General features: G+C 28.4%; 4 protein-coding genes across 5 annotated transcripts in view; 1 reads left to right on the top strand and 3 right to left on the bottom strand.

Annotated features, from left to right (window-relative positions):
* Positions 1–14,937: 14,937 nt before the first annotated feature.
* On the bottom strand, positions 14,938–16,927 carry LOC105846112 (autophagy-related protein 13 homolog). The gene has a single exon (XM_065792341.1). The coding sequence runs from the start codon at positions 16,775–16,777 to the stop codon at positions 15,476–15,478; it is 1,302 nt and encodes a 433-aa protein (XP_065648413.1). The 5' UTR covers positions 16,778–16,927; the 3' UTR covers positions 14,938–15,475.
* LOC100210743 (ELAV-like protein 3) lies at positions 16,713–26,606 on the top strand. The gene is made up of 2 exons (XM_065792342.1): positions 16,713–17,595; positions 25,391–26,606. Exons 1-2 carry the CDS (start codon positions 17,083–17,085, stop codon positions 25,916–25,918), a joined length of 1,041 nt encoding a protein of 346 aa, XP_065648414.1. The 5' UTR covers positions 16,713–17,082; the 3' UTR covers positions 25,919–26,606.
* A 2,149-nt stretch (positions 26,607–28,755) lies between these two features.
* Positions 28,756–29,862, bottom strand: LOC136078466 (piggyBac transposable element-derived protein 4-like). Its single transcript, XM_065794238.1, has one exon. The coding sequence runs from the start codon at positions 29,860–29,862 to the stop codon at positions 28,756–28,758; it is 1,107 nt and encodes a 368-aa protein (XP_065650310.1).
* A 20,289-nt stretch (positions 29,863–50,151) lies between these two features.
* LOC101240655 (uncharacterized) overlaps positions 50,152–62,500 on the bottom strand; it is a 35,503-nt gene continuing 23,154 nt past the window's right edge. For both annotated transcript variants that reach the window (XM_065792340.1, XM_065792339.1), the window contains exons 3-7: positions 57,991–58,094; positions 55,214–55,257; positions 54,554–54,632; positions 54,327–54,425; positions 50,152–51,336 (exon numbers count right to left, since the gene is read on the bottom strand). In XM_065792340.1, coding sequence (XP_065648412.1) covers positions 50,885–51,336; positions 54,327–54,425; positions 54,554–54,632; positions 55,214–55,257; positions 57,991–58,094 — 778 coding nt within the window. In that variant the 3' untranslated portion in view covers positions 50,152–50,884. The remainder of the gene's footprint in view (positions 51,337–54,326; positions 54,426–54,553; positions 54,633–55,213; positions 55,258–57,990; positions 58,095–62,500) is intronic.

Genomic DNA, 62,500 nt, shown 5'->3' with positions numbered 1-62,500 from the left:
TCACAATCGCTTCACCTGCAGAAATTGTAAGTATTTTGAATGAGAAAACTCAGCAAACTCGCAAATGATGCCAAAAGGGCAAAACAGCTATACTCACCAGTTCACCATACAAAGCGGAACTGGCAAAAAAGATGGTTATAAAAACTAAAAAAAAACAAAAAAAAAACACTCAAACAGTTGATAAGACTGTAGAAACAAAAAATAATACACCTGCAGAAATTGTACCACGAAAAGTATACCCCCAGTGATTTTTGTGATTTTTGTTTAATAACATTTTCAAAAACTGTTGCATTTTTTTCTAAATTGCTAAAATTAAAAGCTTTTTTTTGTTGTTGCTTGTTGTTGAAATACACTGATAAAAAAACACAGGTCGTTTTTATTTTCATATTTCATTAATCTAAACCTTACGGGGACTGTTATGACCCCACTTCCCTATATATATATATATATATATATATATATATATATATATATATATATATATATATATATATATATATATATATTTTTTTTTTTTCTTAATATATATATATTTGCTGTTTATATAATAAGAAAATATAAATACAAAGAAACATTTACATACAAAAAAAGTCGATTTATAAAAAACAGGCAGGGGCTCAAAGAAGATATGGATGACTAAAGTCACCACAATCTTTTCATAGAGCCCCTATGTGGGCTTTACAAGTTTAAAATAGAATAAGATTGTTAAAAATACTATGTACAATTCCAATATAATAAAAAGATAAAAAACTTTCATAAATATTTACATTTAAAGAAATAAAGTAAATAGTATCAATATAATTTTTAACAATAGTCATTTAAAAATACTGACATTGTTTTAAATATAAAAAAAAGAGACAATCAAACAAATAAAAAAAACTAAGAATAATGGAATTCGATGTTCATTTAGAAAAATTACAAAATTATTTGTTTAAAAATTTCAATTATTATTAAAAACTTAAATATACATATATATATATATATATATATATATATATATATATATATATATATATATATATATATATATATATATATATATTAGGGTGCGGTTGTGCCTCTCTATAGGGACATAACCGTTTTTTTCACTAAGTCTAATTTTTGTGTTATAACGTTTTCAAAAACCGTTTTATTTTTTTCTTTATTGCAGCAATTTAAAGCTTAATGATGTGTTTATCGAAATACACTGTTAAAAAAACGCATTCCGTTTTTATTTTCATTCTCCATTAATCTAAACGTTACGGGTCTGTTATGCCCCCACATCCCCCCATATATATATATATATATATATATATATATATATATATATATATATATATATATATATATATATATATATATATATATACATATATATATATATATATATATATATATATATATATATATATATATATATATATATATATATATATATATATATATATGTATATATATATATATGTATATATATATAAATATGTATATATAAATATATATATATGTATATATATATATATGTATATATATATAAATATGTATATATATATAAATTAATTAAATATATATATATATATATATATATATATATATGTGTGTGTATATATATAAATTGCCACTACTAATATATGATATAATAATAGTAGAAATATAATTTACATCCATAACAATAACTAATTAACAGATTTAAAAACAACACATTTGTAAAACATCAAGTTAAAACTTTTTTTGTAATTCGTATTTGTTCCGAGGGAGTTAATATATTATGGGGAGTTAATTTGTTTCGCCGACAGGGGTTAATTTATTTCAAGGGGAGTTAATCTATTTCGAAATAGATTAACTCCCCGGGTAATTTTTTACGCAACGGGAGTTAATTTATTATGGGGGTTAATTTATTTCATGACACCGGCTCTAACCCAATAAGCAACATTAGAAAAGAAGAAGGCGTGAAATTTCTAGTTAAATTTTCCTTTTTGTGTTTAAAAGTTGCTCATTTTGAACAGGGTAGTTGAGGGAGAAATTTCAAGTTGTAATGAAAGTATGATAAACAAGATAAAATATTTTATTAACCGTTCGCCCTCACACTTGTTTTTTTTTTTTTTTTTTTAGGTGCCCCAAGAAGTCCTAACGGTCTTGTCACAGAGCACCGCGGAAGTGCATTTAACCGGAAGTTCACGCCTCCTTCCTTACCGTGACGCGAAAATTTGTCCAGAGCTCGTTTCGAACCTGGATCTCCTGCTTATACAGCAAGCGCTTTAACCACTGCGCCACGGCCGCACTTGGGGAGGGGGATGGAATTTTTTCAGGGTATTTTGTTCTCAGGCTCCAATGACCTCATTTTTTTGGCAAATAATTCTCATTTGTTTCTAGGTGTAGTTTTAAATGAAAATGTAACGTGGAAAGAACACATATGTATAATCCATTATTAAATCTCAAAAAATATAGGCCTCTTATATAAAGCCAAATAGTTGTTAAACCAAACTTGTTTGAAATTTATTTATTTTTCTTTTATTCATTGCTATCTAAATTACGCTAACGTTGCTTGGTGCAGCACTAATGTATCTAAAAATAAAAAACTTTTAATTAAACAAAAACACGCTGTGAGAATTATTGGAAATGCGGATCGCTTCTCGCACACTAAATTTCTTTTTAAGAAATTCAAAATACTCAACGTATTTAAACTTAATTTATATCATATTCTTATATTTATGTTCAAAATGGATAATAAAATGGCACCCATTTTATTTAAATCATTTCTTGAAAAAATAAATCATTTATACCCAACAAGAATTTCAAATAATAATTATATTCAACCAAAAGCATATTAATCTGCTACTAAGTTCTCGATTGCAATCAGAGGACCTAAATTATAGAACACGTTATTGAATGAGTAAAAAAAAATTCTTTCCCTTGATCAATTTAAAAATAAAACAAAAAATAAACTTTTGATAATTGACAACGAACTAGACTTCCTCTAAAACTTTTAAATAGGAGTAATCACTCGTTTTATTTACTTTTTATTTACTTTATTTTTTTTCATATTTATTTTTGATTTAAATCTTAATCTTTACCATTCTTTGATGTTCATGTTTTATCTCCTTTTTATTTATTTTTAAATTCGAAATATTAATAAGTAAAAGTTTAAAAAAAAAATCATATATATATATAATAGCTATTTTTATATTTGCATTTATATATGTATTTTATGCATATAAAAGTGCAAATATAAAATTATGCGGTAATACTTTTTTTTGTTATTTATATTCTTGTTTCGAATAGGCTTGGCGATAAGACTGAATTTGTCTTCTTCTTGCCCCAGCCGTGTATATACATTATGTAAAAGTCTAATTTTGTAAAAAAATTCTTTATGGCGAAATACATACATACATACATAAATAGTTGACAAATGCATCAAAATACTTAAATTTAGAGTTTTTTCTATGCTTGCATGTATCATATCTCATATGCTTGTATCACATGCAAGTATCATATCTCATACGTATTGTATGTTGCAGGTATCATATCTCATATGCTTTTAGGTATCATATCTCATACGCTTGCAAGTATCATATCAAGTATCACATCTCATGCACAAATATCCTGGTTATGTGCCTGAGTGACATAACTTTAAAGTTTGGAATATGAAAACTACTGTTAAGTAAATGATATAAAAAATTTTTTGTTTTAAAAAGTTTATTAGTTTATTGACGTCAAAAATACTCATGCAATGCCTCATAAAACAATGTAAGGTTTCTTAAAGATAAATACTTTAAGCCACAAGCTTAAGTATTTATCTTAAAAATAACTTACAATGTTTTATGAGGTATTATATGAGCATTTTTTAAGTCAAACGTTTAATTATCAAATAGATAATAATCTTAAAACAATAAACACAGTGCACCGTATCTATTGTTTTACTATCATTATCTAAATTTGAGTCATCAAAACTGCGCCAAGTTTTAGGCATAACACACTAAAAACATTTAATATTTCGTCAAAATTAAATCTTCAATAATTTTCAAATTTTTGATTATAAAACCTTTTGTGTTTATATGGATTACGTTAACAGGGCCTACGACACGGGTTTCGAAGTGGGGGCACAATTGTCAAGAAATGATCTTTATATGTAAAAATTTCTAAAGTAAAAAAAAAGGTTCTTTGGAAAATAAGTGTGTGTGGGTGTGGGTGTGTGGGAGATGGGGGGGGGATAGGCCAGTGCCTACCTGGCCCCTCCCCCGGTCTTGTCGGCTCTGATTAAATTTGAAAAAAATAAAAACTCGCTAATATGATTATAAATCAGACTTAATGCCCTATTTAAAATCACTCTTTAAAATTAACTCCAAGTTCTTAAAATGATAATTTAAAGATCTAGGAGTTATTTTAATGATAATGTTTTGAATTTAAAAACTACAAAATTTAAAAATATATAGTTATATTTATTAATATAATATAACTATAAAGTGACAGGTCAGGTGCATGGTCATCATGACCACCCTGCTAATGGTAGCATTTAATGCAGTGCAACTTGTTCCTTTTCCTGCTGCATTGTAGGATTCGTTTTCTAAGCAAAGGCTAGAAGAAGTGTACTTCCTGTCATCCATACTATCTAATACCTGTTATGCCTATATATGTATATAAATATGTATTTATATATATATATATATATATATATATATATATATATATATATATATATATATATATATATTATATATATATATATATATATATAGGGGAGAGTGGGGTATTGGCGAACACCTAAGCGGGAATGCGAATTAAAGACACCAGTTATACAAAATTGATCATATTTATTGCTTATCAATTAGTTTAACTACTCAGTCACAAACCCTCAAAAGGAATTTTTAAAAATCTTATTATAAAATAAAAATTTATGCCAGAAATAAAACCATTGGTGTTCGGAATTACCCTGCCTACGTGGGGTAATTCCGAACACATTGGGGGGCAATCACAAGCACTGTTGTGTAATAGCGAATAAAAAGCTAATTGTAATAACTAAGTCTAAAAACTATATTATGCAACAAAAACAAAAAAAAGGAGTGACTTTATTTCCATAGAAGCTACAACAGAGTGTTACTCAAGAAAAAAGTTGCGTAAAATTATCAGAAAAATTTAAAATCAAATTATAGTGAACAACATCCGCAGCTTCATTACACTACTGCACGTCTGGAACTGAGCATAGGATCCCTTCTCAGCAGGTAAAAAAAAATTGTCGAATTTATTTTTTTACAATGCTGTTTTGACCATGTTCGGAGTTACCCCGCGTTCGCCATTACCCCACTCTCCCCTATATATATATATATATATATATATATATATATATATATATATATATATATATATATATATATATATATATATATATATATATATATATATATATATATATATATATATATGAAAAGTACACGGGAAAAAAAGGCAGAGTAACATTTAAAAACTTTTGAAAAAGTATATATTAATCATTTATAAAAGTCTTTGTATAAATTTAGAAAAATAAATTTTTCAATAAAAGTTACAAATATTTTATTAAAAATGTAAACTTCAGATAAATTAATCAAGAAATAATTTTTTCTAATTTACTTCTAAGCTTTATATAAAAACTTTTATAAATGATTAGTATATACTTTCTTAAAACTTTTTAAATGTGACTGCCGTTTTTTCCCGTGTACTCTTCATCATCATCATCATCATCATCATCATCATCATCATCATCATCATCATCATCATCATCATCATCATCATCATCATCATCATCATCATCATCATCATCATCATCATCATCATCATCATCATCATCATCATCATCATCATCATCATCATCATCATCATCATCATCATCATCATCATCATCATCATCAACATCATCATCATCATCATCATCATATATATATATATATATATATATATATATATATAATTTGTTTTTTAGATAGTTGGAAGTGTCTTACATTTGTTCATGGTTCACTCACCCGTAAGTTACTTTATGTATATTTGTGTTTTGTTTAAAATCTTTGATACAGTATGAGGTTAGTAACCAACTAGTGACTCCAATTATAAAACATACTCTTACCTTAATCTCTAGTATTCTGTTATATTCTGTAATGATTTTCCTAATGAATTTTTGACTTAAAAATCCCCTCTCTTGGGGCTCTTGGTTTGCAAAAACTCCAATAGTCACATATTTGGCTTGGGGGTATGCTTACGCATAAATTCACCTACTTGTTGTAAAATCAAGTTTGAATCCTTTGACCATTCTTTTATTTGCTTTTCTTACCACTTTTTTGCTCTATTACCTTACTCTTTGTTCATTGTCGTTCTCCTTCATCTCAACAATGCACTCTTTTAGATGTAATTTCTAATAAAATTGACCATTCCCTTTCTCTTTACCCTTCTGCCATTATTGTTGGCTAAATGGCTTGGCTCTAACACCATTGACCATGCAATGATCTCTATAAATCTTTAAATCTTTAAAGTATTTTGTAATGATAACACTCAATTTCAATAAAGTAATGCAATAAAGCATAAAAGTATTGAATATGGAAGTCGCACAAACTTTATTTTTAATCAAGTTGAAGAAAAGCCATTGAACAATGTTGTCAAAAGGACTTTTTAGTCCACTTATTTCAGATGATTTTGGACATTGACTAAAGTTTAAAAAACAAATATTATACTAGTCAAAGTTTTATATTCCTTAAGTAAATCTAATTTTAATAAATTAATGTAAAGAAGATGTCTCATCTTTGTTTTTAAAGAACACTTAAAAAATATGTCTACAAATACTTTTCTTAAATTTCTAAATTCTGTTTCAAGTATTTCTGTAACAAAATTTCCTAACATAACAAATTTGAAACAAAAGTTTTTCTTTTAATATATTTCGTGCTTATTTTTTGATTTTTTTCATGCATAATGCTGTATAGCCAAAATCCAAAACATTGAAACTGAAATACATTCCCACACTTTTAACATTAAAAGTTTTCCATTATGTAACAGCAATGTTTTCCATTATGTAACAGCAAGTTTAACAGGATCAATCAAAGTTAAAATGTTAACGTTAAAGATGTTAGAAATTTCAGGGTGATTAAGAAGAGCATTGTAAGTACTATCAGGAAAAAAACTTTTGCTTTCCATTTGAGTCCATTATTTTGCATGTTTTTGACAACGAGGATAAAAGTCAAACAACGAAAGAGTTCTGCAATTAACCAAGGTTTTTCATAAAATGTTAGATTTGTATCACATATAAATGCCTTTAATTTGCTTTTTGACTCTCTTATTAATTCCAGAGTTGAATAAATTTGATTACATAAAAGTTAGGAATTTACTTGTTTACAGGTTTTCAAAACATTTTCAAAAGAAATTTAGGACAATCAAACATACAACTTGTATTACAAGTTTTCATAACATCTAAAAGGCATTTTGAAAGAGAATTCGTATTATCGGTTTTCCAAAAACAGCAACTTTCTGATATAATAACATTTTAATAACCTTGTCTCAGAGAATAATAGTTTTTGGTAGAAATTTTTAAGGTAGAAAAAAAAGCAGTAGAAAGTTCTTTGCAATTTAAAAATCTAACTAAAAATCTATGTAAGGAAAATTGTGCAAAATGTTATTTTAGTTTAACCTTTTTAAAGAATTGATGCCAACCAGATCATACACTAAAGTGTTGCTAGTCGTTTTAAAACTCGCATTATGTAAACATTCTATCCAACGTGTTTTCTCTCTTTTTGTCTTTGGGAAGTCTATAATTTCTTTGAAACGTTTTTAAATCGTTTGCCTCTTCTTTTTTTTTTTTTTTTTTTAGGTTATTTAGGTGCTCCCAGAGGTCCTTACGGTCTTATCACGGAACCGCGGAAGTGCATTTAACTAGAGGTTCACGCCTCCTTACTTACCAATGTCGCTTATTGAGTTGGAGCCGGCATCGAACCTCGGACCTCTGGGTTCTGAGCCAGAACTCTAACCACTGCGCCACGGCTGCTCTTCTTCAATGATAAACTACTTATAGAACAGCAATAAGCGCGTTTCACCATTTTTTTATAAACATAAACAAATTTCCCCATTTTTATAATAGACTAAATAAAAAAAAAGTATAAGCAAACTAACAAACGGTGCTATTTAATTCAGTCTTTATAATTAAATAATTATCGTTATTATGTAATGATTGCTATCCACTTCATTAAAAAAAATTTTATAAACGGAGAGTGGATATTTAATAGAATTTCTGTCTTTGCTACACAAATTCTGTTTTTGCTAGAGGTTCTCACTTGATGACTTTTAGTCATTAGAGAAGACCTCCTTGTTAATATAAAGATTGGAAGTAAATAGCTTAAATATATAACAAATTTACGCGAGGATGTATCGAGTTGTTTTAAAACATGACTAGTTAACTTTTGCTACAGTTGCTACAGTTGATTCGCTATTTTATCTAACTCCCAGTCTAATTTAAGTAGATACGCAGCAAAATGTTTGATTCTTTCAAAAATTTATGGGTTTGTGAGACAAAACCCGTTAAAAACATGGGTTTTTCAGTGAAGCATTTTATTTTTATGAATGAAACTTCCTATTTGAAATTTCGTAACATAGTCAACTTTGCTCTGGCTACAATTTTGAAAAATTTGAAATTTTTTTTATCTTTTGCATGAAAAAAATATGTACGTAACACATAAAAAGAAAAACAAAAACTGAGCTGACTGTAGCAATTGCTTCACTTGCTAGAGCCTGGATCTGCTCCTGGAAATGATGGTGTAGACTATAAGATAATTTTTTTTAAATTATTTAAAAGTTCTATGTTTGTTTTGCATGAATTGATTTTTTTTGTATTTAAAAAAGCGGCAAGATTAAAAAAACCAATAAAAGTTGTTCCACTTTGCGGTGGATCTGAACTCAGGAAATCGCCGAGATGTAGGCACAAAGGCGCATTGAACCACTCGGCTAATGAAGATATATACATCGCATGAAAAAACAAATTCTTTTATAACCTTTTTATACCAATTCTAATAATTCATAACTTTTTAAGCGAGTACTAAGCGAGTACTAGGCGAGTACTAAGCGAGTACTAAGCGAGTACTCTACTAATTGAAACTATAATGCTAACAGCATTAAATAGAAATTTATAAAAGAAATATTTAAAAACCACAATATATTATCAGAAAAAAAAGAAAAGAAAAAAAAACGCATGTATAATAATTACATTTAAATAAATTATAATTAAATAGAATTTTATTATTAATAGAGATGTAATATTTAAATGTAAAAAATCTACTTATATAACGTTATGTAAAAATATCTAAAAGCGTTAACGTCAGTACTACTGACTGTAGGCAAATTGCGTATTTTAAGTATTGTGTATGTATAATATAAGGAAACTTTTTAATCTTTTCGGACAATTTAAAGCTGTTTTGCTTAAACTGTTTTGTTTTGAATTTTTGTATTTATGTATTAAATATGTATTTATTATGTGTTAAAAATGTATATATTATGTATTATTATTTATGTATTAAAAAATATTCGCCAAGATTAAAAACAACAACAAAAAATTATTATCCGAGCGGAAGACTTGAACTTTTGATGAATGTTAGTTACATCTCAGAGAAATTCGCACCTAATCACCGAGCTAATAATACTTTCTATATGAAATTAAAATGAATTATTTTAATAAAAAATTATTAGCGATAATTATTCATTTGCCATGACTCACTTCGCTCCCCCTCCTTTTTCTTGATTGTCTGCTCGTTAAAATTTACGCCATAATTTAAATAATCTGTCAAAACCAGTCTTAAAAACAACTTAATTAAAAAAAAAATTTTAACCTCCTATAACATACGGAAAAAATTAGCCTAATGTCTAAATGTCTTTCTTCTGAAAAACTGATGAATGTTGATTATCTCATAGATCAAGATTACCCAACCCAACCCTAATAGTTTTGACTTCTTTTTATTTCAGAATACTCAACAAGTAATGCATGTTTTATGACTAACAAACTCAACGAACTTTTTTAGTTCATCGATTTCTATTTTAAATTAATACTTTCTTCTTGAGAATTTAAAAACTTCCATTTTATTAAACTTTTTGTTAAACGTTTTCAATAAAGTATTCTCATAAATATCTAATAAATTTATAATTTGAGAAATATTAACTGTTATCATTTTTAATTTAGTTTACAAACAAACAAAAAAAGAAACGTCAGTTCACGCGAATCCTGTTTTACTCCGATCAAAGACGTTTGTATTGATTGACGTTTAACACATTGTTTAAAAGCAAAGCTATCCGTGCTATCAATTGCTATAAATAACTAAAGCAAAACAAAAGGTAAATGCTACATTTTATTTGATTATACGTCAAAATAATGATTATCAATTTGACGATTATGTCAAAATGACGATTAAATGTCCAATTTTAAAAAAATTTATTAAGTAAAATGTTGTAAGTAATATATTTTACAGTTTTGTTTAAAAGTATTTTAAATGTACAAGGAAAAAAAAAGTTTAGATTTCCGTCAAAAATGAAAAATATATTCTAACTTAAATCCTTAACCAATTAACAGTTCCGTGTTGTTTTTAAAATACAGTCGCTACTTGTCCAGCTTTTTTTTTTGAAGTAATCTCTAAATGTTCCGTGTTTTTAAAATCATCGTACAATCAATTAAAATCATCGTACAATCAATTAAAATCATCAATAAAATAAAAAAGTTTTTTACTATTTTTATCATTATTAAACACTACAAAATTTTATTATTCAAGTTTAAGAATATATAAATCATACTGAATAAACACAAAATTTTAAAAATGTGTTCACTAATCATAGGCGTAGAGTTTTAGTTTTCCCGGAAGGGGCATAAACTATTTTTGTAAGAGTTGAAAATCTTAAATAAGAAATAAAAAGTTTTTTCAATGAGCATAAAAATGTAATTTATTTTCTCATGTAAAATGTGTTCATGCGTATGGAGGCACGTATTATAAACTCATCGATCAAATGATCAAGATCAAGAGTGTAGGCAATATCGCGATGGCAATTTAAAACAGTGAGATGATTCAATCGCTCCTGAGATATTGTAGAACACAAATAAGTCTTTAACCTACGAAGACAACAAAAAGAGCGCTCACACGTACATGAGGTGACTGGCAGACAGTAAAATCTTAACCAGCTTCACAAACTCAGGATTCAGTGGAATTATTTGAGAAAGGATACCATCATGGTCTACAAGCTCATTCAAAACTGATTTAAAATCAATTAGTTGAATATTCTTGAATTTTGCATGATCCACAAATATATCGCAATGGAGTTGTAGCCTTCTATAATCTTCAAAGTCATTTTTGTAAAAAGCCTCAACATATCCAACTTACAAGCACTGACCAATGAGAAATTTTTTTACATTTGCTAAATACTCAGTGGTCTCAGTTGTTTCGAAACGAGTCGCAAGTCCCGTTATAATACAATCCAGAGATGCATAGAAAAGCTGGCGGTAGTGGTCCTCTGGAGTCGTAGCAAAGTATGGAACTCCACTTCCAGTAAATTTTGATGTAATTTTCGTTTCCACGGCATCTCTGGTTTGTCAAGTAAACTACACTCTGCTGCTACAACGGCTGCACCCCATAAGACTTTGAAGCGAGGATCACCCCGGGCTTCTTTTAACACCTCCTTGAGCGTGTTAATGGTATTTCTTGCTTTGAAAAAATTAAGCTGCATGCCTAAAATGATTTTCAATAAACGTTTAACATTATAATTTGCTTAAAATAATATATTAAAAAAGTATATTAAAACTATGAAATAAAACAATATTTACCTTGGAGTGCTGTATTAGCATTCTCGATTATCGTAAAGATCATGCGCAAAATTTCCAATTTGAAAAATGTGTCAAAAACTTCCAGATAACCCGCTGCTTCTGACTTATTTTTGGCTGAATTATCAGAATGATTTTCAAAATCTTCTAACCAGTTAATAATGGTGGAATAGTTAATCGTAATAGATATAATGGGCGGTTTTCTAAGGATCCATCGAGTGGGGCAAATGGCCGAAGTGATGTCTCGCTTTCTACATCCTCTACATTTCAAAATTTATTGAAACATGCCAATCGTTTTGGAGATCTACGGGCAAATGAGTCGAATAATTGGACTAAATTCATAATATTCCTGATCTCTGTTTGATTTTCAACAGAATCTTGTGCTACCAAGTTGAGATTATGAGTGCGGCAAGCACGTAAATTATTCGCTCTTCTTTCTCCTTCATTAAAGTCTGCAATCCATAGATACTTCCAGACATGTTAGTCAATCCGTCAAAATATTAGCCCCGACAATTTTGAATCAACAGGCTAAATCGACACAAAACGTCCATCAAACAGTTTAACAAATTTCCGCTCTTGATGTTCTTGGTTTGATAAAATCCCATAAAAAGCTCCTCAATTTTAAATTTTTCATTAACAAGCCGAATGCAGATCAAAACTGGTTCTTTCGCGGACATATCCGTTGTTTTATCGGCCATCAAACTACAGAATTGTGATTCTCTTAAACTTTCGCATAGCTTACGAAGCGTTGCATGAGCAAAGTCTTGTAGGATTTCGTTTTCAATTTCAGGCGAGAGCCACCTTTGCTTTTCAGGACGATTTAACCATTTCTACAGTTCTAGAGAATCGTCTGCTTGTACTTTGAGTAGCATGCGAAAGTTTGAACTATTTTCAACCTTTCCACGAATGGCAAGGCCTTGCGTTCCTTAATACATTAAGAAGAAACATTTAGTTATCCAGTAAATAAATTTAATGATTGATAGTTAATCTAAATTTTTCTTAAACGAAATTGAGGAATTACCAAATAAAGAAGTGTTGTAAATATTTTTGATAAACCCGTACAATTATCCATTATTTCTTTATTTTGGTGATGATTAAGCAGTTTGATAACGGTCGATTTCAGTGTTGCTGAGGCGATCATACTAACAGGCGCCCTATGGAGTACAGAACGCTCGCGAGAACCAAAAATTTATAACGCTTTCTTCCAATTAGAAAATCCGTTTAAAATAAAAGCTTCATACGAATTTTTTTCTTTTGAACTACGAGGTAAAGGCATTTTCATTTGGGTAGCTTTGATGCAGGTAGAACAAAAAGCTTTTTCTTTCTCGCGGTCATGTAAAACCCATTTATATTTTCCATTCCAGCTTAGAAGTTATTAGCATTTTGAGATTCAGAAAATAATGCAACTGTTGCAATTTCTTTGATTTTCTTTTTTTGAAAAGTATTCACTAATTTTCTTCATTCTACAACATCGTACAACTTATTACTTAAAAGTCAATGTACTGTTGAACAATTAAAAAGTTTCTTCAAAAACTTACGCTTTTTTTAATTCAAATGTTTTTAATTCACTTTAGTTTACTTTATGCGCTTAAAAAAATACACCTTGCTTTTGGTTATTCATAATGAATGGTGTACTTCGGATGTAAATGTTTTAGAAATATTTTTTTGCAACCCGTGTTAATTTTGTGTTTCTTTAGTTAGATTAGTTGGTAGTTTTATAAAATTGGAGTCAGAAATCGCATAATAAGTCATCTTGCCCCGGTTACGTGGCCGGATGACATGTTTATAAACTTTTTATTTTAATCTAACATTTTTCTACTAAAAATTCATGCAGGCAATAAATCATTATGATAAAATAAACATACTGACAAAATATTACTGCTTCATGACTAATAGTTTTGTAATAACTTAAGGCTTTCAAAACGTTCGCCATCTTGCCCCGCTTTTCCCTATCACTTATATTAATGCATTTTTACTAAAAGTTTCAGTAAAACATTGACGTCAAAGTTTTTTTACGATTGAGTTTTTATTAAACAAAGCTTACATATCAATTAAAACATTTTCAAACGCACAAGATACTCTTAATTACACAAATGCGTTTTATTTCCTTAATGTTAATGTTTTACGAGTTTACTCGTAAAAGTTAATGTTTTACGAGTTTACTAAATATTACTAAAAGAAAAAATTTAGATGTTTACTAAAAAAAGTTTGCAAAGTAAAAATGTCGAATAAATGTCCATTTATTTTGATTAACTATTTCAACAACGCTAAAATAATATATAACATAATAATAAAAAACGACGCTAAAAATTATAACGCGCATACGATTTTAGCCGGCGACGCATCCGATCTCTAACAATCGGTTGAACGCCCATCTATTCATACGTCCTTCGCAGAATAATCAATTTCAAATGAGATTTTTAAGTGAGATAGTCTGAACTCCTGTTTAATAACATATAAACAAACTGTCGAACTTAAACAAACAAAAAATGCTAGTTTGCTTGTGTTTTTTTTGACGTAACTGCTTTAATAAAATTTAGATAAAAAATATATCATTTAAAATTAAATTTTTTTTTTAGATATTTATTAATGAAAAGTTGCTTTTCAATTGTCATGATCTTATAATGTAAAACTAACAGTGTATTCATCATATTTATTAACCAAAGACTTAGGTTAGGACTTACAATTCATTTTTTATGCAATTATTTTTGATTTCCTTTTTTTGGTCGAAAAAGTTAGTTTCTAAATCAAATTAAATGTGTCCTGAAATAGATTTTACGAATTTCACGTTTAATATGGTTTCTATGACCTTTATTGAAGCTATTATTACATGTAAACTATTTTTTTCATGAGTTGTTTTATGCTGAAAACAAAAAAAATTAAAAAATCAAGAATACTACTAAAAGAAATTAAGTGGTAGACCTTTTCATGGTGATACTTAGAGTTATACATACATACATATATATATATATATATATATATATATATATATATATATATATATATATATATATATATATATATATATATATATATATATATATATATATATATATATATATATATATATATATTATAGAGATTTATTAAAGTGATTTTTTTTTACACTCCATATATTTATAAAACTATATTTTTATCTAACAAATAAAAATTCAATAAAAAGATTGTTTTCTCTAATTTTCTATTTTTAGTAACGAGGTTATAAAACTTAAAACATCCCATAACACAAAATTGATGTTTTTAAAAAGAAATGCCTTTGACTTGCTAAACTAAAAATTAAATATTAGTATATAAAAAGCAATAAAAGATCAGTTATAAACAGTCAAGATCAGTTAAATATATGAAGTAAGTTACTGTAATACAAAACTATATTTGCAAAGATTAAAAAAAAAATTAAAAAAATATGAAATTAGTAAAAAAAAAAAAATTAGAAAATGTGATACAAGAAATTATGATATAAGCCAAAGATAATACAAGAAGATTAGAAAAGATGATTATTTTTTTTTCAAAGATAATATTATTAATGATAATATTAACAGTATAGATATTAGCAAAAATGGGATAACAGTTTAAATAGATAATTTTTAAAAGGTATATTAAGTAAAACTTATATATAAAAAATAATAACACAGTTTAGTATTAGAAATTAATTAGAATTTATAGCAACCATCATAAAAACTTTTTACTGATGACAACTATTGATCATTGTATGTTAAAAAACTCTTTGTATTTAATTAATTCTTTTTTGTATGTTTGAAGTTGAGTTTCTAAATCCAATCCTTCATTATACTGTTCATCCTGCTCTAGTGAAAAAAACATTTCCAATACAGCAGGTGCCTGACATTGTCTATATAAACCTCCAACTGAACCATCTTCTGAACAAAAAGCTGGGCGCAATTCTACTAGTACAAAGTCATCTTCATAACCAACAGCTTCAGCTCTTTGAGCTGAAAAATCTGTAGTTATTTTAACATTTTCATCAAGTTTATTAACATTATTTGTTTTTGAATCATTTAATGAGCAATCATTTGTTTTTAAATTAGACGATTCTTGAAGTAATGAAAGAAAAGGAGGTACATCAGGCAAATCTGGCAAATCTAAATCAGGAAAATCATCAATAGCACCAGAAGAATTCGCAAAAGCTGCAATGGGCTGGAAATTTTCATTTGTTAGTTTTAATAGAGGTTTGCAAGCATCATTTGTATTTGAAGGTGAAAGAGGAGAAAACCAATTAGGCAAACATGATTCAACTTCTGATGCAGCTAATGCAATTTCAGTCTCCATTATTTCTAAAGAACGAAAACCTGAAATAAGTTGATCTTTTTGTCTATCAAGAGGTACAAGTGTATCTGTATTATATATTGCATACAAAGGTACATGAATTCCAGAGCCATTTAACCAAATTTTATTTTTGAAAAGTACAGACAAAGTAATATTCCCACAGGGTGTTTCAACAGTACCAATATTAAGTTTGTTATGCATTTCATAGCTGTGCAAAGGGTATATTTCTGTATGAACTTTAAAAAAAAGGAAAAAATCATGATCTATCTCTCTACTCAAATGATATAATGGTAATATTCTTGATAAAACAATTACTGATTTAATAAGAATAGAAAATCTGTTGTAAACAGAAAATTGATTTTTAAATTTCTTCTCATTTTCAAAACTATTTGTATTTAATATTTGCCAAGATTCAAGAACAGTAAATCGCCCTTCTAAAGTTTTTAATACAATATCTAAACAAATACTTTCATGGGTACCAATTGTTTTTTTCCCAAAAAGTTCGGCAATTTTTTTATTCAGCTGACTACTTGAACTTTTTTCTGGTAGAGCTATATTAAACCAATCTAATCCTTTTGAATATGCATTACAGCTAGTTTTGGTCCTTCTTCCACTTCTAGATTGGATAACAGACTGTAAAGATTTAGTAATAAAAAACTTTATATACTTGGCCACTTCTTTTTGAGCTGAACCATTATCTTTTCCATTACATTCTATATCCATTTATAATTAAAATTGCTACTTAAATATCGAATTATTAGTATTAATAATGTAGTTATCGATTTTTAGTTTTTTAAAAATATTATGCTTAATTCATTTTTAAAATCCATTTTTTTTCTAACACTACCATCTTTGTTGATATATCCCAGACTTCTTATTAAATTAACTCTCACTCGCTGATGTTACTTTTTTTAAATTAGCGTAGCGTGTCACATTTTCATTTCGTTTCAGATAACTTCTCTTTAAGTTACATGAACCATATCTGTTTAGGCAGTTTTTCATTTTCAGTGTTTCACTAGATATTCATAATGGACAACAGAGATGGTATTGGAGCAACTGGATTGAAAACTAAGATTATAGTGAATTACATACCGCAAAGTATGAATGATGATGAATTTAGACAGTTATTTGGTCAATGTGGAGCTCTACAAGAATGTAAAATAATTCGAGATAAACAAACGAACTATAGTTTTGGATACGGTTTTGTTGATTATTTAAAACCAGAGTATGCAAGTTTAGCTATTTCAAAGTTGAATGGATTTCAAATACAAAATAAAAGTATTAAAGTTGCATATTCAAAACCGCCAGGGTGTAGTAAAAATGCCAATCTCTATGTTACTGGATTAGGAAAACATACAAATGAAAAATCTTTAGAAGAGTTATTTGGAGTTTATGGTGAAATTATTCAAACAAAATTACTAAGAGGAGCTGACGGTACTTCTAAAGAAATTGGATTTGTTTTATTTAAAGAAAAGCCACATGCTGATAATGCTATAAAAAATTTGCAAGGGTATTCCGATGGTAATGGAATGAATTTACAGGTATGATTTATTTTTCGTCATTTTGCTTAATATTTATGATAATGGGTATAGCACAAAATAAAGGATATTAAAGGATTCAGATAAAGGATTGTGAGTTGTACATACATATTACAATTTGTATTTAAACCAAACTTTATTGAGTTAACCAATATAAGCACAGTGGAGTGTTCATGCATTGACTGAGGGTTTTGGTTTAGACAGGCACTCGTTTAATTACAAAAGTTTTCTTCATATATATTTACCCTAAACATTTAAGAATTTAAAAAACTTTTTTTTATATATATTAAGTATTTTTTTTATTTCTGTACATACAAATCTAATAATATATTGTGTGGTTGTCAATAAATAAAGACTCACCAAGTTTACTAAAATTATTACGTAACCAAAATTAAGTTTATGTTTTTAAATTAACCTCTCTTTTAGCAATATGATTTTTTTTTGGCACTTTATCAAAAAAAAAAATTTTTTTTCACAAAAAAAAAAAATTGTGTGTTTAAATTACAAATAGCTAATTTGAATCATTTTATAATTTGTTTTTATTCTCATAAAAAACTGTTTAATAATCAGTTGGTCCACTGATAAGTTTTTTTAGTAATACAACCAGTTGATACTTCATACTTTATTCTAAACCAGAAGAACAGTTGCTCAACTTTTGTGATAATAACTTGTACAAGTTCTTAAATTGATAAAAATTTATTTTCACACCAATTTGATTTATATGAATATTATATTCCATTTTTAATAATAGCGGAGTTAGGTAGTGCAGTGGTACCACAGAAGTAGAATTAACTTCTGATGATAATAATTGAATGGACATTTAATATAAAATATAAATGTTACATATAATAAAGAACAATAATTATTTTAAACAAACTACACAAACAGAAAAAATCATACCCAACAAACATACCAGTTGCTTTGCTCATAAGTTGCTTTGTTTATAAGGTATAAAGCTTCCTATCAGCTTTGCTGTGCAATTCAAAGCATTTTAAAACAAGGTGCAGCTTCTAGTCCTTATTTCTTACTGAATGCAACTGTCTTTACGCTGCTATGTAAACTCTCTCCCTCTTCAGTCAGCAAATCATATTTTGCAATTAATCTGATACTAGCACTCATTTGCTGTTTACAGTTATTTTTCTATCGGGTAAATGCACTCTAATTCAAAAAAATTTATTTTAAATTAAAAACTAACCATCGTGGCTGTAGATTTTTAACAGCTGTAAATTGATTACCTAACAAAAACAAAGCTTCTGTTGTTTTAGAATATTCAACGCTTTTAGCGGCCCATAATTCATTCATTTTTACATCCTTGTTATAAAATAAAGTTGAATCAGCTTGACCATTTAAAGTCTTACACTCCTTTAACAATAACTTATACAGATTCAACACCATTCTTAGCAATATGCAAAACAGTTAGCACAGCATTATCTAAATTTATTATGAAAAAAATTACAGGAGTATTAATTGATTTATAAAACTTGCCTAGAGCTCTTAAGTTTCCACTTTGTCTACCTTCACACAAGTTCACCTTGTAAGCACCTTCTAGAGATTGTATTGTCCTATTTAAGATGTTACGATTACCTGTTGTGAGGCATAGAGGCATGGTTTCTTAGAGAATTCAATTTACCTAGGTCTGTAGAAAAGCTAGCAGCTGAACCCTGGTGTCCCAGAACACCATCGATAAAATAGAAATCTCCACCTAAAAACAATTTAATTATTTTGTCTTTTAGCCTAAAATCTGGTGACTGAATTCTTTTAATGTAGTTGGCATACTGCCCAAGAATTAAGGCAATATTCTCATGACAATCTGAACCCTGATACATAAAAAATAAATGAACATCATAAATAGATCCTTATGATTTAGAATTGACAACTTCAAAATGGAATTTCATATACTTCCCACCCTTATCCCAGCAAAAAGACGCAATACCTCTTCGCCAAAACCAACATCAAAGTTGAGGTGGTCATGTATTTGCAACACAATGAAGTATAGAATTTTCACAAGACATATAATCACAAAACAGCATAGACAAATCACTTTCTAAATCTGAACAAGCTAATAATTGAAGGAATATAAAAGCAAGTTTAGGTCATCTAGCCACAGCATGGCTACCTAACTTAGAATAAAGTTTACCACGACCAAACTTAATATAACTATATTTTTTACCAACTATAGCCTTTTAACTGATATAGTCTGTGGATTACTTAAATCCACAGAACAATTCAGAATGGTTATTCTGAATTGTTTTAGAACTTTGTCATAGTCTAAATAAGAATCAACAACAACTAAATCCTTATCACCACTTAAAAATGTTTGCAAATTTGGTAACTATTCTGGTTTATATCACTATTTTTTTAATTATAATTTCAAATTAAATTTTTTTAGAAATCTTTCATTTTCGGCACGAGCAGATGCCAATTTACGTTTTAATTTTTTTATTTTTTAATAAGTTGGAACTGCTCTTAATGTTTTAGCCTAATACTCATAGTCTCTAATTGAGAACTTAATAAGTTACAATGTGTGTTAAAAGCCTTGTTTTTAAAACTTTAATCTGTAATTTCAGCTTCCAACTTAAATAACTGGTTTTTAATATCTCTATTTGCTCCATATTTGTTTTATTTTCGGAAGTTAATTGGTCAACTTGACTCAGTAGCTCCTGATTCTTATTTAAAATAAAAAATCCTCTGTATCTGCTGGGTTTTTTCTTTCTTTTTTTATTACATGAGCGCTTGCGACAGTTGCATATTAAAAAATGCTTCGTTTTCTAAAGAAGCTTCATAATTATTTTTATAATGATTTTTTTGTTGTACTTACTTTCATCACATCACAATAAGTTAAAGTCTATTGGCAAGAAATACTTTTTTTTTATAAACTCAAAAATTCTTGTGACATCAAGTTCACTTTTATATTGAGTGAAACAGAATTAATAATAAAATACCAAAAATTCCTAAAAATATTTATACATATATAATAAAAAAATAATTAAAAAAAAATAGTATTAAATAGGTGCTAATAGATAATTTGCCTCTGTTTTTATGAGATATTATAATTCATAATATCTTTTATGCATAAATTTTATGCCAATTTATTATAATATAAAAATGTAGGCCTGAAAATTTAATAAAAGTACTTTAATTTATTTTTATATTTGGCAAAATTAATCTAATACTCTAATCTTTATTATTGTTATTTTTTTTTCTAAATAGGTTATTTTTATAATTAAACTCCTTTGAAATTTGTGATTACATTGTGTAAAGCGCTAGAACATTAGATGACAATTACTTTTATGATTTTATTATTTCTTAACATTTGTAGATACGTTTTGAGTGGTTTATAATGACAATTTTTGAAGGATATTCATATGTTGTTATCCAATATAATGTTATGTAAAAACCAGAATTTAATATGTTGAAACAAAGCATTTGGTGTTTAACACATTTAACTTACATTACATGCCCAGCAACAGCAACTTGAATTGTTTACTTAATTTTTAGCAATTATGTATAAAAGCTGTCAATCTGAAGAATAAAATAAGCTAAAAAGTTTTGAGTCTGGCAAAAGGATGGCAATCTTAAGACCCAAAATATTGTTTAACTTATTTTATGCAGAAAAACAACTATAAAAATGTTTCATTTCTTTAGATTTCTGTGAATCTGTATTGTGATTCTTATTGAAACATGATGTTGTAAATTTAATACTCATTACAAAAAAAAAAAAGTTCTATTAGAAGACCTACTCAGGAAAATAAATGTTTTATTTTGACACTATTTAACATTACATCACTTACGTTACTGTGCGACTATTACATTAGACATCAAAATCAGCTCATATTTCTGCAAAAAAAAATACTTACAGAAAACTAGTTTATTAGATCATTAGTAAGTTCACTAAAACCATGTGTGGCTGTCATAGCTTATATATCAGCTAAAAAGGTTTGAAATTGTTCCCTTGTCTTCATATTTAATGCCAACTGTTTTTGCTATGTATGGCGTATGAGGTAATTTTAGTCAATTTTCGAGGCCAACTCTAGGAGCCCTGAAAAACTGTTTTTCTTTTTAAAGAGCATTCTTTAAAATGCAATTATTGTTATTGAATTAAAATATAAACATTTAATTTATATTTAAAAAAATGTTTATTATCAATCCTTAGAAGTTTAAAAGCAGTTTTAGTAATGGTAGTGATGATTTTTTTAAGTTCCAAAACAAAAGAATTGCATTCCATTCATTCAATGTTTATAGAGATTTTTTATCAAAATTTAGGAAGGTTATGGAACAGAAGCAGTTTTTTCTCGAAGATTAAAAACTGCTTTTGTTCCATAACCTAGTTTTTTCTCGTGTCACTACTAAAAACATTTTTAAAAAAGCGCCAAAACTTTTAGATTATTTTGAAAAGTTTTAACTTATGTTACATAAATTTTAAAGAAAATGTGCTTTAACTAAGCATCTTTATCTAAAACATTTTATTGTTAAAACATAGGATTTAATATCAACACTCATTAATAAAAGGTTTTTTGACAAGACTTTTAGAAAAACATAGGTTTATATGTATTTTTAACTTACTTTACATAAAAATTGCACAAGTTTTTTCATTAATTTTTTGAAATTTTAATAGCTATAGAAAGTACAATGACTTTTGTAACCATTAAAACAACTTAAATAAAGTAACTTTATGATTAAAAATACATTTTTATTAGACTTTCATGTGGTTACTTCAATACTTATCTGTTAAAAATTGAAAAAAAAAAGATTGAAAGTTGTCTACTTTAACATTTTCAGCTGTGGAACACGCCTCAGTTGCCACATCTCAGTTGCAATTAGTGAGGGAAAACTATATTGTTAGTAGTTAACTTTAAAAATTAAACTTAAAGCTTGAAATAAAAAAGCAAAACTTTTAAACTCTAGCAATGCCAGACCCAGTAGTATTAAAACTCATTAATATTAAACTCATTATGTTTCAGGTAATGTATGTGTATTTATTTATGCTCATTTCTACGTCTTCTGTTATTTCTAGATAATATCCTAAACAAAAGTAAAATCCTAAACAAAACTAGTAATATCCTAAACAAAAGTATTTTTTTCTTAAAAGTTATTCATAAAAAATGTTTATTGAGTTTTGAAAACTGTTAACATAAATATTGATATGATGGCAATAAAATCAGAATTAACGTTTTATTAATTTATTGTGATTAAAATTAACTTTATTTTCAAAAGTTTTCATCTATTTCTAATTATTCTAAATTTTTTCTGCCACTTTAATCAAATTGTCTTTTGTTGGTTCTTTACAATTGAGAGTTATTGAATAGTATTATGCAATTATTTAAAATAAAACAAACAAAAAATTTGCATTAAAGGTTTGAAAATTTCATGGAATAAAGCATCAAATAGCTGGGCTTTGGAATCGAGGCCAAAATATTGGCTTAGGCTTTGACTCCATTAAAATTTTTAGCTCTGGCTCCGAAGTGGCTCCAGGAAAAAAAATTAAAATAATCAAATATTTTATAAAATAGAGATATGACCTATTTTTAAGTTAGAAGTATTTTCTAAAAACAATTTTAAAAACAATTCCAAAAAAAAATCTGCTTTATAAACAATTAAAGTGATTTTACTAGAAAATCTGTATCAAAGTTTACTTTAAATTTAAAGATGGCATTGGGAGTTAGAGAGACGTTAACCTCAAAAATATTAAAGGAAATCATTCAAAACAAAAGTATGAGTTTTAAACTCATTAATTATTCATGTAATGTACATTTTTAAGTAGTGATAACAAATAAGATTTCTAGCGTAGATTTTAAACTCGATGCGTTATAAAGCAAGTTTTCCTAAGACTTATTAATTATTTAAGAGAAATTCTTTTGTATTCCTACCGCTGTCTCGACATAGCGCTCATATGCTTAATCTCTCTAGTATCAGGTTTTAGTGATTATATCAAGATTGCTTGATGTAAACTTAAGTGCAGAAAATAGCCTCTATACTTGCTTGTGAGAAAGCTATAGAAGTGACTAGTCTGCTCACCTCTGTATCCTTTTTTGGGTATTCCTTAATTTCCTCAAAAGCTGATTTCACATTTAAGCTTTCTTTTTCTTCTGGTCTTGACAGTCATCCATGAAATTTGTATTAAAAGTATTTTTATTTAAAAAAATTATTTTGGTCACACTTCTCAATTTTTCCTCTTTATCAAACTTTTTTTCAAACTTTTTTTCAAACTTTTCTAATTCTTCATCAGAATTAGATTTACCTAAAACTGAATGAAGTGCTGTAGATGATACAGCTGTTTTTCTTATTTCCTGTCTTGCTATTATATTTTTGGCATCTCTTTTTAAAAGTTATTTTCTCCTATTGGTATAAAGGCTTGTTTTGCTCATATATCTGATTCTCTTCTAACAATATTTATAAACTAGCAACAACATAAACTGCAGCTAAAAGTATATTATAAATTTCTTAGTTTACCGGACCTTTGCCAAAAGTTAAGTAGTGTAAAGTTTCAAAGTGAGCATCAAATACTTAACACTCAATCTATACATATAATATCAATATCAAAGTATAAAATGCTTTATTTAGAAGTCATAAAACTTTAAATGACATTAAATTATATTAAAATAACTGTAAACATGTAAAAGAGGGATTTAACCTAATAAGTAAGTTTTATTAGCTTTTAAATAAATTGCTATACTTGTTATGAATGAAAACTGAAAGAAAAAAAAAAAGAATTTTTTTAAAATAAAACTTGAATTGAAAAAACAAATAATTACAATAAATTGTCAACTCGAATTAAAGGAATATATATTTTTCATATATATTTATTTTTGTATGCTGATACTTTTAGAGATTCAGGTGTATGCTGTAGTAGATAAAAAGATAAAGATAGATCGATGTAGTAGATAAGAAGTATGCCGGCCTGGATTTCGCAGGCTGTATATGTGTGTGTGTATATGTGTGTGTGTGTGTGTGTGTATATACACACATATACATACACATACATACATACATACATACATACATACATACATACATACATACATACATACATACATACATACATACATACATACATGTATATATATATATATATATATATATATATATATATATATATATATATATATATATATATATATATATATATATATATATATATATATATATATACACATATATATATATATATATACATATATACACACACACACACACACACACCCTGAAATATATATTGCAAGAGCCTCACCGCATTGATTTACTAAGGGTTTGGGAAGATAATATCTAAATATGAAAGACTTAAACAGCTTTTAAAAAAAACTTTTTTTTATTATTCTTTGTTTTTTATTTTAATTCTGAAAAATCTGGATATTTGATAATCTCATAAATCAACAGTATTATGTAGTAAAGTTACTACATGAAATTCAATGTCGTTTTAAGTTTGAAATCCAGCTGGAATTGAATCAAGATATTTATCAATGTTTATTAGGCATAAACTTAGCTCCGGTCCACACGTTTTTTACTATCCAAGTCAATGTCAAAACATGCTAGTTACTAGGTGTCAGATAATTTTTTTGTCTTTACAAATTAGCAGAAAAAGACACATTAATAAATGTTTATTGACTCTAATGAATACATAATTACAGTTATTAAAAAGATTAAATGGTTAATGTTAAAGAATAATAATTTAAACTTATCAAATATTATGTATTATGTATGAAATAGAGTGTTTCTGCCTAATTCATGTTGTTTATGTGATAGCTTTGTAGTTATTTTGTTTTTATGTTTTTCTGTTTAACTAATACTAACTCTTTTGTAGATAAAGTATGCTAAAGATCAAAATGAAAATCAGAAGCAATTGCCAAAGTTCAATGGCTTTTATCAGACCAATATGCAAAGGATGTCTCAAAGTTCATTAATGGCAGAAAGTTACCCATATAATGTTGCTCCATACAGTGCTGGTGTTATGGGACGTGGAATGGATTATGGAGGAGGCTATGATAGTGCCATGGGTATCGGAAAAGCTATTCGTGGTCGAGGTGTTGGTACACGATTTAATCCACTTGCAAGACCTTTAAATAGTGACATTGGTTTAGAGCAATATGACCCTTTTACAGAGTCGATAGTATTGTTTGTTTATAATATTGGTCCTAATGCACAGGACAGTGACTTGTATGGTTTATTTTGTAGGTTTGGTAGGATTAACAAAGTAAATGTTATAGCAGGTAAAGGATACGGTTTTGTACATATGCCTGTACTCAATGAGGCACAAGCAGCAGTTAATGCTTTGAACGGAATGTTTTATAATGGTAAAAATCTTCAAGTTTCTGTTAAGGCCAGCAAGTAATAATTCATCTTAAGGTAATCATTAAATTTCATTTCTGAAACATCAAAAGTTTTAATGATATCCTTAAAAAAATTTTATTTTAATGAAAAGCTTCTGGATGGTTGTTAACTATTTTTTGTCGAGTCTGTTGCAATCATGTGTTTCAGTTAAATGACGAAGTGAAAAACCTCTGGCACTAGTTTTAGTCGTACCATTTTCAGATAAATGCCAATGCATTTGAAAATGTTTTTCATTTGCATTTGTGGTACCGTTAACAATTTGAGTGCTTTTCTGGTAATTTCGGTCCAGTTTTTTTTGTTTTGTTTTGTTTTTTTTTTTAATTTTCAACGAATGGTTTTATTTACTGAGCAAATTTCTTTTTTTTTTCCTTTAGGTTTTTTGAATTAACTTAGTTTTTTTTTTGTTTTGTTTTTTGTTTTTATTTAATTTTTATTTTGCATTTATTGATCAATCAATATTAACAAATAATCACTTTTTTTTTTGTTTTTGTTTTTTCTTTTCTTTTTTTTTTTGGTTTTGTTAAATTAATTTCTCTCAATTTTAGTTTAAGTTAATTTTTTTTTGATATATTTTTTTTTTTGTTGTTTTTGTTTGTTATTTATTTTTTGCTTTGTTTTTTTTTTTGTTTTTTTTTTGTTTTTGTTATGGTTACTTGATTTTGTTTTTATTGATATGGTAAGTTTTGTTTTTTGTTTTGTTTTTTTTGCCCATGGTAAGTTTCAAAAGATTTTGGCTTTACCAATCCTCAATTTTGAAGGAGTTTATTTTTTTGTCCGAAATTATCAGAATGTACAAGTTAATTAAATATTATTGCTCAAAATAATATTAAATAAAATAACTTCATATGTTTAGGTAATGCAAGATACCATCTTGGGTTTCTTTAAACTCTAAAGGAAAAACTGACGTTCATTTCTTTTAATATTTAAAAGCATTTTGAATCAAATATTATAAAGGCCAAAGTTTTCTATTAATTTTTTAGATAAAATATAAATTTTATTTATAATAAAATAGTCTGGCATGTTCATTGTACTAACTGGAATGGCTTAGTTTTAAATTTTTGAGTGTTGCTGGGACTGTTGATATAGATTTATTAATGCTGATAATATGTTTTGTTCTTTATTTTTCATAATACACCTCCGCCAACATAACACGTTATAAAAGATGCAGCAAGCAAATGCCAACATATTTCAGTCGTTATTTGAGTACAGCCGACAATGTGACGGTTGTAAAATAAAAGTTTAAACAGAATAATGTTAATTTGGTGGTAGTGATGCGTGAAGGAGCTTAAGGAACACCTGCCTCTATTGTTGACAAAATTCCGGCCATATAAACTAACAGTTCTGTACAATTGACGGTCTGAAAGAAATTAAAATTTTTTAAAACAAAAACAAAAGATATTTTGTCTGTCCTGCTGTTTACCCTTAAGGTTTTATGATTTCTACGGGCCTAAATGCTACTTAAATAAGACAAGTTTTCCCGCCGTAAATTATTTTCCATTTTTAACTATTTATTACCGTTTTAAACAATTTAAGCCCTTATCTTGAAAACCTTGTTTGCATTAATTTTTTTCTTAAAATAAAAAAAATCAACAGTATTTATAGTTTCTATTTGTAAGAATTTTGACTGGTATTAACACGCAACGTCAACTAAAAATGGTAAGAGCTTATATTTTTCTGTGGCGTTTCTAAAAACTCATTTTTGACCAATCGGAATCAACAATGTTTACGTGATACCTAACTATGTATTAAGCAGTTGCTTCATTTTTGTGAAATGGATCAAATCCGCTTAATTTATTTGTAATTTGTTAAAAATTTTTGATTAGATTCATAATACTATCTTTGTAAACGTACGGGTTGATGTCGTTGAATTTTTGGGAGTAAAGCGAGGCTATTTGATATTTTTTGTTACTCTTTATTTAGAAAGTGCGAAAATGGGTTCACCCGTTGATAGTTTAAATAATTCAAATTTCTTTATCACTTTTTAAATTTAAAAATTGATTTAAATCTTATATAGGCCTGAATCCATAAATTCTGCAACTATCTATATCAGCATGAAAAAATCTACTCTCTTACGTAATAATCCGAATCAATACGAAGTCTTAACCCTTTCGCGACTGAGTTAAAAACTTCTATATGACTGCGCGTAATATAACGAATTTGTATCATGAACAATTGAAAAGCCATAAAAACTACTTGTCAGAATATAACAAACGAGACCTTGTTTTTTTTGTTAAAGAATAGATTCTCATATTTAAAAGAAAAGAAAAAAGAAAGAAAAAGTCACGTGATTGAAAAAACAACATTGAATAAACAAAAGTATATAATTTCTTAATTCAATCTTAAAATATTAACAGATAAATTCATAAACATATAGTTTTTAATATTAAACAAATGATCAAACAAAAAAAAATTAAACAAATTTGATAATTTAATCAAAAGATATTTAACTTTTTGTAAAGACACCAACAAATTGGAAATTTCCTTTAAATAAAATGAAGACCACACGGGAAAAAACGGCATAGTCACATTTAAAAAGTTTTGAGAAAGTATTTATGAATAATTAATAAAAGTTTTTGTATAAAGTTAGGAAAAAATTTTTTTTAATAAAAGTTACAAATATTTTATTAAAAATGTAATCTTCAGATAAATTAATCAAGAAATAATTTTTTCTAATTTACAACTTATTTGTATTTTCTAATTGAAAACCTTTATTAATGATTAATATATACTTTCTCAAAACTTTTTAAATGTGACTCTGCCGTTTTTTCCCGTGTGGTCTTCAAATATATACACATTTGGCTTGAGAAAACATTTTATGTATGAATAATACATATCTTTTTAGGAATAGTCCAAAACAGTATGATAAATTTGAAAACACTCATCAGGATGTAACCCATGTTGTGATGGGCAGAAATTACAAACAAAAACAGTTTTCAAGGGATGTCCTTTGGCGGTCAGTTTGCCCTTCGCATAACAAACACGACATCTTTTGTGGTGCCTATCATTATTGCCTGCCTTGCCTGGTGGCAACATTGAAGGAAAATGCCTGCCAGTAAGTCTTTTAAAATCCTCTCCAACAACAAGACAAGGGTTGTGAGGGATCTCAGGGGTTAGTGAAAATATCAACTTTATGTTACTTAGCAAAAAATCCAAGTATGAAATGTGCCTGCCAGTACTATATGTATAAATCTTTTGTGAATTTAAAGCACATTGAAGAATTAGACGAAAAGCTAATTTCTTGTACCATTTATTGGATTTTCGAAGAACCTGAATTCCATGTAATTGGTGGTCTACCCGGTCAACACCACCCATATGCTCATTGTATGACTTGACCATTGATGGTTTGAGTATAATGTTACCATTTTTATCAGATTTTCCTGTTTCCACCATCACTGGATTGTAATATGTTGACAGCGCGTAAACAACTTTTTGTTTGTTACCTGATTTGTCTTTAGTTGCACGATATTTGCAGGCTAACATTTTATTGTCTTCGTTGCGAGTTTTGTAAAAAACAGCAGTGCCTTTTGCAAGTTGATCATTTAACATCTCTTTGCTGTAGTGTTTTTGATTTGCGCGAATAGTTCCACAAATATAAGTCTTCTTGGACAAGAGGAAGCTGGCAAAAGAAGGGCTTGTATAGTAATTATCAGTAAAAATTATATGACCTTTTTTTAGAAATGGTCCCATCAGCTCTATTGGTATACGTTGGCTTGAAGGAATTGTAGAATTTTTGTCATCATTATACATCCCAGTACAACAACACACTAAGAAATCAAGTGTAATACCATCAGCTGTAGTCAACTCATATACCTTTATTCCAAATTGTGCTCTTTTTGTCTTTATATATTGACGAAAATATAATCTGCCCTTAAAAAGAACAAGGGATTCATCAACACTCAAGTGTTGTCTTGGACTGTAAACTTTTCGACAATGCTCTCTGATCATATTGACAAATGTTCTGACCTTATGCAATCGATCTCTATTATGATCATTAAGATTATGATTTGAGGATAACTTTGAAACGGTCTCGAGACATGGTTTTTGAAAAGATTGGCGTCCAATAAAGATCATCGGTGGACCAATACATGTTCAAATTTGGTTTATGTACAATACCCATTAATATAATTAGACCAAAAAAGATTTTCATTTCAACTACTGTAACAGCTTTCCAATTCTTAAGGTAAGAATTATTGGCCTTTTCAGGGTGTTTGCTCAAAAAATCTTTGCAGTATTGGTTACTTTCAGAAACAATATGTTCTAAAATAGGATTGGTTAAGTAAGCTTCAAAAAAGTCAAGAGTACTGTCTCCTCTTATTCTAATATTTAGACCTTCAGTGGAAAAGAATGGAAAAGTGTCATTAGATTTTTCCTCATTATCAGCAGTAACATGCTCCCATTCTAACTGCAATTCTGTTTGATCTGGAACAACACGATTAATGAACTGTTGATGTGATCGACCACCACGAACACGAGGAAATCTAACCCTAATTTGGCCTCGGTTAGGTTGTAGACTATAACAAGCTCCTCTATCTACAATAGCAACGCGATCAAAAGAATGTAAACCACTTACATTTCTAATTCCACCTCTGGTTCTCACACGCTTCTGGGGCTGTGAAACATTATAAGATAGTTGTTGAGTTTTATAACATTTTTTTTCACCATCAGATTCTAAACTTATATCACTAGATGATTCCTCATAAATTTCTTCTTCAGTTTCAGATTCTATAATCAGGTCATTATTTGCTCTCTCCTCAGATAAAAAAATATCATTGCAGAAATTTTGATTTTTAGGAGTATTTGTGGTGGGTGGTGAAGGTAAAACTAAATTTTGAACTGGTAAATCTTCAGACAAGGGTAGTAGTTCTTCATTTGCATAATCTAAAATACTTTCAGAATCACTAGAGTTATCAATATCAATATCGCTATCTACATCACTATCATCAAACAAAATATCAAGGATCTCATTCATATCAGTATAACTTGTTCGCTTTTTAGCCATTTTTCAAAAATAATTTTTGATCGATCTATAAATGTAAATAACAAACGGTTTGAAGTATCAACTTAAGAAATTATTCCTTTTTCAGATATATATTTAATGTTTTCTCAAACCCCTATAGATATTCAGGAAAAATTAAAATTATTGATGGACCGCCAGGCGGTTCACACGTCATTTAGGAACAGATTTTATGCACCGTGGTGCGGGTCACGCGTCAGGAAAGGGTTAAGAACCAGTACCGTATACTATTAGTCCAGATAAAATTTTAGCCTATTCTTTTTTCGCATAAAACTGAATATGGTATCAGGAGAAAATATCTTACAAGGCTACGAGTTCTTAATTAAAAAGACTGTTATTTAAAGTAAGTACTATCAAAACTTGGAGAGAGAAAAAAAATTGAAAAGTTATATGTAGGAAACTTTTTATATAACTAGGATTTGTAAGTACGGCAAATGTCAGGTTATACTCTTATTTTGTTTAAACTAAAACGATTTTCATGAGGTAGCGATTTTGTTATTTTTGAGAGACTAATTAATAAATAAAGAGCGAATACTGCGAACCGTTTTAGCCGCGTCGCAAAATGTGCTTGTTAGAAAATTAACCCCTATAAGGTGATTAAAGCAACGTTCAAAACTCAATGGAAATTTATATGCTTTAGCCTTGATTTTCAATATTAAAAAAATATTGGTTCGTGTACCTCAACTAAACATGGTAAAGCAATCAGCTTTTTAAACATTTTTTATAATTATCAAGTAAAATAATATTTTTATTCTGATTCACTCCCAGCTAGGCTACAAGCAACCACTATTAGGTTGGAAGTTACTAGAAAATAAAAGAATAGAGTTATAGAGCAAGGAAACGGTAGGCAGAAGACTTAAAAAGTTAAAAAGGTTATATGAGTCAGCAAAAATGAAGATGGGAGAAAGTTCTGAAGGGTCAAAGTGCGGGGATAAAAACTAGGCAAATAAAAGATTTTTGAGCATGCAGGGATACATTATAAGAATGTGACTTTGCTGAATGAGTCAAGCAAGAATGAGTTTTAGTTGATGGAACTACAGATTATAGGCCTGGTTAATAAAAATTAGCAATTGCTTTTACTCAGTAATTGGTCAGCTCTGCGTAAATAAAAACTTAAACAGTTTTGCTCAAATTTTTATTCACGTAAAGTTAATTTACTCAGTAATTGTTCAATTTTACGTAAGTAAAAATTTCTTAAGTTTTTGTTTGCGTAAAGCTGACCAATTACTGAGTAAAAGCAATAGCTCGTTTTTATTCACCCGGCCTTATAGCTCCTTTGTGAAGCGACCATGTATTTGAACAAAAAGAAAAAAAAAGCAACCTTACAACAATATGAAAGAGGCTCAAGCTTAGTAGATAGAGCGGGTCCAACTATAATGCTTTTTTAGATCTTGTCTAGAAGAGTAAAAGCACCATTATAAGAAAAAGAAAAAGCTTTTTTTTAAAACAGGAGCATAAAGTTGAGTCATCAGCAAAAAGAGCTACTTTAGATGTAAAGTTGTCGGGAAGATCTTAATGTAGATAAGAAACAAAACAGGACTAAGGATAGAATATTGAGGTACCGCAGAAGTAACTGGAAATAAAAATGAGTGTTGGTCTTCAAGGATGACTTTAATAAAGTGGTTAGAAAGAAACAATTTGATAATCTTAAAAACTTTCCGAGATACACCATATGAAACAAGCTTATGGAGAAAACCAGCATGCCAAACTTTGTCGAAAGCCTTTGATACGTCAAGAGCAAAAGCCCTAGCCTCTCCGCCTCCTTCTAATGCCCGATAAAGTCCTTCAGTCACAGAGGTTGGCAAGTCAGCCGTAGAGCGAGAGAGTTGAAAACCGTATTTATTGTCTGACAGCTATTTATTTGACTCTAGATGAGATGTGAGAAATTAGTTTATCAAAGACCTTGCTAATAACCGAGAGAAGACTGATCGGACGATAGTTGGAGAGATAAGAATGTTCGTCGGATTTTTTGAAAATTGGAACAGGTGCCATTTTCCAGCAAAACAGGAAAACAAGACTCAGTACTTATCAAATAGAGAATTAAAGAGAGTTCTCGAGAACACTTTTGTAAGACTATGACATGTTGATGTTGTCTGAACCACAAGCCGTAGAAAAGTTTAATCGAGGTATGACTTTAGTCATTAAAGCTTGATTATTTGAATGCCTAACAATGGGTTAATCTGTTTAGTTGGAATGGAAGGAAGAGAATAGCCATAAGATTCAAGAGTCGAGTTAAAAGAAAAGTTCTATGTAAATAGTTCTGCCTTATCCTTGGGAGAGATAATAAGATCAGTCCCATTAACGAGAGATGGAATGTTAGATCTACCTTTGTTAACAACGCTGTTGAAAATTTTCCAAAAGTCTCTAGAGCTTAACTTCTGAGTTAAGATACGAGGTTTAGTGAACTGAGAATAATAGAGCGTAGCATCTGACAGCACCTTTTTAGTTCTTACAATAATAAAAAGCCGTTTGTTCTCCAGAGAGTTGTTCTTTTGAAAAAGATGAAGAAAATGATTGCAATTAGACATTGCAGGTGCACAAGAAGGTGAAAACCATTGAGTGGAATGAAGCTTGATATGGAACCGATGGGAAAAAACAAAAGCTTCCATTCCTGCCTAAATCCATAAGGTTATGTTGGAGGCGCATTTTTCAGCTAAGAGGAAAAAGACATCAGCCCAAGGATCGTCACGAAAAGACTCCCAGTCAACTTTAGGGTAGTAATAAGTAGTGCAATGATAGGGAGAGTTCAAAAAGGAAGTACGAGATAAAAGATTTAAAGAAACTGTTGCATGGTCAGGACCACTTAAAAGAGAAACTGAACACAAGCTAGGATCAGAGACCAGACATAAATTCCTATGACTACAAATAAGTATTTCTTTTTATCAATCTTACACAAATTTTGTTTGTATCATATTTATACACTAACATTATCTTGAAATGTGGTAAATTAACTTATAGTGAAACATCTAAACTCTCCTACAAAAAATCAGCAGATTATTTTTATTTATTGTATTTTTTATTTTAATTGGAGTAATATAGAGATATAGTTCTCGGATTATTTTTACTTACACGTTATTATATTGCTGTAATTGGTATTTATTTTATTCATGTCTCTGAGTTGTAAGCAACTATATTTTTATTTACCTCGTATATTTTAAACTTTATATTTATGATTTAAATTTGTATATCTTTACTGTCAATCAGTGATTGGTAACTTGTAATTACTTTGTAGTTGTAAAATAAAACATGTATAAAAAAAAAAAAAAAATCAAGGAAATAAGGTAAATTATTAGGGTTTTCAGGAAAACGAGTCACAGAGTTAACTATCTGAGTAAGAGATTGAGAAAAACAGAAGCTTTAGTGCCAGCAGGGTCAGTGGCGTTAAAGCCAAGCCATTCAGTGTGATAAGCATTAAAGAGCATAAAAGAATTGTCAAAGGATTCGAACCTAACTTCACAGCAAATAGATGAATTGATGAAATGATGCGTATGTATACCTCCAAGCCAAGCATGTGATTGTTAGAGTCTTTGAGAATCAAAAGATAGCACCTGTCAACACTTACATCAGAAGAAAGAATAGTAAAATTTAAATTAGTTTCTCTAAGAGCAAGTAAGTCTGGTAAATTTTGCAAGATTCAAATGATGGAAGATGGTAAGATTCAACTGATGGAGGGTTGCTTTGCAGACCACGAATATTTGTAAAAGATATATTATACCAGGTGGTGGAGATGGTTTTTTATGTTTAACATTTTAGGTTACTTTTGGCATGATTTAAGTTTTAAGAGAACTTGACTCATAGATAGAGCATGGTCTCATAGATAGATTCATAGATAGAGCATGGTCTCCTAAGCAAGGAGCTTTCTCAGTCCTGTTAATTAACCCTAAGTTGTAACATAGGGCTCCTTATGTGGTCTCGACAATGCACACCAAAAGCATTAGCAGGGACACCATCCATGCGCAACATGGTAATGTCAATACTCTGATATTTTGCAGCTGTTGATGAAATCAACCTCTCTGACAGCTACCACAGAGTTCGGGAAACCTTACTACCAGCCGATTCAGAACCATTAAACTGAGTTTTAGAGCTGTACTTTCATTAGGAGATAACAGGAAGAATTGCATTGCCACTTTCAAGGAGATACAAACAAAAACCGATGAGAAGAATCAATAAGATCCAGCATTCATCATCTTTGGCAGAAAACAATGTAACACAGGTATACACCAGCCTAATGAATGAAGAAGCGGTTCGAGGCTTGGTCAACAGATATATGCTGTTTTCCCCTAAAGTCTTTGCCTAGGCGGCCTCTTACAAGAAGTAGCTGGATGCAGTTAACATTTGCCAATAATGAGTATTTTTATTGAGACACAATTTCTAGCCTTTACTTAACCAAGAGCCAAAGGCAGGAAATTCTCAAGTCGGAGTTTGTTTCTCCTAGCCTTTGTCTAAAAAACTACACTCTATGAGACAGCAGGGTTCGGGGCAGGTAGTACTGGGTTACATAATACGAGTAGCAGGGTGATCGTGATGATCCTAAACCTAAGTTAACCTGGAGCAATTAAAAAAAGGCAGTTCCTGCAAACAGTACCTCAAAACATCGGACATGATTTTTTTGGAAATGCGTTAGGAAAAAGAATATTATTTAATTGATAATTATTAAAAAAAGGTAGGTAATCCACCCCTTTGTTTTGCTTTTCACATACATTTTAACATTCAAAAATAAAATGAATGGGTGGATTATCTACTCTATTGATAAATTTTATGAAAGTTTCACAGTGGCAAATTTTGGGTAAAGTAGCAGATTATGGGGATGCTTTTGTGAAATAGATAAAAAATGAAGACAAATTATTACTTCGGAGAAAACTAATTTTTATCGTAAAGCTGCATACTTTTGCTTATAAATAAGTTGCAAAATTTTTATTTATATTATTAATGAACTTAAGCGTTAAAAAATATAATGCAAAGTTATTCAAAATGGTGTACTTCAAAATAGAACTCCTAATATTGGAAAGTCATAAAGTTACATATATAATAACAAAAATAACTCAAAAATCAATTGAAACAAACAAAAAAGATTAATGGGTATAAAAAAATTATTTGTGAGAATTCACATATAAAATTGTTATCAACGTCAGTACACCTAAAATGAGCCCATCTTTGACATATTAGACAATTAACCATGACTCATCATTTTGATCATCTGAAAATATTCCTTAACAGTACAAACAACCAGTCAATTTACTAGCATTTACTCCTGTTTTTTCATTGCCAGAGCTATCATTTAAAATTTTGGAAACGCTAGAATCTATTAAAAATTCACTCTTGTCTGTGAAAGGTCATTTCTTTGTAGTTTCTGCTCCTTTGTTTTTTTTTATATGAAGAGTTCTTCGGTCAAATTTAAAAAGCTTGTTGCCGCGTGCGCAACAAGTTTTTTTAAATTTAACTGACTTAATATAATATAAATTTCTTTTTTTCCCTGTATATGCTAATTATCATTTTTTATTGTTTTTCAAAAAAAAAACACAAGATAAAAAAAAACTTGACAGATCTAAAAGACAGTGGTCAGCTACGCAACGCGCATAAAAGCTTTTTTTTTAAATTTAAATTTTGAATTACTTTTTCTCTTAAATTATTATTTATATTTTCATAAAAAAATTTTTTTTTTTCATTAACGATTATTTTGTCCAAGTTTTATTTATAAAACTTTTAAATATAATAATAATTACAAGTCAAAAAAAAGTTTTTTAAAAACCATGAAGTCAGCTACGCAACTATCAGCTACGCAACATGCACATTTTAATTATAATTTAGATTAAAACATAAAGCAAATTTCATACTATATTTAAAACTTTTATTTAGAAATGATAAAAATTGTTTCTACAGTTTATAAAGGTCATTTTTAAGATAGCTGGTCACTTCTAAACTGTCTAGACACTTAATGTAAATTTATAAGTTTTTATTCCTTTGTTATCATGCAATTTTCGGCGAAAGCTATTCACCAACAACGCTTTCGTCTAAATCTTGAAAGTAATGGCATTTACACAATTCTTTAATTCTTTTTGTTTTCTTAAGAAAGGCACTCAAGCCAAGAGAGTTAGTTATTTCTAGCTTTTCTTTTTTATTCAGTAATATAACAGTAATTTTTAAATTGTTTGTAGCAACTGCCGAATCGCTAGCGCAAGAAATTTTATATTTTTCCGTTAAAACATTTTTTCTGGCAACACGTTTTACCGTGGCTCCAATTCCATCCACAACTCCTTTTCATGTATTGCTGCAAAAAATGTCAGTGCATTTTAATTGCATGCTTTTCTTCTAAAATTTTCATTGATGCTAAAATATACTTATTTTTGAATTGAGATGTGGCGTTGCCACTAAAAATATGAACGTCTGTAATATCGCCTGATAGAAGCTTGATAATTTTATTTATGTTTGGAATAACCGATAATTTTGTCTTGTCGTTTAAACCAGAAACTAGCGTAAAAGATTTAATTTGACGATGCCAAAATGCACATGTAAAAATAGAAATCTGATTTTGACCATAATGAGCAGCTTGCGTTTCTTTTTGGTAAAAACAAGTATAATTTTCTGCCAAGTCAACTTGAATAACAGCCTTATTTGAGTCTTTTTTTGAATCGCTGATTCTATATTTAATTTAAATACGGATGATTGACTGCTTTTGACATTACTATGAATAATAAACTTACGGATGATTGACTGCTTTTGACATTACTATGAATAATAAACTTTGCACGCATTTCTTTAATATGTGATAATAAAACTGCAGTTGTTCCTTCTTTGTTAACCTTTTAATACAAGATTTTGCTTGAAGTTTCTGCCACTGATTTTACGAAACGTCTAAATCAAATTGTTCAAACTGAAGTAATAATTTATCAAAAAGACTATAAACGGTACATTCCTTGCAAACGGCATTGAAACATTGTTTTGCTGGTTTTTCATAAATAAAATTCTGAATCATTAAGTTTCCCGTTTTAATTGTAGAAAATACATCTGAACCCCGCAAAAGCGATTCAAGAGCATAACACATATTTTCATGTAACATCCAAACACATACGTTATGAGGAATTGATGATAAACATCGAACGTAAATTGGTCTCAACTGACAAAATTTTAATAGACCTAATTTAATAACTGTATGGTTTAGCTTAAACTCTTCAAAAGCTTCTTTTAGCGTATATAACATGTGTCGGATTTGAACGCGCACCTTTTTGTCTCCTATCACTACAGAAGGATAATCTGCCGTTTTGGGGGAAAGTCGACTAATTTCATCGTCACAATAAAAATTTTTGATAACCACAAAGTCTTTCTCTGAGATTGTTTGTTGATTTTTGAATTGAGTAAGTTAATGGTTCAGTTTCATTGAGTAAACAACAGAACAGCTTCTTCTTCTGAACAGAACTTTTGGGAAGAGAGCGATTCACTTTTTTCATATACTTTCCTTTAATTTGCACATTTGCAAATGATGAGTGATTTGATTCTACAGATGAAGATACGTTTTTTTGCCGCAGTCGAGATTTTCTCATTTTTTCTAAACTTCTTTTTCTTTCAACTGCAATTTTTCGAAAATCTTTTTTCCACTTTTGTCTTCAAAGTCTAGCATTTTCTGTTCCTTTGTATTTCTTTTCGTCATGATTTCTATTGATGTAATTCCTTTAATTCAGTGCTTCTCTATTTTTTATCTTGATGCCTGTATTACAAAAAGTAAACTACAAATAAATTTTAAATACAAATGCAAATAAATTTTAAAATAATTTAAAAGTCCTATAATGTTTACACAATGCACACCTTTTTTATTTTCATTAGATGAGCAAGCAACTGGTTCCTGGAATGATTCCATATATTTAAATTGACTATATGACTATGTTTTGAAGTTTTAAATAATTTTTAATTGAATATAAATGTTTTGAAGTTAAAAATATATTTGGCAAAACATTTTATTGAATTGAAACAACAAACAAGTTTGCGACATTTAACTATTATGTTTTGGCAATCAGCTCACGGGGCGAATTAAGTGATCGCGAATTGAAAATTCCGTAAAAGTTTCTGGTGTTAAAATTTTGTTTTTCTTGACAAGCATTTTTGCGCGTTTTTTTCGGACCATTCATAACAGTTTTGCAAATTATTGATTTTAGAAGTTCATGCTTGTAAACGTTTCTGAAGTTTCGTAATTTTTCTAGATTTAATTAAATTTCGAGATTTATTTTGATTATTTTTTTTGTTATGTTTATAAACTAAAATATATAAATTATAAAAATATTGTGTTTAGATAAATTTCTCTCTCTCTCTCTCTCTCTCTCTCTCTCTCTCTCTCTCTCTCTATATATATATATATATATATATATATATATATATATATATATATATATATATATATATATATATATATATATAGATCTATATATATATATATATATATATATATATATATATATATATATATATATATATATATATATATATATATATATATATATATATATATTATAAAATACTTTTGGAATTATAAGTAACAACGTTTTTCTTATCTTTTTCTTATAGATTATTTAACAATTATTTATATTATTATTTATTTATGTAATTTTATTATAAATAAAAAGAATATGAGAATAAAAAAAAGTTGTGGTTTAAAACTCTCCAAGTATAAAATTTAACAATAACTACTTTGCCAAGCCATATAAGCATATATTTTATTTTTAATGTTTTTACGACTTTAAAGTGCATTTCGATGACAGTTTTAAATATCAAACATAATTTAATAATAAACTAATAATAAATCAATACGAATTTTATTTTAAAAAATATAGCAAAATACGTTTATACATCGGAGTTATCACTATTAACTTCTCTTTCTAAATCTGATATTGTTAATAGAGAAAGGTCGATACAATTACCATCAGCAGATTTTTTTTCGTTTTTTTGGATAGCGATGAGGAACAACAGATAGTCTTCTTATTTTATCTTTATACCATGCATCTAAAACAGGGTTTGGATCGAATTTCTTGATGCTGCATCCTTCTTCGCCTATTCGTAAAAGAGATTCAAAACGACCACTTGATAGTTTGTTTCTCCAATCCAATTTTACTCTGTTAATGCAGGAAAACATTCCTTCTACTTTAGAGTTTGCAAATGGACAAAGTAAAAGCAACTCGAATACGTCTAACAGATTTCTGCATTCAGCAATAATTATATCTGATGTAAATATTTTCTTCCACGTTTTCAAATAGTATTCACCTAACAAAATTTTTAGCATTGGAAGTATAACTGATGAAATTTTTATTGAGTGGACTGTTTTAAAACAGTCCACTCAATAAAAATTTCATCAGTTTTACACCTCCCATTTTTTAGGACATCTTTAAAATGTGAAATCACTTCTGCTATTTATTTCTCACCAAATGTAATCATAGGGTTCAATGGCCAAAAAGAAATGTTCAAAAGAAAAATTAAATTACAGAATAAAGGAGATATCTTAACATCTTTGAAATGTAAATCCATACCAATCGCTAAACTATTCATTATACCAGTATAAATGTGTTGCACCGATGCATTAGTTTTATCAAAAGTTTCTAAAGGACTTTTAGTGGTCTTTAATGGTTATATTATACTTACTGGTGTAAGTATACAACATGGCCCCATGCCCATGGCTGTAGAGAGGGGAGGGATCAGGGAGTATATTGTCCCAGGACCCGGCTACGTTTGAGGGCCCGTAAGAAAAAAGAGAAAGAAAAAATTTGAGCAAATTTGGCATTATATGGTGCGTATTTTTAGCCAAGGTCGGGCCCGCAAAAAATGCTCATTCCCCCCCCCCCCCATTTTTTGAGCCAACATGGCATAAAATTACACATGGGCAACGGGGGCGCATGTGTAATTTCATTCGTAGAATAACTATTTATTTTTTGGAGTATTTATTTTTTATTCTCAGTCGATTTTGGAAGCTAAAGTTAAATGTTGCTAACTGAGTCGGATTCTAACAGTGGGAAAAACAAGTGACGCATTAAAAATAATTACCTGAAGACGTTGGAATGTTTTAATTAAAAAAATTTCTTAAAAGCAGAGCCATTACTTGGCCCTAGCAGAACCATTACTAGAGCCCTCACGGCTCCCATAATTCGGTAAGGCGGGAGGGGGAAGGCAGCAAAATTACTTACCTTTTTCAAATTTTAGAGGGCCCTTTACTGAATTTGAGGATCTTTTTTTTTTAGTAATACTAATAATAGTAATCGAAGGTTTTCAAAATTTTGGGGCCTTAATGACAGGTTTGAGGGAGTGCTCTGCCTCCTATGCTACGGCACTGATTAAAAAAAAAGGGATGTTTTGAAGGAAAAATTTCTTCATATTCCTATAATAAAAAAGTTTTAACATAAAATAAATTTTTTTCAAAATATTACTTTATTATAGAAAGGAATATAAAATCAAAGATTGCAATCTAAGTTTTTCTACTCTTATTTGTCAAGTTTCACGTTTCTAAAAAAACGCGCCTAAATTTTAAAATAAACCTATGAAAATGATAATAGAGTTTAAGTTGCCGTACCGCCATTATCAATGTTTTCATATATTTGTTAACACTTTAGAAGTTCGTTGGATGATGTTGGTGGTTTAATCTAGCTTTGATCATCTAAGCTACATACATAAATACTAACTACACCAAAGTTTGATTTAGTTGATATTTAATGTACTTTATTTAACTTATTTATATTTCCTTAAATTTTTGTCATATAACATTAAGTATTTGAATCCTGATGATAGTTAAGCACTTTTTCTTAAATCAAATTATACGCTTTTCCTCTTACTTTAAAATCTATAAATAGCTTGTTCTATTTATTTTTTTTATTCTTTCATTACTTTTTTAAAACATTTAAGAATTTGTTAAGAAAATTAATTGTTAAGAAAAAAAAAAAAAAAAAAATTCCTAATTGTGATTTTTTAAAAAGAGGTATATTTTATTAACCACTTGGAACTCTACATATGTGTTTTTTAGCTTGTTCTTTTTTTCATATTTCTTTTGTTTAAAAAGTTTCTTTTCCTTTTTTACGTGTTTGCTTTGGTCCTATCTTTATGGTTTGAATGACGGGAAAGTAGAATAGTATCGAAGAAAAATTGCATGAAAAACGGATTAATATCGAAATTTTTTTGGTATTAATATCGAAAATTAGTTTAAGGAATTGATTGATGAAGGAAAAAATGTCGCAAATGCCTATATGGAATAATATTAAAATTTGGATTTAGGAATAGCATCGAAAAACTATCAAAGAGGTAGAACAAACGAGGAGTGTTGCTACATCGACTGACAAATAGGTAAAACACGTAAGTGCTGCTACTTTGACTGAGCTGGCAGTCTATCAATTTAAATTCACAACTTCAGTTTATTCTCTATTTCAAAACTAATTCAAAAAGTCTCTTTTCGTTCTTATTATTTTTTAAGTTATTTTGATCTTTTTCTGCTTTTCGTATTTTAGAGATCATTCCTTTATTTGCAATTTCTGTTTTATTCTCTGTTTCTATATAATTCCGGAAATTCTTTTTTTGAGCTTATTCAGTTTGGCTGTTTTCGATACTGTTACTACCACCCTGAATAATACCTTATTATCTTGATTCTGCTGCTACTGGAAGATGCTTTTGGAGATTCGAGTAAATTATCAGATGAAGATGGCTCAACTAGAGGTATAAATTCCAAACTAATACTATCATGAAAAGGAAGGTCTGATGATTGGAAGATATTTCTTCTGCAGGGATATAGATCAGTTTTTTGGAAACCATTTTGTGCATTTTTAGCAGCCGCTGTTCGTAAATAGGCTCTTCCAAAAATCTCAACAATATTAAGTGTAAGTGAGCGCCCTGTGCAAAGATGACTTTCAACTTTTTTGCAACTTGCAGTTTTGAACTTTCCTATAAATAAAACATTTAGAGGCTGCATTTTAGGAATTTTGTGTGGAAAATTTATAATAATTTCTACGTAGTTTTCAAGAGCTAAGTTTATGACGTCCAGGTTTCTAGAATGGGAATAACGGCCATTTGAAACTAGGGTAACTAGGTCATCTTTACTCGATCTTGTACATTGGATAAAGTGTTAGAACCATTTGGATTCAGCCTGTCATATGGCAGGATGCAATAGATCTAGGCAACGTCTGTTTCGTTAAAGTATTTTTCATACTTATTTGAGGAAAAATTATTAACGGTGGAATAAATGACCATCAGGATTCATGCAAATTATTACAGTAAACAACTTTCCCCTCTCCCATTCCTGCAGGTTAGCTACTTGTCTTTTACCTTTAGGTGCAATTATTTTGTTTCTTTTGTGCTACAATGATCCCTGTTTCGTAGCAATTATACAACCTATTAGGATTTTCATTAATTTCAGTCAGTCGGCATATTTAAAAATATTAAAATAAGAATTTACAGCTTTTGGATTAAAACTCGAGCTTTTTTTCTGGATTAGCTCGAGCTTTTGAAAGAACTTTTGGTCTACCTATTGTTAACTGTGGATGTCGAGTCAGAAAATTCTTTAATCATTTTCCCCCGGTGATTTCTTTGGCAATCGAAAAAGTTGTTTTAATATTATTTTTTCTTGCTATTTGATATTTCAATCTCCTAACATCTTTAACTGATAAACCAAAGTATTTTTTTGTAATATGAGGCAGTTTTCTGCTAATCTTGTTCTTTGTCTGGTGGTAATTCTGTTTTCTTCGCCAAGCGTGTACTTACAGCTTCTTCCTCGCTCTTCTTCAGATTTAGCATAGCGTTCCAATGTAGTTCGAGGTACTTTGAAAACTTTACTGGCTTTGAAACTACCCATATTTTTGTCCTTATTGCTGCGATAGCTTTTTTCATATCTTCTTGGTTCCATTTTCTTCTGGAAGTTCTCTGATAAAAAATTAAAAATAGAACTTATTTAAGTCAAATAAAAAAGGGAGCATCCCATTATATGAAAAAGTTATCTCCAATTATGGGGAACCCCACATTGAGTAGCTGACGATTCTCCGAATTAGGCAATATGAATGGTGTGCAAATAATTTGGATTTTTACAGTAATGTTTAGGTTCATAAGCAAAAGCATAAATGAAAGTTAAAAGTTTATCGCGTGGGGAAATAAGTAATTTATAAAATTTGCAAAGATATCTTTTGTCACAAAGGATTATTGAGCAGAACATAACTAAAATTCCTGAAGATACTTATCAAATTCTATTACAGGCAGTTCAATGTTGAAATGCAAAGCAATAGCGAAAAATGTTCAAAAAAAGTTCTTGAAGAAAACTTTCCAAATGATTTTTTTATTTTCTCTTGATATTTTAAACCATTTTTTTTTATAATTTATTTTTACCCCTTGTAAATGTGTTTACAGAGGGTGTTTAATAAAAAACTATAATAATAATTATATATATATATATCAACTTGTTTCTCCGCGCAGCGGCCTTGTTTGTCAAGGTTCGTGTTTCGGAGTTATAGAGTTGAGAGAGGGTCATAACCACTATTAAGTAGTCTCTTCATCTGTAGTGGCCTTCTCGGCCTTGAGGAGGTGAATAACAAAAATATATATATATATATATATATATATATATATATATATATATATATATATATATATATAACTTTAAAATTTGTAAAAACTTATGCAAAAAAAAAAGAGTTTGAAACTTCTTTGAAAACTCGTTAAGAGTTTTCAAAGAAGTTTTACGAAATGATTTTTTTTAAACAAAAGCAGTTCAATTTTTTTACTTTTGAACGGTTTTGCTACTTTATCTTCGATAGAAATATTTTCTTGCGATACCATGCTACATTTTTTGACTATTAATAAACGGGGAGCGAATAATAAGATTGTGTCGGAAAAAAACAAAAAATATCAGCCGTCGCCCCTTCTCCTGTTTGTTAAGTACTTGTGATTGAAGAGACGGATTTAAACCTCGTCAAGTCCCGTAAGGAACTGGGTAAAAAAATAAATAAAAAAATTGGCATTACTACGTCTACCACTCGGTTAATATTAGACTGCCGATCTTTATATTTTTGTTAAAAAATAATTTTCAAAAAAATTTTATAGTGAAAAGTTGACACTTTATAGTTGCTCCTTGCAGAAGTTGAAAAATTTATTTTACAAAACTTGCCAATGTAAATTATCCTTTGCAAAGTATTGGAAAATTTGATAAATTAATTGGTTCCTCCCTATTTAAAGTATTATTTTGTTATGTAAGTAGTATTGTAAGTTATGTTGCATTTATTCGAGGACGAATAATAATGAATTTCTAGATTAGAATTGAATTAATAAATGTCTATATAAGAACTGTATTTTTTCTGCCTTTATAAAAAGGAATTTTTTATCTTCTATATTTAAAATATAGAAATTTGTTTTTTAATCCAGCAAAAATACTACAAAACAAAATAAAATCCTGCAAAGATTTGATAAGTTCCTTGCCGAAAAAACGTTCTTTAAGAACTTAACAAATCTATAGCTGAATGGGAGACCAAAAGACAAGGTTCAAACACAAATAGTAGAGATTGTCAAAAATTTTGATACTTATAACTAGTATTTAGGTATTAAAAAGAAAATTACTTTACGAAGATTGTGTTATTTTTGTGATTACTTTTTGATAGACCAAACAGTTTTTACAAACTTCGATTACAGCTTTCAAAGGTTACATACTACATTTCAAAATTTTTCATCGCAAAGGCTTCATTTTGACTTACCGTAGGAATAGTTATACAACTAAGACTGTATCAAATTTTTTCTCCCTTTTCAAAAACAAACTTTTCAAAAGCGTTCTCCCTCCAGCTTGTCTATTATACTTCCTTGCTTATGTTTACTAGAATAGTAGTTCGGAAATATTCATAAATTACAATAACTGATGCCAATAAAAAAAGTTCTAATATTGAGTTAAACATAAAAACGAATATTTGGCCATATATTAACACTAAAGCTCAGCCAAAATTATCGAGTTTTTATTAAAATAAAAGTTTTATTATACGAGCTCTCCCTGATTCAAAAATGGAATCGTAAAATTTTTAAATTTATTTATTATAATTATTAAAAAAAACAAAAAAAAAACTGCCCAAACCGTATTATTAATAAATAGATTTCATAAAAGTTCATAAAAAATCTCGTATAAAAAGACGTTCACCAATAATATCCGACGAATAGTGGGAGAGGGTCGGAGAGAGTGGGTTTGTAGTTTGATATTAAAAGTTTATTAAACCTCAACCCATTGTGACATTAGTGGATGTAAAAAAGCACTTTAGCGTAACTATAGGGTGGTAGGCATAGCAAATGAGAGTTCCGGAAAACATTTTTATAAGACTATGACATGAATGTTGTCTGAACCACAAACAATGGATGAGTTTAAGAGATAAACAACTTTAGTAACAAAAGCTGAAGTGATTTGGATGTCTAACAATAGATTAATCTGTTAGGAATGAGAGGAACAGTTTGGTGATTAGATTCAAGAGTTGAATTAGAGGAAAAGTTCTTTGCAAATAGCATAATCTGCCTTATACTTGGAAGAGGTTTTAAGATCAGGCTCATGTAAATGGAATGTTTGACTTACTTTTGTTAATTACACTGTTAAAATTTTATCCAGTATTAGGCACCAAATCAATCAACAGAAATCACGTTTCCAGAAGTTTTTATGGTCTTATCACAAAGCACCGCGAAAAAACTAGTTTATGCCTCCTTCCTTACCAATGCCGTTTATTGAGCTAGAGACAGCATTGAACCTCGGACCTGAGTTGGTTCTGAGCCATAACTCTAACCACTGCGCCGCGGCTGCACAATTGGTAGATTTTTCAGATATGTCTTTTTTATATACAAAAGTATATTAAAAAGATATCTGAATCATTTTTTTGGGGAATTCGCTGGTTTCAATTCACCTTCAGAGAAAAAATAAAAATGGCTTTGTGTAATAGAGAAATTGCAGAGTTATTAAAAACAAAGAACCATTTTTCGATAAAATATCTTCAAGTATGTACTGCATATTGTTATTTTTTACAATTCCAATTCGTTTCATTTTCAATATCTTACAATCTTTTTTGAAACTAAAACTAACAAATAAATTATTTAAAAAACTCAATTGGACAAGACTTGCTATTCTGTATTTGTGAATTAAATTATGTGAAAGGTTAGCTTGTAAAATTAAAATATCAAACGGTTGTTATAAGTTTGTTTTGTAAAATTTTTTTTTTGGTTATTTAGGTGCCCCAAGAACTCCTACGGTCTTGTCACAGAGCACCGCAGAAGTGCATTTGACCAGGAATTTCACGCCTCCATCCTTACCGTAACGCGAAAATATGTCCAAAGCTCGTTTTAAACCTGGATCTCCTGCTTATAAAGCAAGCTCCCTTACTACTTTCGCCACGGCCAAACCGAAACAAATGATTCAAATATCACTAAAACCCTCAACAACAACAACAAAAAATAGATCAAAATCTTATATTTTTTTTTAATCCAAGTGATCGACCCTACTCAAACTCAAATGTATTTATAAAAACTTTATCAAAAATACCGTATGTAACAATAGCTTTAAAAAGATCTTCAGAATAATTTTTGTGGCAGTTGGATACCTTGTAGTCGTTTTCCCAGAACTGAATAAAATTATAATGGACAGATTCAGAGGTTCGTTCGCTCCAATAGTCCTTTGTTTGATAATTAATTGATGTTATTTTTAAAAACTCCTCTGTATGTTTTACTAAAGTGTGTACTTTAAGTAATACTCTTAATCCAACTTTGCAGTAAGCTTATTGAAACTCTTTGATTTTTATTTATAGTTTTTTTTTTCAGTCGTTCCTAAGCAACTAACTTTTGCATCTCTCAAGCAACTAAATGCTTGTAATATGAAAAAAAGATATTTATCATTATCTTTCAAAATATCTATGTTATCAAGTATCTTTAAACACTGCCCTTTCTCGAATTCAACTTGAATTTAAAGCCTAGTTTTATATTCCACTCTTCTACTTTCAAAGTTCGTTTTTTATTCCACTCTTCTACTTTCGAAGTTCGTTTTCAAAGCCTAGTTTTATATTCCACTTCTTCTAAAAAGAAATTTATTTGATTTAATACAATTATCAAGGCAATTAAAATCCTGTTTGTTTTTCCACTGAGAAGATGTAGACTTACAGGAACAAGGAATTATATAATCTTCATTTTATCTGAAAGATCATACAGTGATCACACAGTGATCTACCAATGATCACACAGTGATCTAACAGATGAAACAAAGTGATCTAAAAGTGGCTCCTTCACACAGTTATAAGATGCAGTAGAGAATTTTTAATTTTTGATTTTTTTCTGCAACCATTTTTGTAATTACTAGTCGATAATCTATTCCTAGCGTTTTATGTTCACCTTGAAATTCAAATTATCTTTGATAGCTTTACACCAAAAGCAGGGATAAGTTGACGCTGCATTTTCTAATCCAAATTAAATGTTGGCAAGCTTCATATCAAGTTAGTATAGATTTAGTAAATTTAACATCAGAATTTTTTTTTCAGATTTGCTCAAAATTCTTGCAAATTTTCTACAAGTGCAATAATAATAAGTTTATTGAACCCATCTTTGTATTTTTTTTTCATATACTTTCATCTCAAATTAATTTTCTAACTTTTCCTTTAATACCTCTCAATAATCTAAAATAATTAAGCAAGTTTTTAAGAGTTTAGCTCCTTTATCTATTACAATTTTCAAAAATTTACTCATTTGAAGTACATCTTCGTTCGACAACATATTTCACTAACCCTAAAATATCTTTACAGTAAGCTATTAATTTTTCCCCCTCATCAAAATTAATAAATCTTACATCAAAGAATTCATTTAACACAGTGTCATCTACAATAAGTTTGTTTCTCTTATCTTTTTCAAATGATAGGAAAACTTTCAAATGATTGGCAATCTTCTAAAAATTGTTTAAATCTTTGTGGTTTTAGAATTATAATTCAAATAAGTATTAATTAGATAATTAGAATTCAATTGTCTAATAGTATTTTTTTTAACTTTATCTTTATAGCTGCTTCATTAGGTTATCTCTCTGTAATACAACAGATGTGTGTAAAATCAGAGAAGATTCTAGAGAAAAAATAAGGAGGGGGGCGAGCTCTTAAAAAGTACTAATGCTTCTAAAAAAAATGGTCTTCAAAACTAAAAATTACCCAATTAAAATGTGTCAAAGGTCAGACTAACCGACTATGTTCCTCGAAAAACCGACTATAACTTGAAAATCGACATCTTTTGGGGAAAAGGAGTATAACTATCTCCTCCTCCCCCCTTCCAAACACACACGTATAGTTGCCCCTGGTGCTGATTCTGGTCCAATAACATTAAAACATTTTTTACAAACTTAATTAGTCCAGGAGAAATAACTTCTGAGTTGAGCTTTGGTCTTTTTCTTTTGTCTATACCTGGTCCTCATGTAGACAAAACTGTTTCTGGTCAGAACCTGAACAGTTGTTTGGATGTTAGACAAATCAAATGGTTTGCACAAAGTTATGCTGGTATAACTATTTTCTACTTTTATTAAATTAGTTTGACACCTTCCGCAAATTCCATTTGGAAAACGGCTGTCATTTAAGTTTCTATTATCTATAAATTATTTTGATTCTCATTAAAACTACACTTCCGTCTTGAACTTTACTTAATTTTTTTCATATTTCAAAACAAATTAAACAAGCTTGACTTCTACTTTGACTGTGTTTTGAATACGGCATTTCAATTGAAAAGAAGTTAATAATACTTAAGTTTTTAAAGCACATCTAAAGATATTACAAGCGCAATACATTACAAAACAAAACTTGCATTATTATACATCTCCACTATCAATATTAGAAAACTTCAAATTTGCACCATCTCTGAAAGTTATTTATCTTGAACACCAAAAATACAGGACCTGCTCTCTTAATCCCCCTTTACTTTGTAAGATAACGACAAAAAAATTCAAAGTTTAGATTATAACTGTACAAGGTATGGTTATCTAAAAAACGCAATCAGTTTCTAGTGTACTTTTTTTTTAATACAATATTTTCGCAAGGGTATGACCCGGTCTTTTAAAGACCGGGTTTGTTCGGCAAAAGTATAAGTAAATCACCAAAGTTTTAAAACTTTGCTAACTTTGTTGATAATTTTAAGGAACAGAAAGCTTGGATAAAATTATTTTAATAATAAATAACTTGTAAAGACGAAACTGTTGTTTCGTTATAAATATGTAATACTCACGATTTTTAAAATAAAATTTTGGTAGCTTTTTAAGTTACTCAATTTTTTTTTTCAAATTTTTTAAGGTTTATCAAAATTCATATACATTGTGACAATTTGTTCTGAGGGAGCCCATCTAATAAATTTGCTAGGGGCCTCAGATGGTATAGTTATGCTACTTGTCATTTAAGCTAATGAAAAATATAATGAATAAATGTTTTTCGCATTAAATAATCTAATGTTAAGTAAGTCTAAATTTAAATCTGAATATCTCGGATTTGTATTCACTTAATAAGTAACTTTAAAAGGTGCACGTGTGCCGTTCGAAAGTATTTTGCATATATAAACCATTGATATTGAGTATAGCGTTGATATTGAAGGAAGCGTTGATATTTAGTGTGGCGTTGATATTGAGTATATCGGTGATATTGAGTGTTTTGTTAACATTGAGTGTAGCGTTGCTATTAAGTTGATAGAAGTTGAATTTTAAAAGTAAACTGCTACATTATAGTTAAAAAAAAATCAATAAAATTACTATACCCTTTTAAAACCAAACTTGATTGTCTCGAATAAATAAGACAATTTTGAATATTTACAGTATTTATTATCCAAGGTAACCACGTTTAGTTTTTTTAAATAATTTATTTGCTATGTAGACGTAAGTAATTTTTAGAGGTCTTTGAGAATAGTAATATTAATGTATTTTTTAAAGTTGATTTTTTACGTGAAGCAATCAGCGAATCAAGCAATCCTATAGAGTAACTGCAGATCACTTATGTCTCATTTTGTGCATACTACGCAAGAAAGTGGTACATTGTTTTGGTAACCTTGTCCTTCGCATTTTAAAAAGTTACAGTTAGACACTTCCACGTATCTTAACTGACCATTGTCTTCATTAGTTTCTCCGTAAACGCAAATATACTCAGTTCTGCTATTGAGACGAGTTTTAAGCATACCTTTATATTCCGTTAACCAACCAACTGGGCATTTCGTTTCAGCTGGTATCATTAGGACATTATTTTTGCTATACCTTTCGCAAACTGAACAATCAATTTGTTTTCCATTTAAATGAGTGATTCCAGTTATTTGTGCAAACTTGTTGCTTTCTTTTTTATTGTTGTTGTTTTTACTTAAGTTTGAAGAGTTAACATTCCGATACGATGGTTGTTGAGGAAGACACAAATAATTTGAGCCATCACCTTTTTGAGTAGAAACAGCGCCACTTATGTAACCTAAAATTAATATACTCAGTTTAAATATTTTGAAATGTTTTAAAATAAACTTGAAGGGTTTTTTCTTATTAAAAAAGCAACCTGCCTAATGTTTTTGATAGTACCGTAAAGTGAGGTTACTTAAAGCATTTTTCAGTTTTAAAGTGCGATAGTTTTATAAAGGGTAGCCGTACTAATTCAAAAAAAAAGTACATAAAATGGCACCATTACACTAATATGATTGTGAAAGTTTCACAATTATATTAGTTTAATAAAAAAAAAAAAATACCCCGTTCAAAGTCAAATTCAAACTAGGATCCAAAAAAGTTTTCACCGGATTATTCCTTTCATTCATACGCGTCAAAGTTTGTGTTAAAAGTGCTGGGAGACTTTCTTTTGGTACAGGTCCATACTTTGGGTGTGTACTCTTTCAAGATAATAAGTTCTTACGCCTGGCATTTTTATATGGACAAAAAAATGCCATATCGAGAGGTTGACTAATTTAGCTTAAGTTAGGAGAAAGGCAAATAAAGTTGATGCTATTTTCATAACAAATGTTTATGACTGATATGTTTATGTGAGAACTCAAGTTGTTGCCTATGAGAACTTTGCAGCCTGGTTAGTTTTTTATCCACATACCAAAAGAGATGTTGCAGATTTTGAGTGGTTTGAAAATATTTCGGGGTTTTGAATTTCCTCCTTATAACAAAACATTTATAAACATTTGGCTTTACCAGGGTTGTCAGTCAAATTTGTCTTATTATATTTGTGTATATTTTATGCTGGGATCCCATCAATTCTAACTGCCAATTTATCAAAAACTTGTTGATATTTTCTACGGTCAGTCCAGCTCGAGCTCGTTTTATGTTTGCTCGGAGACGTTGTGATACAATAGAAGAGTTCCTCTTTAATATCGAGTAAACAAAACTCTTTTCCGGAAGATTTTTCTTAAACTTTAGATTGCTCAATTACGAGAAGTTTCGAATTCGATCCCCACCACGTTCCTGGTAGCGCTCAACTTGTTTCTCCGCGCAGCGACCTTGTTCTTAAAGGTTCGTGTTTCGGAGTTAGAGAGTTGAGAAAGGGTTATAACCACAACTAAAGTAGTCTTATCAGCTATAGTGGTCTACTCGGCCTTGTGGTGGTGAATTATCATTAAAAAAAGGAACAAATTGAAATAGAAATGTTCAAAATAACCTCACGTGTTAAAAGCCACCCCACTTTACGGTATATTTATATTTAATACTTTTCTCCACAACAATTTAACATGTGTTAATGTTTTAACATTAATAAATAATGTTGTTAATTAATATCAATATAAACAATATATTGCAATATATAGCAATATATAAAATAATGTAATTAATTAATAACAATATATAAATGATAGCAAAACTTTAGTTTTTCACTTTTGTCTGTTTCAAAAAAAAAAAAAACTTGTGTTAAAGAACCAGTAAATCAATAATTGTGAATAAATTATATATTTATTTTTGCCTTAGTTTATAGATATTGATGTTTTGATTAACAAAGACTAACTTCCTTACTTCCACTTAAAATAGCGCTAAAATAGGGCATTTTAAACAAACTTTGCGAATAAATAAAATTCGAGAAAAAAATTGAGTATTTGTTGCCTTTTTTTTTTCTATGCATCGCTAGTTTGATTCATTCAATCCACAAAATTGAGCTTTCGATATATTAAGAACATTTATATATATTTTTTTATATTTAAGCAAACCTTTTATTAGAATAAAACAAATTTACTTTTTTATAACTATAACTTCTTATTGTAACTTTTTTATAAAATAATATCACACACATGTATTTTTTTATTAAAGAAAACTAGATTGGGGTAGGGTTGGATTGCAAATTTTGTTTTAAAGAAGCTCTACAATCACTACCAGAGCAGCACAGTTGGGTCACTGTTAGTATTGAATTATGGGTACTACGCTAGATTAACATTTGCAACGAAAAAAGTGGCCGCCTATTGGATCAATATTGGCAACGTACTCCTAATTAATCATACATTTAACACGTGCGTGTTGGCTGCGTTAAGTTGCGTGTTGGCTACGTTACATTGGGTCACTATTGGTCTAAATTTATTAGCTCAAAAAGTTTTGAGTTATACAAATCTAAACTTTTATAACTGAAAATCTTTTTAAAAAAAAGTTTTGAGTTATAAAAAATAATTAGGTAGTCAAAACTATCTAACCAATACAAATGAAACTTAACTCTAAATTTTTAGCCAAAAATTTAGTCAAAGTCTTAGCTGAGCTAGGCTATCAGCTGCGCTTTTTAGAATTAACAAACTGGTGTTATTTTATTATTTGGTGTTAGTATAATTATTGTTTGATTTATCTTATTAATTATTAAATTAAAACATTTCAGTTTTAATATACTATTCAGTATTTAAATTTTTGTATTTATTGTTATTGTTGTTGCTGACATGCCAACTTTATGCCAACGCAATACTCACCTTTTCTTTTTGTTGAAAAAATTAACTCGAACTGCAATTTTTTAATTTTCATGTTCAATGCTTTTGCGCTAACTAACAAATAATGCAGTAGTCCCTGCTTCATATTCAATTTTTTGCTTTAGTTAACGCAAAATAAGGCTCTCCTAACTGCAAATCCAAAAAGTTGAACCTACTAATGCAAAATGTGTTTGGTCCAATCGACTCAAGCCTCTCGGGAGCTTTCATTTATTCAAAAGATAGAAAGTAAAACAATCTTTTTCAAAGCATCTTTTTTTGACATAAGTATAAATATTATAAGTGTTTAGAGTATGCTCCATCTAAAGTGCAAAAAACGCTGCATCTACCCACGCTTTGTACAACAAAAAACAAAAACATTAAAAACCAAAAATGAGACAACTTAGTTTTAATTGGACTTAAATAACGTTTTAAACCAATAACAAATAAAACTAATAATATCAAAGATCATTCGTAAACAAGTCGTCAAATAATGCATAGTAGTTTAAAACAAAATTACGCATAAAAAGACAAAACAACTTACCATTATAAAGTAATGTAGCATTTTGGTTACATTCTTTGCTACCCCACTTGATGTAAATTATTGAATTGCTTTTTATAGGGGCACAATTAATACTATGACCTATAATGCGAGATGCATGTGGGTTTTAAATTAAATAAGTAAATAGCATTTAAATTAAATAATTTTTTTTGTAATTTAAAATTTTATGTTATAAAAATATAATATAGAAAAAACAACGAATACTTTACCTGGTGCTCCTGATGGACCTGGTTCACCTTTTTCTCCTTTATCACCTTTTGGACCTCGAGGTCCTTTAACACTTTGTTCCTGAAATATATATATATATATATATATATATATATATATATATATATATATATATATATATATATATATATATATATATATATATACAGTCGCGAGCAGTGAATTCAATTGAATACAATTCACTGCTCGCAACTGTATATATATATATATATATATATATATATATATATATATATATATATATATATATATATATATATATATATATATATATATATATACAGTCGCGAGCAGTGAATTGTACACAGTAGCAATTTTGGCTACTTTTTATCTTTTTGTCTCGTAATTTAATGGTTACACATATATATATATATATATATATATATATATATATATATATATATATATATATATATATATATATATTGTATATATATATATATATATATATATATATATATATATATATATATATATATATATATATATATATATATATTATATATATATATATATATATATATATATATATTCATATATATTCATATATATATATACACGCACACACATTTATATATACGCATAAATGTGCGTGTATTTGTATTTATTATTTAATTTTGTTTTATTGAAAAGCAGATTACCATTACTTGACTTTTTTCTGTATAATTTACGTTGACGCAGTTTTCTGAAAAAGAAAAAAATTTTAAAATTGGACAAGTTATTAAATACTAATAATCCATTGTAAGCACATTACAACTTTTTTTTAGCAGCACATTTATAAAATATTTTTTTTGGTAAAAATATTTGCAATGTAAAAGTAAGTAAAATCATTTACTGGTGCAAAAGGAAGAATTAGAAATGGCTTCCACAACATAAACTATAATATTTTGCCCTTTTTACAAATAGAGAATTTAATTTGTTAATAAAAAGCGGCTTCGCTTTTCGATCAATAAAATTCAGCAAGTTGAACATCTAGTATATGCATATATATATACATATATAAATATATATATATATCTATATAGAGTTACATGGTCAATGTAACTCTATATAATCGGTAATAAGCACTACGTTCTTGTTAGTAATTGGCCTAGCCGGTAACTAACAAGAACGTAGTGCTCTTCTCAGACGGAACCATTCTTGGTTAAAGTTTTATTGATTCTTCCTTCAAACCCAATTACTTTAAAACCATTTTGTTTGCTTTGAAGAGCTTTAACTTTTGTTTCCCCAAATTTGAATCTTTCCCGTTCTACCTTTTTTCGATCCAGAGTCTTTGATTTATTTAACAAACCCATGTCCTACAATACTGCATTATTATTGCTGCTGTTGCAAGACTGCTAACTCTGTAGCTATCTAATGTGGCGGCAAGTCTAGGATAGCATAATCTATTTTGTTTCATAAACATTTTATCTCTGAAAAGGAATTATTCTTCTGAAATTTTGCTATTAATTTTAAAAGAAGTTTCTTCAATAGTGGTTTCAACGTTAACGTTGGAAGTTGTCCAACGTTAACATTGGAAGTTGTCCAACGTTAACGTTGGAAGTTGTCCAACGTTAACGTTGGAAGTTGTCCAACGTTAACATTGGAAGTTGTCCAACGTTAACATTGGAAGTTGTCCAACGTTAACATTGGAAGTTGTCCAACGTTAACATTGGAAGTTGTCCAACGTCAACATTGGAAGTTGTCGTTTCTTGTTCAACCTGCTCTTTTAACTTTTGTTTCCTTTCATAAATTTTTTTCTTTTTTGCTTTAGTTTTATCAATAAACCCTAATTCGTTCGTTCTCTTTTTCTGCCCAATAAAATCTTCCCATTCTAAAACAGGTATTTTTATGTCACATTTACAAGCTTTGCGGTCAATACCTCTATCGTAGCATGTGCACGAGCAAATGTCAAACATTTCATCAAAGATTTCTTTATCTTTTCGGAATTTATCACTTTCTCTTCTGTTAACAGGAGTTTTGTTCAGAAGTTGAGCCGTTTATAGAAGGCGCTCAACCTCAAGACAGATTCCTTCGTGATTTATGGTCGGAAATGAAAATTTGTCTCATATTCGACATAAATCTTCTGAAATTTTTTGACGCAATACTGCCAATGCCTCTCTTGGTGCTCCATTAACGTTCTCCTCTTGTAACAAAAACATATATTGTGACGAAACATAAGTGAACATTTATATATATATATATATATATGTATATATCACAAAATCTGATATATATATATATATATATATATATATATATATATATATATATATATATATATATATATATATATATATATATATATATATAAACAAAGCTATGATATATAGCTATCAATATATCATAACAACATTACTAGCTACAAAGCTGCAATGTTATCATTGAAACTTTTTTGCGGAAATCTTTAATTTGAATTTGTCGAAAGAATTCAAATAAACAACTTCTGATTGTTTGTTTACAACTTTTACTACCTTTTTTTTTGTTTTAACTACAGAAAAAGTAATTTTTATTATTTAATAATGCATTTTTTTAATAAATGCAATTTCTTTGCAATGCAATTTTTTAATTTCGTTGAATAATTTTAAACTACTACGTCTTAACCTAAGAGTTGAAACAGTTGAATCTTTGGATGTAGCTAAAAATATTTGTTAAAAATATCCATGTTGAATGTCATTAGATTTAGTCAACTTCATTTTGAAATAATCATGTTGAAATAGTTTGTTTGACTTCATGTTGAAATAGTCAGATATGTTTGTAATAGAACTCTGTTACTCTAAATACGTGTTTGAAAAAAATAGTACGATAGAATAATTTTGGATTGTATTTGGGGCTTGAATTTAAATATAATTATATGTAAAAGCTACATTTTAAAAAAAATTTCTTTTGACACTAAAATCATTTTGATCTTGTTCAAGCAATTTTCATAAAACACTTTTATTGTTTCTTATCGAATAGGAGTTTATATTTTTAAATGCAGTGATGGCCAAATACAAGATTATTTATATCACTTTTACTTTCAATTATTATTAATGCACTTAACACAATTAACACCAAAAAGTTAAACAGCTCTAATTACCATTTTTTAGCACTTTTTTGTTTTGTTTTGTTTTTCAAAGACGTCTTTTAAATTTTTTTAGTTAATCATTAGAAAAATTATATAAATATAAACAAAATATAGTATAACTTTGTCATGCCGTTTTACGAAAAAACGGATGAACTAATACAGTTGTTCATTCATGCATCTTACAAACCCTAATTGCAAATCTAAAATTTAAGTTTTAAAAAAGTGCTTTCTTCATAAGGTTTCTGTATGGTATTAGTAATGTGAAAATTTTTATGGAAGTGCACCTGAAAAAAACATTTTAGACAGGTAGAACCATTAAAAACAAAAAATATAAAGCAAAAGATAATAGGGTAGAAGAAAAAAAAATTATACCAACAAACTTTTTTCCATTGCAATCGCAAGCCAAAGATGTTTTATTTGAATACATGCGATATATTCTATTTACCCATTCTTCAGCAGCTTTCACGTTTTCCATTCTAAAAAAATTAATCGATTAAAGTAATGCTCGGAAATCCGTTTATTTATAACTTTGATACAAGTTATTCCCTGGTCAGTTTGTCAACGAGTTATAAATAACGACACATTTACATTTATGGAAATGATAATTTGGAATGATAAAAAAAAATCTATTTTCATAAAACACCAACAAAAGTTTAATAGCATCTAAATTCAAAATTTTGAAAATTTTAGTTAAGGAAAAATGGTGTTTTTGTCTAAAGCATGGGAAGGAAAGTTTAGAAAAAATGTCTAGTCAGAAAAGGTTTCTTGTCCACAGCATGTGTAAATAAATATTTTATAGATCTATATTACTCTTTTATCCATAGCTACGTAAGCTATTGTAATATTGCTTGGGCAAGTTCTTGCTCTTCAGCATTGAAAAAAAAATATACATATATATTAAACAAAAACAAGCTAGTAGAATTACATGTAATGTAAATACGCCCACTACAAGCCGTTATTCCGGGAAATTAAAGGTCTTAATTTATGTGAGTTAAACCTGTTCCAAATCTTGTTAGTCTTTAACTTACCTAAGTCAACTCTTAAAACATCCGATAACTCAATTTCATTTAGAGAAATGTTCCTCTATGGAACATAGTTCTTCATGAAAATATGAAAAGCATAACCTCAATAAATTGTTTTAAAAACATAGTTAAACAGTATTTACTTGAATTATCAGACAAAAACATATTTTTGTATTTTTAAGTTAAAAAATATAAAGACATTTCGGAATATTTCTTACTTTATCTATTTATAATATTGCTGCAACTTATCGTATGTTATTGTAATTATGTATTAACTTATTTTATAAAATAAGTACTAGTAAACTTATATAATGAGAAATTTTAAAAAATACTTGATTCTTACTAGGGGGCTTGGTGACAAGACATCTGTCTTCTACTTGCTCTTGTTGTCCTTAATTTTTATCAAAATTTTATTGATGAAATATTTATAAAAGAAAAAATAAATAATAATAAAATGTGTAAAATCAGAATACTTTCCATCTTATTTTTGCGAATGAAGTGTTTTTTGCAGACGACAAAACGCTTAATCCATCTTAAATGTCAAGTAACAAATACTACAATATGGTTGGTGATTGTATTAGTATATTAATAGTATAATGAATATTACTAAATGTTCTTAGGATAAATAAATAATAGTAATTTAACATTATTACTAAATTTTAACAAATGTAATTTGATACATATATATATATATATATATATATATATATATATATATATATATATATATATATATATATATATATATATATATATATATATATATATATATATATATATATATATATATATATATATATATATATATGTATATATATATAACACCTTTTTTTTAATATTTTGCTTTAAACTCAAGTTCACTTTAATAGAATTATTTGAAATTAGAATATCGAATATTTAAATCAAATATTTAAATCAAATATTTAAAACGAGAGAAGTGCACCCATGGTACCTTTCCGAAAACCAATAAAATAAGTTGCAAAAAATTATGGTGCTCAGAGTTCCTTTTTTTAACATTCAATCTAAAAACCCTCCCCAAAAACTCCCCGAACAATTTTATAAAAATTTTTTTGTGGTATTTCCAAATTTATCAAAATTTACCTATAGAATTTGCATTTCATCAATTAATCTTTAGGTGTTAAAAACTTATTACGACCTAATTAGATTTATTTTTGTAAGTATAAGATAAAAATATCTTCAAGTATGATGGATTTGTCAATTAAAAGTTGAATAAGGAATGTGACAAAATTTGTAAACTTAAAAATGCTTAGATGAAAATTTTGAAGAAAGAAGACAGAACTTAGTATAATAAACTGCGCAATGGTAGTTATGAGAATAGCAGTTGCATAGAAACCCAAAAAAATTTCTTTGTATTTCAAAAAAAATATTTCCAAATTTTGCTTACATTTCAGACTTTATTTAACTTAAAATATAATACTATAATATTAAAGATGCTATAATACCTTAACTGCAATTTTCTTTCTAATTTTCTGATAAAAGTTGCAAAACTCAAACAAAATAAAACAGTTTATTAAATTGTTTGTTTTTTAATATAATTATATAGTTAATTCAACTTTTTCATGATAAGCAAAAATGACTGCAACGGTTATCAATAGATCGGTAAGATAAAAAAAAAAAAATTAAAATAAATTTTTTGTAAGTATAATAAAAAGCAGAACGTGTTATTTTTCATTTTAAGCCTAAAATAAAATTAAAGACTGATACCGGATGAGGGGAGAGGAGGGGGAGGGGAAAGGGGGAAAACACTTTTTTTCTTAAGAACTTTTTTTTCTCAATAAATTTCTAGATATAGAGGACTTTTTTTTTAAATTGACGATTGTGCTCTAATTTGAAACTCGTGCTATCGGCCCTGTCATTAATGTAAATAAAAGAGAATTGAATAATTTTTACATATTAAAAGGAATTTCGAGAAGGCTCAGAAAAAAGTGTTAACGGATAAAAAAGTTAAATTAAAAGCGAGGAAGACCTTTAAATTTATGTGAAAATTTCAACTTTTTACCATACAAAAAACTACAGAAAATTTTAATCAAGGAAAACATGTAGTTATGTTGGCTATTATTTTACCTCGATATCCTCCAGTCTAGAAGATTTATTCTTATTCAACTATGGGTAACACTGGGGTGAATGTAAGTGAGAGTGTCCACTGGATAAATATAATAAGAATTGTAAGCAATTAAGTGATGAAGGGGGAAGCTACTTGTTTTACTACCATGATTACCATGTAGAAACAAGTTGTTAGACTCTGACCCAAATAAACGAATACAAAAGTGACTGACTGACTGAAGTTACATCGTCCTACATACAAGCTAAATAAAACTCTACATGGTAGTGGTCACAATAAGGTTGTTAAAAAAATAGAATATGAGAACATAAAGGAAGTTTTTACCAGAATTTTTGTTTAACAATCCAAAATTTAATATTAATAGTTTTGTATTGTTATACAAATATTTCTTATTAACCAAAACAACTTAAAAATCAACAACAACAACAAAAAGTTGTATTTCTTTTAATACTAATAAATAAATTGGTTAAATTGAATAAATCTTTTTTTGATTAAGTTTAAAAACGATTGGTTCAATTAAAGTCCAATTTTATTATTATTTTAAAGTAAAGCTTTTGTTTTTTATTTAAAAAAAAACAAAAACATTTTAAAGTTAGAGCCCAGATTAATTTTATCTTGACTTTCAGATGCTTGTTCTCAATCTAAAATCAGCAGATTATCAAAGATATCTTTGCTCAGATATCTTTGCTTTTAAACAATAAATGTAAACTTTATAAGACCTATTTACAATTATAGGTAACTTTAGTTTTAATTTAAGAAAGTACATACATGAAAAAACCATTTCTTTAGATATTTGTTTAAAATTTTGTCTTTTAGGTTTATAATGGCAAAAATAAAATTAAAAAATAAAATTAAAAAGAATAATTATTCTTAAAAATAATTAGAGAAGTACCCTAATTATGGAGATTTTTTGTTCCAATATATCTAGCGATCACAAAAAGATATTTTCATCAAACTTTGGAAACTAATCAATAAATGGGCAATGCATGTTGCATGCCAATAATGTTACATGTTCTGAAGTAAGTAAAAGTTAACAAATCAAAATATAACTTTAGTTTGCTCAATAACAATAATTTGGGTAATTTACCTTAAAAAGAAGTATAAAAATCCTTATGAAAATAAGTTAAAAATAAGTTAGACTTTTACGAAAAGAATGAATCCTGAAAATTTCAATACATTTGACAAAACAGATATTAAGTTATTTGGATCAAAGTTAAAAAAATTGCGAATCTGAGAAAAACGCATTAAAAGAATAAAAACTAATTCAAACAACTATTATAAAATCCAAAAAGTTCCAGAAGCATACAATTCACCTTCTACAGCAATATTTTTAGCATCAAAACCTTTTTATTTCTCTCAGCTTTTTTCTTCTTTTCTGAACAATTTCAATGGACTTTTTTTTAGTATTTTTTATGTAAGCCGTTTATGCAAAATTGACCAGGTTTTAAACTAAAGCTATGATAAAAACATAAGAAACCATAACCACCTTCTTTGAAACATATTACTGCAGATGCTATAGCTATATCATTTAACTAGCAGTCTAAATTCGTCAAAAAACCGACTGTAAGGAGTAGATCACCCCTTTCTCCCACACCCCTCCCTCTAAAACTGTCTTTATATACAATTTTTACTAATAAAAAATCTTTTTTTTCATTAAAAAATTCTTTACAAAAATAATACACAATAAAACTGGTTAATCTAAAAAAGATTTTATTCTTATTTTTATTCTTATTTTTATTCTTTGTATTTTGTGAATATTTTACATCGTAGTTGAGAG

This window comes from Hydra vulgaris, chromosome 03, assembly GCF_038396675.1.
Source record: "Hydra vulgaris chromosome 03, alternate assembly HydraT2T_AEP".
Classification (NCBI taxonomy): domain Eukaryota; kingdom Metazoa; phylum Cnidaria; class Hydrozoa; order Anthoathecata; family Hydridae; genus Hydra; species Hydra vulgaris.
This window is presented reverse-complemented; position numbering and strand designations above follow the sequence as displayed.

Bases quoted from the DNA above. Each gene is read 5' to 3' on its own strand.
- LOC136078466 (XM_065794238.1), bottom strand. From the start codon at position 29,862: ATGATCAGAGAGCATTGTCGAAAAGTTTACAGTCCAAGACAACACTTG.
- LOC105846112 (XM_065792341.1), bottom strand. From the start codon at position 16,777: ATGGATATAGAATGTAATGGAAAAGATAATGGTTCAGCTCAAAAAGAA.
- LOC100210743 (XM_065792342.1), top strand. From the start codon at position 17,083: ATGGACAACAGAGATGGTATTGGAGCAACTGGATTGAAAACTAAGATT. The intron at 17,596-25,390 runs GTATGATTTATT...ACTCTTTTGTAG, and splicing joins GTAATGGAATGAATTTACAG to ATAAAGTATGCTAAAGATCA.